The sequence below is a fragment of the Tachysurus fulvidraco genome, chromosome 3 (assembly GCF_022655615.1).
Source record: "Tachysurus fulvidraco isolate hzauxx_2018 chromosome 3, HZAU_PFXX_2.0, whole genome shotgun sequence".
NCBI classification, from domain to species: domain Eukaryota; kingdom Metazoa; phylum Chordata; class Actinopteri; order Siluriformes; family Bagridae; genus Tachysurus; species Tachysurus fulvidraco.
The window spans coordinates 14,184,953-14,257,041 of NC_062520.1; the positions used below are offsets into that span (position 1 = coordinate 14,184,953).

The 72,089-nt window shown below is 36.1% G+C and overlaps 2 protein-coding genes and 1 long non-coding RNA gene across 4 annotated transcripts in view; 2 read left to right on the top strand and 1 right to left on the bottom strand.

Annotated features, from left to right (window-relative positions):
• trmt11 (tRNA methyltransferase 11 homolog) overlaps positions 1–5,307 on the top strand; it is a 14,316-nt gene extending 9,009 nt beyond the window's left edge. The window contains exons 12-13 of the mRNA XM_027150058.2: positions 2,239–2,359; positions 5,028–5,307. Of these exons, the coding sequence (XP_027005859.1) occupies positions 2,239–2,359; positions 5,028–5,180 (274 nt within the window). The 3' untranslated portion in view covers positions 5,181–5,307. The remainder of the gene's footprint in view (positions 1–2,238; positions 2,360–5,027) is intronic.
• Positions 5,308–16,986: 11,679 nt separating this feature from the next.
• Positions 16,987–27,959, bottom strand: LOC113644166. 2 transcript variants are annotated; one of them, XR_007140225.1, is made up of 4 exons: positions 27,386–27,959; positions 25,442–25,526; positions 17,685–17,917; positions 16,987–17,123 (listed from the first exon to the last, which is right to left on the bottom strand). It is a non-coding gene; the product is annotated as an uncharacterized LOC113644166 (long non-coding RNA). The 2 variants fall into 2 exon arrangements; XR_003440953.2 differs by lacking the exon at positions 16,987–17,123 and having other exon boundaries at positions 17,132–17,917; positions 27,737–27,958.
• A 9-nt stretch (positions 27,960–27,968) lies between these two features.
• Positions 27,969–37,087, top strand: cenpw (centromere protein W). Its single transcript, XM_027148782.2, has 3 exons — positions 27,969–28,179; positions 34,383–34,496; positions 36,586–37,087. The coding sequence occupies exons 1-3, from the start codon at positions 28,093–28,095 to the stop codon at positions 36,610–36,612; spliced, it is 228 nt and encodes a 75-aa protein (XP_027004583.1). The 5' UTR covers positions 27,969–28,092; the 3' UTR covers positions 36,613–37,087.
• The last annotated feature ends 35,002 nt before the right edge of the window (positions 37,088–72,089 follow it).

Here is a 72,089-nt window from a genome sequence, read left to right on the forward strand (position 1 = left end):
TTTCCAGTAACTACAGCATTAATCTCTGACAGAACATATGTTTTATGTTCTTTGGCCAGAACATATGTGTCTATCTGACAAATCTTTCATTAAAAAAGACTAACATCAGCTTCTGCTTAGCATGTATGCAGGCTTGTAAAACTGTAATTTCTTCTGCCATGTCTTGTAAGTCACCAGAGCAGCACAAATATGAGTCAGTGTGAGTTAGAATATGCGACACGTCTTAATCTCAATCCCAAACAATATAGATAACATTTGGGATTGATGTTTGCAATTACTAGATCACATTTAACAAAACTGTGCGTGTCATTCGCTTTTGTGATAAAGTTATAATTTGTGTAACCAAATACGTACTATAATGAACTCGTGGCATAAATCTTGAAAAAAAATTAAATGGAATAATGTTGTTATACCTGTTTATTATTTTGACCTGATTTAGCTAATACAAGTGATGAACAACAATAGAACATGGCTATAAAATACAGCTCTCAAAAATGTATCTGCAAATGCGGATATTTTACAATAAATTTCAGTTCGACCTGAACACCAAATATGGGTTAAATGTTGTGAGTTTACTTTTATTTTGGGCTGAAAGGTCAATTTGTTTTCATCTTAGTTTTGAATTATAGAGAAAATCACATCAGTGTACTTGTTAATATCTAATCAAATTTTCTAATAACTGTTTCAAGATAAATGGTGTGCCTGTTCGGTAGCAGTTGTAGATCGGATGCACAAAGTCCTATAAGCTGTACACCATAGCACAAAGCAAAAAACATGCAAGCTAATAAATCGTGTGAAAGCTTTCCTCTCATCGCTGTTGTCTTGGCCTTCACTGCTTAATCCTAACAAACATTGGCTCAGGTGAAATATGTCTGGCTCTTAAAACAGCACAGGCACCACAGGTCTTAAAGCCAACTGAATGTAATCCACATGAGTTCTGACTTAATCAGTCTTATTAAAGCATTCAGCAGCAGCCGTGACATCAATCCACTCTGACTCACAGGTCTATATTCTGAAGAGGAGAGCTGTCAGGTGATTTCTATAACTGGCTCCAGAGCGCACTTTCCCGGAACGAAGGCATGGTTAATAGTTCTCCTTGGTGACAGCAGCAGCACCATGTACTGTAAACCTCTGAACGGAGGTTGTATGTATATCTGTCAGTGGCTAGTATTAATGATCTCTGGGGCAGGGGAAACATGAAAGGGATGGGAAGACGTCATGAACTGCACAAGTTCACGTAACACAAAAAAGGTTGTTTTTTTGTTCCGATAACAAAAGCAATTTCTCACGATTGCTTCTGTGTTTGCTTGAAGGCATGCTTTGTCCAGTGATTTAGTTTGGGCATAGTTTTGTTTTGATGAGAAACTATATATCTTATATATGTCAAGAATGTTTTATTGTCTTAGAACCCTAACAATTTAAACATTCATTAATAGAAAAGGAGAAAAAGGAATATGTGGGCAGTCAGATTTAAGAAAAAAATATTATGTTTCGTTTAAATGAAAGAATAATGTTTCTCATTGCTTTTACTAAATTTAAACAAGCTTAGAATTACAAGGTTGAATTATGTACAGTGGGATTGATCAGGTCACATATTTGCATGTGAAATCTCAGGAAGATGTTGCCACTGATAAGAACTATAACTGGAGTATAAAATGTATTCAATGAAAACGTGCATGGAGAACCTGTGTTGTGGGTTGATTCTCAGCTCAAGTGTGAGATCAGTGTTTGGTTTTATTCAGAGCTTTTAAAAATACATGATCAAATCATGTTGATGTATTCAAATTGTATTTGTCACATACACAATCATTTCCCCATTGTGGGACAAATAAAGGTTTCTTATCTTCTTATCTTATCTTATCTTACACTACAAGCTAGATGTACTAAGCGAAGCTAGCTTATATTGCAACTAGCTATAAAGTGTACTAGCTACATATAGTCATAATTTCTACTGCGTATAGTTCCAGTTCTGTATACTGTTAAGTAATTCAGATCCAGTCACTGGAGGAATAAAAGTTGAAGTTGTTTGTGGAAAATTGAAGGAAACTGAAAAACGTCAGACTACATCCACAACAGGAATCAAGTCAATTAGTCTGGATTTGTGGCTTCTAATTTATGTAGAATTGAGTTACTTGCTGCTGTCACTGAAATCCCGGCTCCATGTCAGACGCACATAGAAACTGAACAGTCATTTAAACATAGCGTGACGAATGATGATACGTTTCATTTGTGTCCTAGGTACTGTGAAGAGATGGTGCCGTCACACCCGTGCCTCACACTTATCAGCAACTGTGAGCAAACTCTGTCCAGCCACACGTCCCGAAGGCTTATCACTATGGGGAAGACCAAGGAACCAGAGGTTTGTTTCTGTGTTTCATTAGAATATATGTTTTCAGATGTGTTAGTTAATAATCCTGCAAATCTCACCATCTGGCTGCGGTTGACTCGTTTTTTTTTTATACCTCACTTTAATGTCTCAAACATACACTGTACAGAAAATAATTAATCTTTGTATTTGACAACCGTTTCACTTCAAACCCCCAAATTGTTCCCATAAATGCCTGTGTGAATCATTCACACATAAAGGGGCAGTATTTTATCTGTGAAGACTGGCATGTGTCTCAAGCAGCTCACACATCAGACCTGGAAACACATAACGTGTCACGTTTCATAGCTCATACCATTGCTGCTGTTTTCCCCCACCTTATTTTCAGGAGAGCCTGATCACTTTCATGTGATCACGACTGCAGTTCTCAGCCAAGAGTATATTTTTGCTTCGGGTTTCTTAGAAATAAATATTTAGTTTGCATGACATATGTTATTTTTCATGTAAGTTCAGACATCTGTAATTTATCCACTCAGAGTTTCTCGGTCTTTTTTATGAGGCTTGCTTCCTGCTGAAACAGTAGTACTAAATTCAACATTTGTGAAACTTTGTCTCTTTATAAATGTTTTATTTAGCAATTTGTGTGCTATTTTAATGCATAAATAATTGCTCAGATCATGTGATTGGTAGGACAGTAAAGACAGCGGTGTTCTTCCTTGTGAAAATGGGACAGCGTTATGTGAATTTCCATTTTCCATACTTTGAAACACAGTTCCATACACTTGACCTTTTTTTTGTATATAAAACAGAAAAAATATAAATTCCACATCAGTCATATCGTACTCATTCCTAGTAACATTAAATCAAAATGTTGTATAGTTATTTTTTCCTTTATGAGAATACTCACAATGTGATTTAATTTCAAATAGAAAAAGACAGACATTAGACATGACATGAAAATCATAACTAGGAAAGATTTTGGACTAATAAAGAAGTCACATTAGCAACAACATAAAATCTGGCAAAATATAATAAAAATAGAAAACGGGTAAAGTTAGAAAGGTGTCATAGCATCAAAGCCAAAAAGGACCAGCAAACACCTACTTTAATGCACTTTAAAACCAGACCCAGCTCTATACCGTGTGCCTCTAGTACAGCTTGATTGGACCCAACACCCCTTAGGGCACAAAGCAGACAAGCATCAATGCTTCTGTCTGTTCTGTCACCCAGATTGTGGCATGAAGGTCCCTTGGCTGTCCAAATATCTGAGTCACTCCATGTCATTAAAAGAAGACTAAAGCACTACCTCTTTATTGAAAAAACTAAACTAATACTTTGTCTAATATTCAAGAAAGAAAGTACAAGAAAGTAATTTCTTGTGTTATTGTTAAACAGGCATTTTTACACTGACTGCATTATTAGTCTTTGACCTAGTGAACTAGCATGAGGATATTATTTCGATAGAGAATACAAGGCACTCCTGTAAGTCGTACTGGAAAAGAGCGTCTGCTAAATGCAATAAATGGAACTGCAGGCCGTATCCATCAGCTTTTCAAAAAAAATTGCTAATAAATCATTGACATTTCTTTTATTCCTAGATTGTTGCCATAAAAAACAACAAACAAAGCTGATTTATCCCCTTCTCAATTTTAGTTAAAATTTTAGTAGTGCAAGATGGCGATTTATGTGAAAATGTTAAACATTGTCTAAGTGTTCATGGTTAATTAACAGGTACAAGTAATTGAGAAATGAAAACTGGATCTGTATTGTACTAGTATCAGATATTCAGAGTGTTGTGAAGTTGTTCGAAACTTCACTGTGTTAGTTTGTCAAACAACACTAAGGGCTTGATGAAGGCTTGGTTCCCATTGTTTCCACATACACACACACACACACAACTTTAACTCACTGTTATTTGGGGTTTTCGGTGTTGGGGTTAGACTGGCTTCAGCCTGACTGGCAGAAACAACGTGTAAAATGGATGGAAATAGTTGAAGGTGGCACTGATGATGCAAAGTGGTGGATTAGTCACTTCCAGTTCTTCATGTCTCTGGCACCTCGTTATGTGTTTTCTTCCTGGCCTTCATCACTAGGCCCTACTAACAACCTGGCCTCAACTTCATACAGGAAAAACTGAGGAGCTTCATACTTTTGTCATTACACATTTCACTGAGATTTAAGAACTACACAAACAAAATAGCAGAATAGAAATTGCTTTTGTTAATGAATTGTCCTTGGTGTAGTGGTTTATCATTTTTGGTGTTCTTGAATTATAATGAATTTACAAAATTAACAGACTTACAGCCCTCTTTTGGGACTATAATTACAACTAGAATGGTACATTTCCTAAAGAAAATGTGAATGTGTAACAGCCCTCTTTTGGGACTATAATTACAACAAAAAAAGAGAATATGATAGGGGCACTCTAGACTGCAGTAATTTCGAACAACAAAATCTTATGTTGAAAATGTCCATTAGTGTCCGTTTTTTAATAATGTCTGTGCAGTTATGCAAAATAAAAACAAGTCTTGTATGTGGAACATCTTGCTGCATTCTCCAAAAAAGTGTTCAATAAATACTGTTGCTTGGACAGCAAGTCAAACATTATGCCAAAAACATCATGGCCTACTAGTAGTATGAAATATCAAATAATAAAAAAAAATATGCTGTCATATTAACATACACTTGTGTTTTCTTGCAGAAGGCAGATATGCTAGCACAGTTAGCAGACCCACGCTTCAACCCGTACCAAGGCCATAACTCCTTCAGGGAGAAATACTTTAGTGGCATCACCAAAAAGAACGGAAAAGGCAGCGGAAAAGAACTGCATCAAACAAAGGAGAATGTTGGATGAAATTTCAGTTTTGAAATGAGCGCATTTATACTATGTATTCGTTTTAATTTCATTTTCTTTTAAAACTTCTTTTAAAACTTACATTACCTCAGAATGTGATTTCAATTAAAAAAGCATGCTTCTTGTCTGTTTTTTTAAATGTGCTTTCATTTATATCTTACCTCAGGCCAGCCCGAAGGGATCTGATGTTATTTATTACTGCATTATTGTTGAGTATTTAGATAAAGTGTGAAAGGGATTGCAGTAATCCCTTTCACGTAGCAAATGCAGCAATGATGTAGAGGCGGTTTCACCTACTGTACATTGTGGGAGGATGATGGACTGCTGCTTCCTGTTGTATGAACTTAGTTAAGATAGCTGATTAATGAATCACTTTTGAATTTAACTCCAAGAAAATCATTTGGAAGACTTATGTTCAACATAAATTTGATCCATGAACATTAAGGAAAGCGATTGTTCTTCTTTGGTTGGACATGAATCTAATATTATAAATCAAAAGGATGCATATCCAAGTGTTTCTGCAAGGATTGTATTCAAGTAGAAGTCATTTTGTACAGGCTTGCATTACTGAAAGTACATTCCAACTGTCAACGAATCTCATAATTCTTTTTTTTTTTTAATAATTTTTAGTTGCAACTTTTCCCTCATTTTGTTTGTCTGATGGTCAAATGTCTAAAGAGACAGCAGTCTATTATTAGAAGTGACACTAGTATATATTTTAGAGAGACTGAATCTTCGAGTATTTTGAACATGCACACAATACTGATGGCTTAGTATGAAAATGTTCTGTGAACTACATATAACTTCCACACTTGGGGTTTGAAGCACCTACAGTAGGTACAGTGATCTTCCAGTAATGTCTCTTTATGACAATGCAGTATTTGTAATAAATGCTTCTGATAGAAACGTTTATTAATAACATCTGTAGTAATAATTCTGCCATTGGGGAGATGAAGTAGCTGTGATCCTCAACTTATACATTCAAGGACACCTGACTGTCACTTCTGAAAGTACACAATTGTATAGGATGTTTATGCAGTTCCAGTTTCCCTTCACAATGGGGTCTAGCCCAAACATGTTCGCGCCTGGACAATGTGCACGAGAGGCGCTTCATGTAGACATGATTTTCCAAGGTTGGAGTGGAAGAACTTAAGTGGCCTGCACAAAGACCTGACCTCAACCCCTCTGAACACCTTTGGGATAAATTGGATCGTTGACATGCCCCAGACCTCCTCACCTGACATTAGTGCCCGACCTCATTAATGCTCTTTTGACTGAATGAGCAAATCCCCACAGTCACACTCCAAAATCAAGTGGAAACCTACTCAGAACAGTGGAATTTATTGTAGCAACAAAGGGGGACAAAATCTGGTTCATAAAAATCTTTTGTTCATATAGCATACAGATAGTTAATAACCCAAACCTACAGTATTTAGTTGTGCTTTTGGTGATTACTCATTGCAAAATAATAGTTAACTAGTTCAACTGTTTTGGGAACCATTCCACATCAACAAAACCTTACGAGCCATTCTGTATGCTGTATGCATCATTAATTATGGCCAATCACCCAACTTAAGTGACCATCATATTGTCATCTAAATATACATTTTCTGAAGGAATATTGATGGAGCTTTTACTTTTTGAAAGAAATCTGTATGTCTGTATACTCTAATCATTTAGCTGGCTATGTTGCACAAATAATGCATTCAGGGCATGAGTTTAACGTGTCAGTCACAATGTTTTAAAGCGTGTTGTAATCTAGGAAAAAAGCTGCATATGATAACTTACTCCCATTTAAGTGTTATATTTGGGGATTGGCTTTCACTCTTATGAGTCTTTGAAAATATCCTAATTGACATTAATCTGCATACCTTATTTTTGTTTGCAAATGAGCTGTAAAGTTTGAATTGGTTTCTCATGAACAGCCGATAAAACTAATAACCAGCAAAAACAACAAGCACATGCTCATTTAGCAAACTTAGGAAGACAGAGAAGACTGCTTTATTACATACAGATGGTTGCAAAAAACAAATGCTTTTCATTCACCCACACAGTCCACAATATGTTTAGGGAAAGAAGAGAACAAATAGCCGAGGCGAGACCAAATATCTACCCTCTAGTTCTATATTCTTCACAGTTTGTCAGCAGCTTTTGTTTTTTTTTTCCCCCAACCACAGTTTACAAGTGGCCATGCAATTATCCACCTCAGAATTCTCCACCACAATTTGTGGTGTTCTGTGCTTCCACATGTTTATCAATGAGCTATTGCTTTGAATATACTGTCCAAAAGAAAGACAGTCCCATGATGCTAGATGCACAGGGATTTTTTTCAGTGTGTATATGTTTTTCAAATACTCTTTCTGGCTTCTTGGGATAAGCCATGAGGACTCCCCCTTCTCTCCTTCACTTCAACCCAAGTAAACAAACAGTCCATACAGAAGAACAGATGTGTAGTCCAAGCTTGTTGTTTTTGTTCCCCTATCCTCAGCATGGAAATCTGCTACCATGTAACAACTGAGACCAGGTCTAGAAAAAGACCTCCTTTTTTTGAATATTTGTCATTTTAATTTTGCAAAGTGTAGTCACTTAGTTTAAGATGTCCAATATATGTTTATGATTGTTCTTTTTACCCGCTACTGTTATTCATGTGTGTTATTCCAACATTTGTGTTGTATATTGGTTACAGTGTAAATACAGCAAAAATATCTTATATTCCTATCTATTTTACTCAGTTTGAACAGTTGCATGGACTGACCGTGACAGAGTAAACTGGTTAAATAGGTATCTTTTGGCGGTATATTTTGTATATCAACTTGCTGTCACTGAATTCGGGTTCATTGTAAAAAAATGCTGAGTCAGATGTTTGGAATGGTTAAAGAGCAATATCTAAGGCCAGGCTGATATAGTCATCACTCTTTTAGAGACTCAAAGACACAGGGTGGGCAGCATGAAGCAAAGTCCAATTAAGTGCCCATAGCGCCGATCTGATAAAGTTCCTCATTTACTGGCTTTGAATGATTGGAGCTGTGGGAGGATTTCAGCTAAGTTCAATGAAAACATATGCCTCTGTGCGCAAAGACTAACACCAGATGTGTGAGAGCCCCTGGGCTGCCCGTTGTGCATTGTTGCTATCCAAAGAAAACCTTGTCTCTCCAACAGGCGTGCTTGCCTGATCTAGACCAACATGCTGTATAGATTTGATATTATTGCTCTTAGCATAAAATTAAAAGGTAGAGAATATAATGAGTGCAGCAGCCAGTTTGTTGATAAAATACAGAAACTGTCAAAAGTGGTAACTTTCTTGAGACTGTTCCTTCTTAGGTCACCAGTGATTACCTAGACTGCCCTGCAGACGGTAACATGAGAGCAAGTGTTCCATTCATTCTATACAGTACCTACAGTATACAAGTGTTTTATTAACTACACCTCTTCTCTTACAATTCTTAAACTACCAGAATGTTTGGAGTATTTGGACCACAAGAGCAGGGTCCATTTTCAGTGTTCTTGGAACAGGCGTGTTGGGGAGCTGGGACGAAGCAAAAATGTGAATCATGGTCAGTGCCACTCATTTCATTTTGGGTTAAAACTAAAAGGTACAATTTAAAGTTTAATTATGAACCAAATTAGTTTAGGATATCTATGTAACAACTCAATTGCCACAAATAGTGGTAAGAATTCATGGTGACTCTTTTAGGTTTTTACATTTTTTAACCAAAACCTGGTAGTTTTCTACAGGGTCATTGTCAATATTGTTTGTTTTTTAATTATCTGAGGTACAATAATTTGAAGAGCCAAGTGTGGTAATCACAAACTTCAGTGGTACATTCTGTCTGGTTTAGTGTACTGTAAGGGTCTACCAAATGATTGTGTCAATCCCATTATTTGCTTTAATATTGTCCGGACTGTTTCACACTTCCCTCACCAAACAAAAGAAACAATGTCTGGAATCCTGGAGATATGAAACATAGGACATTTGATATGTGTCCTTTTGGATGTGGACAGGTCAGTGATCTGGAAATGAACAATGTCAATGACCGGCCTGTCCTACAACTTGAAGTCTGCTTCCGCTATCCTGGCCTAATTACAATACCGTTATACAACAAGGTTTTTTTTTTTAGTACACAGAGGGTCTGTTTTCAACACATCACAGCACCTAAAACTCTTTTAACTAGCTTACTCAGTTCATCTTATATTCATTAGTCAATTTTTAATTAATTTAAACTAATATTACTTATTATGAAAAATGATTAAAGGATATAGAACTGGACCTGCACTTCCAATCCTTTGAGTATAAAGGGTTAATAAACGGTGAAGAGGGCCTTAGCATACAGCGGAATTGGGTGGGAGAGGAAAAAGTGATTAAAAGCAGCTCTATTAGCTAAAATTATATAAATGTAAATGTGATCCACTACTACATCTTTATTACCTTTTTCTTTCTGTTTACTTACAGATTCCTGTTGTTTCTAAAGCCATTCATTTTGAAACAAAAACTATGAGGTTAACATTTGAAATCTAAGTCAGTCTGTCCATTACCAGTAATTATGTTTATGATATTTGATATTTCAGTAGAATAATTGATTCAGTTCTGTCATTTGATATATGCAGACCTTATACTGCATTTTTTATGCAAACAGATGTGATTTCAGACTAAGAGTCAATGCTCTTAATCTTAATATTATCTGATGTTCTTTATTTTGGCCATAGTTCAGAATTTGCATGGACATATTTGATTTAAAAGTGCGAGATAAGCCACCCTTTTATGCAGTAATGTTTATAACTTCCTCACTAATTGGTGAAAGAGGCTTTACATTACATTCCATAGTAGTTCTACTAATCCATTCCAGGTTAAATCTTATGTGAACTTGAGAAATGGTATGTTTTTGAGGTAAACTGTTCTAGTTCTGAAGTGTTTGCTGTGAGGGTCGTTGAGTTTGTATTTCAGCGGCGTCTGAGTGCACATGGGGAGGGTGCACTGGTTGTGTGTGTGTATATGTGTGAGTGTGTGTGTGTGTGTGAGTGTGTGTGTGTGTGCGTGTGTGTGCGTGCGTGTGTGTGTGTGTGTGTGTGTGTGTGTGTGTGTGTGTGTGTGTGTGGAGGTATAGCTGCCAAACTTTGCACTCATGGCTGCCTTGCATAGTGGAATGCACTCACGATGAGGGCATGCTTTAGCCAAGGCCAGGAAATACATACGCTGCTGGGATGTTGTTTTCTCTTTCACAGCTCCACACCCTTATCGAGGTAGGTGCATCTGTATAGGTAAACATGCCCCTTTCTGGCTGAGACAGAGTACCACCTGTTTATAACCCACAGGAGAAAGAGATACAGAAGCTTGGAAACATTTCAGTCTAGCTACAGTCTTCATCAAATCCTAAATCAAAGTCTTTGACCAGGTGAAGCTTAATTCTGTGAATCCTTCACCAGTAAAAAGATGAACTTGTCTCTTGGGCCCATAAAGCTAGATGCTGTTCACATGGGAGGAATGTTTACAAATAAGGAATGTCTAATTAACCATTAGTAATGGAACATTTACATAGAGTCTTGGTTTTCACCTTGATGAGTATGCAGTACGTTCAGATGTCAGTGAGTTGGTATGTACACAAAGCTGTTTTCATTTGAAGTGGATAATTTATCCAGTTGTGTTCAGATTGTGTTGAGATTCAGATCAGACTCATGGATGTTACACATTAAAAACCTAAATATAAACTTAAATCTAAATCACATTCTTCATAATAAATACAGTACTACCCAGATAGATCTGTGAAGAAAAATACAAATATAAATAACATTTTTCAAATTAAATGGCTTTAAAGAGGCATATAAAATACAAAAGTTACTTTGCCAGATGCCAAAGTAAATTACAAGGTAGCATTTATTAAAGTACAACTTATTGTCTTTTGGTTTGTCTGTTGATTTACATTTTTTTACGATTAGGGAATTAGGTTAAGCTGATTTTCTTTAAGCATTTTCTTTTCTGTCAGTTAGACTGAGGTTTGGCACATAGCTCACCCTTGAACCCAATACTTTTTTATTTGCACGGACATTTCTTTCAAGTTGACAAACAGAGAAAGGAAAAATAAATGGCCCATTTCCACCAATCGTGGTTTTTTTTTTGTTTGGTCTGGCAGTTGGCTTGGGTTTCATGTGCAGCCTCATGTTTTTCTCCTTAAACCTTAGGAGAAAAATGTTGTAACACAAGCTAGTCTATGAACCACAGCTGCAAATGGCAATTCATCCTTTGTGCTTCATCCCTCAAACTACCTATTATCTTAACCACTATATGGAGATCCTTTAGCATTGATCCCATACTTACTGATTATATTAGTTCCTAAAATAATGGATAAGCTATACAAATAGTTCAGAAAGCTATTAATGTAGCAACACAAGAGAAACAATAATAAATTCAAGTTGCATTCTGATTTCATTGGTCTTGCATTGAGGGTTTTTTAATGTTGTCAATTTTTCATGATTGTCTGAATTGGGCATGTACTGAATGGGCTCCTCCATCATAGGCTCTAACATCAAGTTCCCAGCCCTTTTGTACAAGCATAGAGGCCTTGCAGATAATGGCAAATAAAAATCACACTCAACATGAACGGTAGTTGCTTAAATGCTTAATTAGTCAAGAGATAATGAAAAATGAAATACCTGCTCAGCACAGCACACTAAATGAATATGGGCTATACAGTGACATCTGATTGAATATTTATCAAGGCATTTAGTTTGAAGGACCATGAAGTAAATAATCCACCTTGTTCATTACAATTGAAACTAAATGTTTGTTTTCTCAGTCACTGCTGATGATGTGTCAGTGATGAATGTCAGTGAAATAGAAATCAAATCTATGACTGTCACTGTCTGGGCTGTAAAGAAGTGGGCCAAAGCCTCACTTCATACTCTTCTGTCCATTTTACTTTGGACAGAATCAAACTCACAGTTATATTCACATCACAGCTCTTTTGTTAACAGCTAATAATCTGATATGAATGCCCAAACTGAAACCATATATTTATAGCTGTCACAACCAGGGAAGGAAGGAGACGGACCCGTACACAAGATAGCTTCAAATGAATGGGGTTCAATAAATGATAAAGACAAAGACAGTAAATGACAAGAACTAAAGCAATACAGATGACGACACAACAATGTCTAAGGTACACGTAACTAACGATTCCACGCTGCCATCGGCAACACGGCTCACTTATATATGAAAGACAATGATGACACAATTAGAATCAGGTGTGGAGACAGAGAGGAGCAGAAGAAGGTGGGGCAGACACGTGACAACAACAACAACAATAACACATGGTCAGAAGTCCGGGCTGATCCCTGACAATAGCTTTAATCTGAAGTTTTAATCTTTAATAGTTTTACTTTACAGTGTATTTTCTCCTTTACAACACTACCAGTACACCATTTTAAGAAAACCTACAGGAAAATCATAGAAAATGTAACTATGCATGAATAATATGTGCTGCTGGAAAGTTGTGGATTACAGTTTGGATTCTGTGGCCAGGGTGACGGAAAGCAATGTCTCACAAATCTTTTTGCTCTCAGCAGGCTATTCACATTCATTCAGAATTATTTTGTCTGGGTGCCATATTAGGAGCCTTTCTATTATTACTACTTTTGAAAAATATTAAACTCTACAACTTTATTGGTGTTGACTTCCTGTAATGGCCCTGAATTTTTATATGTGGAGAGCTTACAGATCCAACTTTCCACAAGTTTCAGAAAAAAAAAAACAGCGGCTTTGCAAAATACTCATCAGTACATAAGCCATGATGGTGGCACAAAAGTTTTTTTTTTGTTTTTTTTTTGTATTAGATTGCTAGGAAAGATAGATTATTCCCATGTTGGTGTAATTTATATGTAACCCAGGGGTTCTCTGAAATCAAATGAAAAAATAAACAAGAAACCGAGAGAAAGGTTTTAGGAGTATCTGTCAATGGTAATCAGAAGATATATGTGTTTATGTGATTCCCTGAAGCGGGCAATCTTCAAGCTAATATCCCTCTCTCTCATCAGTCTTCATGTTCTTCAGTGAAAAATAAAAAATTCCCAAAATGAATGATGCCTCCTAAATGCAACATTGGATGGAGTGATTCTTTCAATATCAGTGGAAAGTAGATGTATTTTACTTGCAGTTAGCAGAGGGGTTTGATTTGAAAGATCTTTACCTGATTTAGTGAGTAGTTTATGAGACACTTAACACCTCATCACTTTCTCCCAGATGGAACCATAAAAAATGAAGCCTTGAGCCTCACCAAGTACATATGGTGCTTTGCAGCTGATGGCACATCAGACACACATTATCAAGTCCATGCCTGTGTACTATCTACACTGTAAAATTGAGTAGTTTGGTTTTACTCTTACAGCTTTTCAACTCCAGTTTTGGAATTTGAGTGTCTGGCCAATTTCCAGGTTTTGTTTCTCTAAAACACCTGACCCAGCACTTTAGCTAATTATCCAGGCATTTATGAGTTGAATCAGATGTGCTTAGAGCAGGAACATTTTGAAATTTCGCAGGGCAGTGTATTTTGTGGGCCTCTGTTCTAATAAATCAGAGCAGTGAAATCAAGGAGCACCACAATAAACAGTCTCAAGGTCTTCTTGCAGTTAGGTTTCACAGGTTCTCCTGGAAAAACCCAGCAAACCATAAAATAGCAAGTGCAACACCACATCATTTCCCTTTAGATTTTGATATATTTACCTGTTTGTTAATTTATTTGTTGCCATAGGAAAAGCAGACTTTAGAGACATTTGCCTTTGCTTTTATTCAAGATTGTAATTCAACTTTGCTTTTTCATTTTTATTGTAAATGACTTTGTGAAATGTATTTATAATTGGTTTTGCATGAAGTAAGGTTTTAATACTGTTGTGTCTGTAGAATAACAATGTACCTAAATATTTACTGTGTAGGCATCAGCATCTAAATAAGGCATCCAATTTTAGATTTTTTTAAAGTCTAACAGTGCATGGATATTTGGTTCTGTTTGTTAGTATCTCCCAATAGTCTGAATTTCAGAATGTTGGCTTTGATTTGGCCCATTGGCCCAGGAAAAAAGAACATCATGCATTATTTTGGACATAACATAATATATTAAATAGACATAGACATAATCTATTAAATATCAAAAGAACCATCCCTTAATGAATATTTATGAATATGTGCGTACTATATGCAATCTATCAAAGGCTTACTTGTATTGTTCCAGGATCTAGTTTCTCCAAAAAATACAATTAATCAGACAAATGTGCTTCAGGAATCTAGACACTGCAGAATATTACAGTCAGAGATAGGCTAGACTTATTTATTTATTTGTTTGTTTGTTTGTTTGTTATAAATTTGTGTGTACTGGTTGACATTTATATACTCTATCTATCTATCTATCTATCTATCTATCTATCTATCTATCTATCTGTCTGTCTGTCTGTCTGTCTGTCTGTCTGTCTGTCTGTCTGTCTGTCTGTCTGTCTGTCTGTCTGTGAATGATATAACTGTTATAATGATATAAGTGTTTTTCATAATGCAGTTTCAGAAAGTCATGAAAGGCACATTGATCTGTCATCCCATAACCAGTCCTTTTATCTAAATGAGACTTGACGTGATTTGAATAGAATTTGATTTTGATTTAACAGCACATAAATGATTTCTTTGCTTAACTTATTTTTCATGGTGCTTAGGCCTTGTTATTCTGCCTCAGTGAGCCCCATTTGTGCACATGTTCTCATCAGAAGCCCCCCGCCACTTTTTTGGATTTTGTGAACTTGGCTCAGGAATTTCAAGAGGAAGATGAATCATGAGCTCCTCAGATATTGTGTATCCCCTGTTTATAGATGTTGGTCTGACAGGCTTGAGCTTCTGTTCTTTTAAGGGAAACAAGATGTTGCCATCAAGAAAGGCCTTAATGCTTATATACTGCACCCCAAAATGTAGAAAAGATGTAGATCAAATGCAAGGATAAGCATAGCAGTTATGTAATATATAGTATATCACGGGATCTTTTTATTTTTTGTATGTTTAGCTTTTTATCAGTTAACTAATGCTTTATAGTGATGCAGATCTACTGTAAATTGCTGTCCAATTAGTAAAATTAATATAATATGATGTAGCATTAAATAGCTATTGTGCAATAGTTCCTTTTTAGTTTTCAGATACATGCTTTGTATGGCATTAGTAGGGTAATTCTTTACTTAGCACTCGGTCAGGTGATCTATAAATGGAACTTTATAGGCACTAGACTGTTACTCTTTATTCTAACAAGATTGGACAATTCTGTTTTATTCCCCTCCAAGTAGCAAAAAATCTCTTAAATTACAATTGAGTAGAGTTCACTGATCTGATATTTCTTTGGATTGTACATGCATGAATGCCATGCCACAATTTGGAGCACCTGGTCAAAAGCCATATTTTGAGAAAATGTAAAATCCTGTTTGATTTATATTAAGGAAATTTACTATGTTTATATTCACATTCAGTTCTTGCCAGCAGTGTCAGCTGCTTGCCAGTGAGCATTAAAAGTTCATCCCATGTCAACAACGCAAGAGTTTGTGCTAGTAAATGGAACATGAGAAATGTGGGGGAAATAAACATTCTTTAGATTTTCTGATAAATATCTCGTTGCTGTAATAATAATGCCTTATGACTGACAGGTTTTTAAAAAAAATGGCTAGGTAGTTTCAAACTGAGCATAAAAAGTGCAGCTGAACAGATTTCATTTGCTGTGAATGGAACTGGTATTGACCCTTAGGTCCATAGAGATTTCTAATACATCCATCACCAGACAAATTTAAGAGGTCTTTAGAAGTTTTCAATTGTTTGGTCTGAGAGAAAACAGTTAGACACCATTGCCTTATAGCTGTGGGCCTCACTAAAGGAGAGCAAAGCAGCAGTTTGCAGAGGTATGTGGAGGAAAGCAGTGACAGGCTTTTTAAGCTTCTTCTTTGATGTCCTTCCTCCTCTGAGAGTTGAAAGGGTAACGTGAGAAGCCAGAGAGCACAATGCTGCTCTCACCTGTGCCCTTTGAAGATCCAAAAAGGCCAACTATACCCAGGACATCTCCATCACTAGATCCATAGATGCTTATGATCCCTTTTTCCCCTTGTTTGGTCCTGCGTGCACAAGTCAGGCTCTAAAAAGTCTTTGAGGTAATGTGTTCCTTGGTGCTCTGGTTACAGTGACTCTTGTTCAGTATAGGGTGAAGGACATTCTGCTTCATGCCTCAATTACTCAGAGCCCGTATGCCATTGAACCATAAGATTCACCTTCTAGCCTTGCCACTCATCTGTCCAATCTTTCTCTTTTCATAGCAGTTTCTTTTAGACACCCCAACAACTTTTTTTTAAAGGTTTGTTTCAAGTGTCTTGCAACTGACCATTCAGTTATCATGACACAAGCTAAATTTAGCAAATATGTAGTGGCACTGGGGAATATTTGTTTACTAATGTGATGGTACTACAATTCTAATGAGAAATTAGCTCAGGCTATTAATAAGCAGCATATGGTAACAGGACAAACAATCAAACAAAAATGACACACAATCATACAAAGTGGATTTGGTGGAGATTGTATTGAACTAAGAAGCTACAAAAAAACAAGAGGCTGAATTTTTTATCAGCATATAATCTGTAGCCTCAGTTATGTGCTACAGGGAAACATATGTATAATACTCATAATATAGCAACAGTGGGTCAAGAACACTGAATACTGGTCAGCCTGAAAACTATAAACACAAATGATATCCATACAAGAATAAACAAAAGCTATTCAAATGTGGTGAATTAACAAAAGCTTTATTTATGAGACATTGAAAGATATGGTTTGAATAAAGATGAAGGTAGAATTCCAGTGTAGACAGGTGAAAAGGATACTCTTCCAGGTCAGGGCAAGGTCATCATGCAGAAGAAACAAGAGCAACTCTGCATGAGGTAATTCCTTACAAACTACACACACACACACACACACACACACACACACACACACACACACACACACACACACACACACACACACACACATACACACACACACACACACACACACACACCATTTTGGATGGCAAGGGCTCATTGTCAGGGCAAATACTGCTGAAGGGTTCTGTCCCTCTTTGGTAGGGTCACAGAGGACCTGTTCTGAAACTGAATAGCCCATGCACCTGCCAGCCATCCAGTGACATGAAATATTCATTTGTATCCATATCTAGCAATCTAAACAGACACGATAGCATTGGAAGTAGTATAAAATACTGGTGGCATCTTTAGGCTTTGAATTTCATATCGTCTGCAAAGCTTGTGACTACTGTTTATCCTTAAACCTGAAATGCCACATAAGTAACCGTCTATGATCTACACCCTTCCCCTAAGCCTTGGTGAGTCACCTAGTGTATCTCCGTCAGGACCCTGAATCCCCCTATCATGTTTCCATCATCAATAATAACCACATTAATCTGGCCTCTGTGCTATTCATCACTCATAAGTTTCTGCGGCAACCTTTATGACCCTCACCTCGACTGGTGTCTTTTCCATGCAAAGGTCGAGTCCCACTTTCCTGCCTGTCCTCTCAGCCAGCAGCTTTCACCTCTCAGTGACTCCAGCTTCTGGCAGCATGACAATCTTTGTCTGTCTTCGCAGGACCCGCCTGAACCAACACTGGCCTAATCCCCAAGGTTGCCTTCCTCTCATGGGGATACAAGCACTGACCAGCCAGGCAGAGCTCCAGGAATCTCCTCTTTTAATCTCTGTGCAAAAAAGCATGTGACCCAGTTCATAGACACACTGTTATTAGCACAGATGGTGTATTAGCAACCTTGTTTATTACTTTCAGATGGTGTGAGCTGCTAGTGCCTTGTGCTCCTGGGTGTTTATGTTTGCCTATTTATTAACTTTTAGTGGGTATCTTAATGTCAGATGTGATTGACATGATATAGAAGATGTAAGAATAGCCTAAAGACCTGATCCACATCTTGTGGGCCTAGTGTGCACTGTTGAAATTTTGTCAGTAACATTTTTTTTTTGAGGGAATGATGGAAACTGCCAACTGTTTTTGAAGATGATACTACAATGCCCATGCCCTTTATTTAGTCTCAACATGCCAACTGGCATTAGCAGACAGAATTAGCAGGTGCTGCTAATCAGACAATGTAACAATAACCTACCAGGATACCTTCAGGATCTATAATGTCTCCTTCAGTAGCAATTTGACAATGATAAATTGTTGGATCTGCTTAATTTCACCACCCAGTCATGGGTCAGACAACAAATTACTGATAGGGAGGATTTAGTAGCCATGTTGATCTAAACATATCACCAACAGTTCTGTTTTCTCTCGTCTTGTCTTACATGATGTTGTGAGGAACTCCCACACCAGAGTAGGACCTTTGTAGAAAGAAATCACGGGAACAAGCAATTAACACATTGAACTGTAGTGCTAGGTAAGATAAGGTTTGATAGAAATGTGATGTTATATAAGGAGATGCCCTCAAAATAAGGAGACTAAATGAGTGGTACTGCAAGCACGAGGTATCTTGGTCCTGTAGTTCCATATGTTCACACTCTAAGGTCAGCGAACCCAAGCACGTAAAACAAACTGTTAAGATAAGAGAGGGCACCATGCCTCACTGCACACACATTCTTGTCAGGAGGAGCTATCATGGCTCTCACAGTCAGATGGCAAGATTTACTTGATTTTATCCTAGAAGAAAACTTTGACCATGGGTTCGAATCCCCCAGGTAGATTCTTTGAGACAGTAGGAGGCTGGATTTGTCTGTCTGTCAGTGTGGGTGTGTGTGTGTGTGTGTGTGTGTGTGTGTGTGTGTGTGTGTGTGTGTGTGTGTGTGTGCGTGTGCGTTGTGTGTGTGCGTGCGCACGTGTGTGTGTGTCTTATGGTTAATTGAATTTGCAACAGGGATTGTTAATGTGAAAGAATAATCAGTCTGGCATATCAGAGAAGCATTGCCCTGATAACCTGAACAATCCACTCCCCCAAAAATGCCACATCAACCATCAGCTGTGCTCCTTCTCACTTTAGAATGTTTCAGACAGACACACACCAAAATAATGAACATAGTGCTAGTCCAAACTGCTTGGAATTTTTTTAATCAGTAACTACAATGTAATTTACTGGAAAAAGTATAAAACTGGTGAAAAATGTACACATGCATTTGCAAACAAAGGGCTGGTAAAACACAAACACTGATAATTAAGCAATTAATAGTCGACCATACTGTTTGGAAATGCTGAACAATGCTGTTGGAAAGATATCAATAAATACAGTTGGATACTGCATGTGCATTAGTGCCACATGTAAGGAAAACTGAAGAGCACTGTTTATTGAGTGATTGAGGAGGTTAGCAGATATTGTGATCAGACAAGCAGAACAGTCTGTCCACAACTATGCAGGCTGGTGTAGTATAGTTAGGTTGCAAAGATCTCACACTTGTTATTTTACTGGACTAAAAATCACAGACACTGTTCTATGGATGTGATATGATGATGAGGCATCTTTCACTATGTGACAACAAATTAATCTTTAGTGAAAATAGTTTGACTGCACACAAGGGGCTGAATACCGCCTGGTAAGGTAAAATGGAGCTGAATATTTTATATCATATGTAGGGCCAAAGAAAATGAGTCACTGGGATTTGCCTTAATTGGAATAGATCCTTGGATCACAAGGACTGTATGATAAACTACATGACTACAAGACATGACTGTGGGCAAATAAATAAAAATGAATCTGAAACATTGAATTGTTGCTTAAATTATTTACATTGCTGGCATCTTAAATCCAAATGACAAATGACTTTGGCGAGGAGCAATAAACATTGGCAGTCACGTCTCTGGACTACTATTAATGCTTTTTGTTGTGTTAGAGAAGGAACTTCAGCCAGAGACATTAATTATAATGATTTTGGAAAAGAACTATTACAGAGAAGGGTCAGTGCAAATCAATAGAAAGTTCTTCTGAATGATTGCTTTTGAGAGGAGTGGTCTTTTTCTGTCATGTTTCTTTTCAAAGATTTAAATCTATGCTTTTGTTCTTTTAATACCCTTTTAGAGTTTGATATACAAATGGTCAAATCACTTCAACCGATTGAGAAATCTAATAAATCCTTGTTCTAGTGCTTGTGCATAGTTTCATGATGAAAAGCTTTTAGGCAAAAGGAAAAAAAAGGCACACTCCACACTTGTTTTCTGGCTGTTGAGAGGGAAACACTGGTGAAGGGATGCAGTCAGTGCATCTTGTGAAAGCTCATGATGTTCTGATAAGACAGCAAGCTGTTGGAATCTCCAGTGTGTCTCTGACACCCAGGAATGTCATCAGATAACATACTGCATGAAGTGAGACAGGAGTATTATTCTCTCCATGGGGGGCAGTGGAGGTTCAGGAGAGGGAGTTGGATAAATGGTCAGGAAGTGGAAAAATTGTTAAACTGAGAACCACTGTGGTCTTACAGACAATAAACAGATATTACTGCAAGCTTGATGAAATAAGATACGTATATAAAGCATGTGATATGTGCAGATATTAGAGAATGATGGAATGAGCACAACACTTTTCACAACAAAAACACACGTTCTATACCTTGACAGCTTTTTCATTGTCGTAATCAATTTGCAATCCTTTGATAGCTGCTAGTTATTCTTCAATCATAAACCTTTTGTCACAAGTAGCGAACAACCCCCTCTTAATCCATAACCTTGTCAATATTTATCATTCTTATTATGTGGAGCTCCGTAGTGTCTCGCTTGTGCGACCACAGTTGGGTCTGTGGTCAGGCACTGTACCACAGGGAACATAAACACCATGCGGGAATGCAAACAAATGTTCCATCTCTCTTCACTGTTTCCACTTTCTCTCAGAGCCATACTCCTCAGCTCGCTTCCACAAGAGATTGGATTTCAAAGGCCACACGGACAAAGCTCTCAGTGAACTCCTCGGCTCTGGAGTTGAAACGTTTAGTTAAATAAGCACAAGACTGATGGATTGGGTTTGCAGTTAGGTAAAGTAGTTATTCTAGTAGCATAAATAGAAATGCTGAAGACAGATGTATAGCAGGATGTACACCCCATACCACCAGACTGAATAATTCATATTTCAGGGTAGGACTGGTCAATCTGTTGATCAGCACATGTCAATTTCTTATAGGACTTATTTTTCACATTGCTGCATGTTCAGTGAATTCAATACACACCAAAAAATACTACACTGTACCATTCTTTGTTGCTGTGGTATCCTCAAACATGCCCCTTTTTTTTACCTTAGTATGTATCTTTTACCTAGAAAGTGTAGCATGTAGTTCAGATCTAAATAAAACAATGAAACATCCAAAACTACATATAAAATGAAATCAAACCATATAGAAGATACATTTATATATACTGTATGAGAAAAAAATATTTTCCTGTTTCTATTCACCCGCTTTTTTTATGAAACCCTCAGATTTGACAACAAATTCATTTGGACCACATGGTACTAGTAGAACTTTCTACTTTGAAACATTATTCCACACTGTCCCACCACATTGTTTTGGTCTCTCCTCAAGATATCCAGCATTCTCACCAGCATGGAAAGTGAAACTGTGAGGCATTGTTCCTTATGCTATGGAAATAGCAAGAACATGATACTGAAGAGAATAGCCACAAATTAAATAATAGTTTTGAATATTTATTGTTTCACAACTAAAGCAATCTCTGCATCTGCATCTTAAAACTGTATTGTGGGTATATTGCAGCTGCATGCAGGGTAACTATATATATATATGTGTGTGTGTGTGTGTGTGTGTGTGTGTGTGTGTGTGTGTGTGTGTGTGTGTGTGTGTGTGTGTGTGTGTGTGTGTGTGTGTGTGTGTGTGTGTAAATGTACATTATATTTCATTATATTTCATTTATATATTATATAGACTTTATAGGTTTGACCTGCTGGGGGCAAGTGGTTGCACCACCAGGTTACTGGTCCAATTCCTCTCCCTATACATGCAGAGATTGCATGTTCTTCCTGTGCTTCAGGAAATTTGTTTTATAGAAACCATGTCAAAGACCTGCACAGTAAGCTGATTGGTGTCATCAAATTGTCCCTAATGTGTGAACACCCGTAATAGGTTGGCACTCACTCTGGGATGTCCTGTGACTTGTACCCCAGAGTTCCCTGCTCTGTATTAGCACTGTATTAATCCATCTTTATCTGTCTGGATAGCCTCCTCAGGAACCAGCACCCCAGCCAATCATCACTCCCATTCCCACAATTTGAAGGAAAGACCTACCCATTCCAAGCCTTCCAGAACCTATGCAGCTTGACAGAATACAAGTGTCTCCTGAGAGAATCTAGGCATACATAGAACATTAATTTTCACTCAAAACATCTTCTGGTGGCCCTCACCTGCGAGCTATATCTGGGAATATTTGGAAGCCTGCAGCACCCGTATCCATTCACAAATGCCCCATCATGCCATCAGGTCTACAGGAACCACTGCACATCCCGCTTTCTTCCCTAGTTACACATTGTTGTGGACTTCATAATCAACCTCCCGAATTCACAGGGCTATACCATCATGCTTGTGGCAGGGGACAGCTTTTCCGAGGCCTGCAAGATGGTGCCACTCAAGGGACTCCCCACAGCGATGGAAACTGCCAGGGCACTGATGATCATGTGTTTCATAATTACGCATAGTAGTCGAGTTTATATCTAGGGTCTGGAAGGCTTTCTGCAAAAGTTTGCTAAGTAATGTCAGTCTGATGTCAAGTTACCTTCCACTATATAACGACCAAGCTGAGCACCTTAATCAGAAACTTGGGTATTACTTACAGGCACATTGTAGTCTGGAATAGTACAGTTGGTGCGAGTTACACCCATCGGTGAAGTACGCCCAAAATTGCTTGAAACAGTCGTCAACTCGGTCTCACCCCATTCCACTGCATCCTTGGCTACCAACCATCTCTATTTCCATGGTCGGATGAACCGCCCAATGTCTCAGCCTTAGATGATTTTTACCAAAGGAGCAGAGAAGTCTTGGAGGGTGCTCATGTGCAACTCCAGAGGGCAATTCAGCACCAGGAGGCCCAGGCCAATTGCAGAAGCCCCCACTACAGTACCAGCCAGGATTCTGTGCCACCCACAGAGGTCGATGGTCCCTAGGCATACATAGATCATGCTATCCTAGACTCCTGTTCTAGGATGGATTTACAACATGTCAGAAGGTTCGTTACACTAGTATAAATAAATAGTAGTTCAAATAAATATCAACCTAAAGTATTCAATATACAACTCAAATAGATATGCTTATCACATTAGTGTAAGAACACATGTTAATAGTAAAATATATTTTTGCTGATTTTAAAATCCCTTGGAAAAAAATCACATGCAGGTCAAGAGAGCCAAATTAGGTGTGCTCTCTGAGTGGGCGGGTTTGCATTATCTCTCCACTGTCAATCACAGCTACACTAGCCAATCAATGGTACCTGTGAGCTCATATATGTGGAAGAGGGCAGATAGCTCAGGCAATGCTCTTCTTTGAGGATATTACACTGTAAAGATGCAGAGCCTGGATTTGTATATATCTTATCGGAAACATGAGTGGAAGCTGTTGTGCGATGGGGAGCTGGCTGGTGGGTATAAATTGGCCATGAACAAAGGAAGAAAAACTTTTTTGTGAAAAACTGTAGAAAATGCTTATTTTCAGTAATGTGTAAGGCTAATGCAACTCAGGAGTTGTAAGTTTTATTCTTTGACATCTATTATTTTTCTCTACATTTAAGTGTATTAGATAGCATGTGTTTGCCAAACAGACTGTAGTGATTTTGGATGGTATACCGACTCTGATGTATCTGCATGTGTATCTTAACTGCATGTGTATCTACTAACATCTGAACACATGTAGGCTATTTGATATTTTCATTTTCCATAGCAACATTTGCTCATCAAAAATACAGAGGTTGACCACTTCAGTGCCTTTTTGTAAGTATTCAGTTCAGTTCAGTATCTACAGTTACATTCTCTGTATAGTCCACTCTTCAAATGATATAAATAGTTTAAATCTTTGTATTCATAACCAGGGGCGGTTCTAGACCTTTTTTAGTGTGGCTTCAGCCCCCCTGTCTGTGATCTCTTACTTTCATAAATAAACAATAAAAATTACGTTAAAAAGCAGGACATGTCGATGGGAAAGAAAATTATTTATCAGTTTGTAGTCTTAGTCTTTTGTAGTTCAAAAGTGCGTCATCAGCTGTCTGCTTTATTTGAACAGAGAAGCACAGGCACGCGCAGCGTGCACGTCAGTCAGAGCTGGAGGCGTTTATCTATAACGTTAATTGGCCGCAAAGACGGCAAGCGAAAGCAGTGAAATCTCACTATTCTTATTACCAGAGTTGTAGCACAAACAAAATATTAACGCAAACAATCCATTCAATACTAAATAAAAATAACATTTATTGATTTGGTCTTTGTCTTGTGAATTTTTGTATTAATGACTGCATTCATTGGACACACTGATCGTAGAGAATGCACACATACATGAACTGATTTGATTCAAGACTGGCATCATTACATCATGCATAAAATTTTGGTGTCCACTTTTGCCATTTTAAATAATACCATAACTTTTGGCTTACTATGTAGTCATATAATATATAATATAAAACTCTTCTTGTTTTAAATTCTCACTGAGGACTAAGCCCCCCTAAAGATGAAATGCTAGGTCTGCCCCTGCTCATAACTATGAGGTTCACAGAAATGCAAATCAATGGACCTTCAAAGAAATACTAACATCTTTATTTAATCATCACTCACTCATGTTTGGAACGTATTACCCCAGATGTGATATTTAGAAGAGACAGGAAAATCTGTAACATATATTCCGTTTTATTTTGTGTGCTATACTATGGCGTTTATGCACCTGCTTTAAATTGCAACTCTGTATTGCGAGCCTGGACTCTACAACTGCTGTATGAACTTGGAGAAAACTTAAACATGAGAGTCGCTTTGCAGATAATTGTTATTTCCCAAAGGTGACTTAGCCATCTGAACCTTCTGTATCACATACAGTATAACAAGGCACTAAATGTTTCAAGACCTTTTCACTAAACCATCAATCTGTGTTAGCTGCAATAGTAGCAGTTTTAGTACTATTTATAGTATATAGAAGGTACTATATTGTTACACAAACAAAAAAGATACTGAAGGCTTGACATGAACAATAATGTCATTCTTAATATTTCTTTCTTATCTCAGATTTGAACAAAATAAGAAGCAGATACTCAAACATACCTGTAAACTGTAAATATGAGGCTGAACAGAGCACAAGCCTGGATAGCAGATGCTTGGACCAAGTCCTTCCTCCTTCACTATAGACCTGATAAATTAGATGCACATTGGGACAATGTTTGGACAAGGTAATTTACCAAGCTAAATATATGTTGTCTTCTGGGCTGATGTGATCCATCTGCCCTCGTTAGTTGATTTATCAAAACAGGGATATCCAGAGGAATATTGTAAATCTGTGTCACTTGGGCACTTTTGAGTGATTTTGGCACACATCTAAATCCCCAGTATTTCACTGACAACAGTATTTTTGGGTAGTTACCCCAAAACACACTGCAGGATATTATAGTGAGATTATAGCAGTTTAATTGCAAAGCTTACTGTGTGCAGAATAAATGGAATTAACAGCAGAGCATGAAGATTAGAGTGATAAAGCTTTATAACGGGAGTTGTTTTAGCAGTTAATGATGTATGAAAGAGCTTTGATCACGCAAGTACAGAGAAAGCTAGAATGATGCTGAACCAAAAAGTGGGAAAATAAGGTGCTTTCCACTTACAATCTACAAAAAGAAAGGCATTTGGCGTTAAGAAACTTTTAATCTCATATTTTCCAAATAGATCGGATATGTATTGTATACTAAATGTCATGTTTTTGCTTGGTTAATTGAGTTTAAATTCAACCCCCATTCACAACTTTAAACTCATAATAGTCAAAGATTGTTACAAAAATCCTTCACTGCAGTATATTAAAGTTAACTTTAAAGTGTACGAGTTTATATTTAAATTAATTCAGAACTGATTTATGTGGGCATCATGATGATAATTCATGTAATTCAGAAGGAAATTAAAAGGAAATTGAAACAAAAGCAACTAAGTCATTTTTAATAAACAATCACAAATGGCTATTTTATTCCATGTTGCAGCTCTTTGCCAGCATTCAGCCAACAATAATGTTTATTGTTTAATCAGTAAACAGTGACTTCATCTTCTGTAATTTATCTGTAGCTTTATAAATCATCCCACATCCAAACAGAATAATATGGAAAGAGACTTCAGGACACTCTTTTTTAAAACCTTTTACCGAATGCAAGACATGATTTTGTACTATTTAATCTGTACTGCTGTATGAGAATATAACTTTAATCAGCATTAATGTTTGTTACAACTCCATCTATTATGCTGACATATTAACACAAGACCCTTTTTTTTTAATTTAGTGCTTTTATGTTTGTTATTTAAACACTCAGTGAGAGAATATGTGAGAAGGTATAGCTGATACATATTATTAGTAAGTATCATATATAAAACCTGGGGTTAGACAGAAAGCTAGCAAAAGAGTAGAGACATTAATTTAAAAACAAAACAAAACCTGTGCCTTTAAAATGGACTCAAAGTTCTGGCAGAGTTTCAGATACATTTTATATATTATATAGATTTTTGAATTCGGCAAATGATCTGCAGATGTTTCACGTGCTTTGTACTTTAGAAGAAATACCTAAAGCATTGCTGTAGTAAATGATATAACACTAAACATCTTGCCTTTAACCTAGCAGCCACATGATATAATTAGTAGGGAATTATGTAGGCCTGCAGTAACCTTACATTTAATGCTAATTTACAGAAGCCTGTAGTCATTTGCTATATTAGTGGATGTCAAATGACACTGAGATGAAGGAAGATGTAAAAAAAAAAGCAACTTGAGAATTTTAAAGCATTTCCTTTGTGGGAAGTACAAAATAGACAAGAATCAGCCTGTCAGTGTCACACAACCAGAAAGCAAAAATTAAATAAATAAATCAACAAATAAAGAAATAAAAATCAATAAAGAATAAAAATATATAATAATAATAATAATAATAATAATAATAATAATAATAATAATAAATAAATAAATAAATAAATAAATACACTGGCCCACCATACTAAGTTTAACTATACAAAAGGTTTCACCTGTATGATTTGCCTGTTCTGACAAATTCTCTCATCCCGGAAATAATTCACTGAAAACTAAATTAAAACAAAAATAACTAGATGTTGATAATCGTTTCTGCGCATGCGCATGTCACTTTCCACTACATAAATACGCTTCTTCCTAAATTTTTTTTCCTAAATAAAAAATCATTTTTCATAAAATAGTATATCGAACATGCCACCTTCAGTTTTAGACTGGAGTCGGACAGACTTTTTTGAGACAGTTTAAATGTTTTGTTGTTTTATCTTTTTTTAATACCACTGTAACAATTAAAAAGTCAGAAATAACGGTGTTATAGTGTCGCATTAATCTCAAAAGTCTAAATTTACCTAAAACTGCAAGAAGTACAAACACTTTCTGTTTGTTTGTCATCTATCAAAGAAAACAAAAGTCGAAATCATCCGGATTTACCGCCAAGCACCATTATTTGGACTCTAAAACTGCTTGTATCTAAATTAACATCTTACTCCCTTTATCTGTTTACTACGGCTACTACAAATTACTTGTTTTTACACGCCATACCTAGGGGACTACATAGCTTAAGAGGAGGCGTTTGGTATTCGCCCGTTGTCGACTCTTCAATGCGTCATCATTATGCGACGAGAGTAACGCGCGGGCAGTTTCAAAACAACTATAAGTGTTGTTTGTATTTACGTGTCTGTTAGCGTAACTTATAAAGTCAGTCATGTTGAAGAAAGCGCCGAGAGCAGTTTTAAAATCTCAAATGAAAAAGAAATCGGAAATACGTATTGGGAAAAACGCAGACTTGATGGTAAGTGTTGAGTAAAAATGTCAGTTACCGTTGAACTTGTTTATGTAGTGCGTGTTATTTGGTTTAGTAAGTTTCGCTCTTGCTTAGTACTATTTAATAATCTGTAAAACTTAACTAAACGACTAAACATTGGCTCAGAATAAACATATCGCTAATAACGAAACGAAACCGAACTCATACAGACTCAACCTGATTTTTCCATAAATTGTGTTTTTCTATATACACATGAATAGAAGTGGTATATTCTCTTTCTTAAATAAGAACCAAGCACAGAACCATTTATATCACTCAAATGTCATACACACTTCAAACTTTAAGAGACCAAGCCGTGAAACACAAACACATATACAGTAAGTTCAAAACGTGATGACCACAGGCCACAGTGATTAGTCTAATGTATCTGTTTATTTTCTGTCATTTGTTTAAATACAGTGTCCACCAATACCATACAAATCTGCCTTGGGAAGAAGTACTAATAGAACAGCTTGCACCAGCTGTGAAACCTAAATGCATACAGTCTAATGAAAGTATTAAAGCTCAAGGCCAGTTCTGTTGTTTTTTTTTCCTACACACTTTTGTGCTTTAGATCAAAAGATGAATATGAGATGAAAGAGCAGAATTTCATCTTTCATTTCCTGATATTTACATCTTATGTATATGTGATGAGGCGACTAAGAACATGGCGATTGTTTGAAACCGCTCATTTCAAGTAATTGGCCAGGTGTGTTCTGTTAGATTGATTGTTTTAAAAATTAATACTCTGAATGTCTCCTTTTGGTTTGAGCCCTTTGTTTCACCTTATTTATTTATTTATTTATTTATTTATTTATTTATTTATTTATTTATTTATTTAGGTAAAAAGGATAAATGAACAAAAATCAAAAAAGCTGAGAGATGTAAACTATTCTGAAGCTGAGAAAAGAAAGAATCAATCAGAGCCATTGCACAAGCATCAGTAATGGACAGTATAACAATGTGGAATCTCCTGAAAAAGTCTTTATCCACTTTTAAAGAAGGCTTTTAGAACAGAAATATAGAGTCGCTACTAAAAGATGCAAACCATTCACCACCAGTGTGAATCAGAAAGCCAGATTGGATTTTGCAAAAAAAAAAAAAATCTGCTGACGTTCTGATCACCAAAGTGAGGAGGAAAAATGCTCTGCTCATGATTAAAAACATACAAACTCATTGGATACGGTGGACGACCTTGAAACTTCATCATGTAGCAAGACAATGACACAACACACCACCAACAGAACTAAGGACTTCATCGGGATAAAAAGTGGAAGGTTTTAGATTGGCCAAATCAATCACCAAACCTTAATCCAACTGAGAATGTGTTTCACCTTCTGAAGAGAGAGAAAACCCTTAAAGAAGGCAACATTTAAAAGATGGTGTAAAAGCCTGGAAAACAATCAGACAAAAAAGAAAAAAAAAATGTAACAGCTTGGTGATGTCAGTGGGTCACCAACTTAATGCCATTATTGAAGCAAGTGTTATATGTTCATTCAGATATCTGGCCCAATACTTTTATAAACCTGCTTTGTTTGCCACCAAGGATCAAAAGTTTAAATTCAAAAGAATTGAACTATTTTGGGTTTAATATCAGGGTTTAATTATTTGTTGCAAATCCAGTAAGACTTGTGTGTTTATATCTAGTGTCAAAACAAACCAAAGAAAAAGTTCACACCAACCAAAGCAGATGTGAAGGTGTCTTAATTCGGTTAGCATATAACAGTCCTCAAAGTCAAACAAAATTTTTGTGCCTATGATTCAACATTCTGATGTTAAGTAAGCCAAATTACTGTGTGCTTTTGTAATATATAACAAACTAATATGTATCAGTGACCCCTTGGAATGAACACATTCAGTTTCCCATGTCTGGCTATAATGGCATCAAGCTTAAAAAGCAGGAGAGCTTTAAAAAAGGTGAAGCATTGATCAACACTTTGACCTTTGATATCAAACTAAAAATATAAATAATTGTCACATTTCTCAAAGTCCTCCTGGCAATCACATGCTTTCAGGTGCTGGAATGTTGTGTTAAGTATAGATATATTAATGGCTTGTATATCTAATGGTTTAGGTTTTGTGCTATTTACATGCGTAAGTGTTTTTTATTTATTTATTTATTTTACTATTCTTTTTTTTTTTTATTTAAACATTTCCTAGTTGGTGTTGCTTATGAAGTGGTCAGTTTAAAAGGTATGTTAATTATTACAAATTTGTTCTAAGCTCAGATCTGTACCTGGTATACTACATATCAAAGAATCAACATGTGCAGGCCATTTTATGATAATTTAGTACACACAGAACAGATTAGAGATTAAAGCAAATCAGTCATAATGATTAAAAGCAACCTGTTTTCAAAAAGATTTATGTGGCTAAATATAGCTGTGGTATTTACTAGTAAAGTGCTCGACAACACCATATTGTTTTCACCAGTTTCCTTAAATGAAAAAGGTGTGTGTGTGTGTGTGTGTGTGTGTTGGCTGCACACTGTCCATGCACTAATGGCTCCTAATTAAAAAGCTATTGCAGCTGGTCACGCTTTATTGAGCCTGGAGGTGGAGACCCTCCTGAGATGTAAGAACCTGCCTGAAAGGAACGCTGCTTTACAGGGGTCTAATCCAGCCTTTAAACTCAGAAAGAATGAGGGGAAAATGAATAAGACTCCTTTTCCATCATACTATGAATGAATATCTGGTTTGATCTGGTTTTCTGTTCTTTTAATGGCATTCCTAATAAGACCATTAATGCCTTCTACACTGATATGACTAGACCTAGCTGATGTTACGATTGCGTGCTAAGGCCACAAGTGTGAGTTGGTTTTCTGTGTCAGGCTGTATGGCAATTAAGTGTCCATATCACAATTAATTAAAATCAAAGGAACGACTTGTGATGTATTAGAGTCTTACTGCCTGGGAAATAGGTTTGTGTATATAGTCGTTAGCATAGATGATGAAGACAAATGATACAGAAGGACATTTTGAGGTGTTTTGGCACTGTGGCGCTTAGTTAATGATAGTTATAATATTTAGGAACAATGCCTTGCATACAACTATTAAGTACTTATGTACTAAGATTAATCCCTGAACCATTTTGTGAAATGATTTAGAAGGATGTTCCAGCAAGTGCAGTTTCTAGCTTTTGGTGCCATGCTCTGAACCGACCATTTCCATTGCTCAAGGTTGTAAGTGTAAGTTAAGGTTGAGGCAGTGGCTTAACATCATCCTTTCAACTGAGATGGACTCAGGAGTATTTGATGGTTGGTTGAACTTGAAAATAATCAGTTTCATCTTTCTGGTAAGCTGTGATTTTCTTTTCTACATTTTTTCTACAAACTAGGGACCCCTTCCCGGTGAAACTGAGAAAGTTCATTAATAAAGCTTACAAGGAACACTACAATATAATAAAACTGGTAGATCCTCCCTTTGCTTTCATAAAAGCCTCAGTTCTTCCTGGCATTGATTCCACAAAATGTTGGAAACACTTCTTTGAAAATCCGTAATGACATGATTTCAATTCCTGCAGACTTTTCATACTGTTTGTGCTAAATTCTGACCCTACCATCTGTTTGACCTCAGCAGAAATCAGAATTCATCAGATCAGTCCACATTTTTACTTTTCTACATCCAGATTGGGCCTGTTCCCACGTAGCCCCGGCTGTCTGTTCTTGGCTCATATATATAAACCCAACATTGTCTTTCTCAAGGTTTAACATTGTGCAATTTAAAAAGCTTTTCTGCTAAACACAATTGTACACAGTGATTGTTTGAGTTACTGAAGCATTTTTATCATATCTAATCAGTCTGGTTGTTCACCATTGTCCATTCTTATCTCACTGGATGTTTTTAATTGCACCATTCTGAGTAAACTGTAGAGACTGTCATGTGTGTGAAAATCCCAGGAGATCAGCAGTTCAAGAAATCCTTAAACCAGCCTGTCTGGCACCAACATTCATACCACAGTCAAAATCATTGAGATCACATTTTTACCCTCTATTCTGATGAATGTTACCAGAAGCTGTTGGCCCGTATCTTCGTGATTTTGCAAATACTGCTGGCACACAATCGGCTGATTTTCATTTACTGCATGAGCATCGGCAACGGTTTGTTTTGTCAAAGTGCTGTCTGGTTCTTTCCATGAAAACAGCAGTAATTTATTTTGAAAAAAAATAATTTATAAACGATTTATAAACGTTTTCTGATTCATTTAGCATTACTAACGAATGAGTATAATTTATCTAATCTTGTTCTATTCCTTTATTCATTCTCATTTTATTTATATTTAAATGAATTTTATATTTAACATCAGGAACACTTTTTAAGGACCGTTCCTTTTCTAATTTATCGCTCTGTGGATCACACATTTTTCGGCACCCTTTCCTTTCTGAAGTTTACACATTTGTGTGTGTTAGCATGAGGCGGTAAAGAGAGTGGCCTTGGCTTTAATCAGTTAGGTTGAGTCGTTATATTTTGGCAAAGCCTTTGGCATAGTGTGAGTCTGAGCTTCTCGGCTTTCATTCTCCCAACATTTCTTAAGAGCAGCTGTTGGAAAAATGTTCAGACGCCCCAAAGATGACCTACAATTATGAAAATGAGGTATTAATAGATTTAAATTGCATCCAAATGGGCATCACGTACATGCACAATGAAATCATTAGCTGTGTTTGGAAACTTACTACTTCTATACATTTACGTGTGCACACATGACAGAGAAAGAACAGAAGAGATGTGGGCAGATGAAAGAAGATGGTATATACAGTCTGCCTTACTGCGTTGCCTTATGTCACAAGAGGCTAAAGGATGAGTGGCTTGAATTATTAAATTACTGCGTATGGGCATACAGTGTGCCAAGTGAGACTATCTATAGTCAGTTTTAATTACAATTTTTAAAAACTTTTTTTTTCTTTCCCTAGACTTTTTCTGCACTCACTATTTAAACTTACATTCCTTTTTTTATTTTACAAAATCTTCACAGAGAAACTTTAAACAGCTTAAATGCAGTTCTTCTATTTCATTGAGAGCATATGATGCATTTATGCACACACACATCCCATCCATGCTTCTGCATCCCTGGAACCATTTAGCAAATACATAGACACCAGAATTGGTTAGAACAAATCTGCTCTTACTGACTGAGAAACAATTCTTCTATTTACAGAGTTAAATTACAACCTTCTTTATGCTATGTGCAAAAGTGCAGTTTGGAAAACTTTATAATTCCAATTAAATGTGCTTTTTTTTTATTTATTTATTTTTTTTATAAATATACGTATAATGTAAAACGTATCTGAATTAGTGACTAATGAGGCCTACTTTATTGTCAGTAACTACAGAAAAATGCTTTCTGTAGCTGCTGATCAGGGATTAGGAGTTACCGTGTATTTGTGTCTTTAAAAATTAATGTTTATTTTTAGTATTGCTTGCTCATTAGACCTGCTTCAGATCATGAAAGTGGAAGTAAAGCCATGTCTCAGCCAATACACAATATACGCTATATGGTATAAAGAGTGTGGACACCTGAACATAACACATCTATTCCAGATTTAGCTCCCTCCTTTTCTGTTGTAACTACCTCCATTCTTTTGTTTAAGTCTTTCCAATAAATACTGAACCAGGGTTGGACCTCTTTAGTTGACATGAAGGTAATTTGTAATGCTATAGCATGCCAATGCATTGTACACAATTGTGTGCCTCCCACTTTGCAGAAGCAGTTTGGAGGTGAAAACCATTCGAGTGTGACCGTCAAGTGTCCACAAACTTTTGGCCATATAGTGTGTCTTTGCTAAGTCGAGATGGGATGAAAGTATAGCCACCCAGTGCTACATTCAACTGACTCATATATTGCATTTCTCTTGTTTGTGTTTGCAACTGCAGAAGTTTTCTTTAAAATACTTGCATGACCTAAAAATGACGATAGATGGGACTTATAAGAAGTGATGCAAATCAATGCAACGGCCCACGCTGTGTTTTTTGGCCACTACAGGTTTAGAGTAATCATATAGAGTTTCTGTGTGATTTACAGCAATTTGAAGATGAATTTCTAATGTCTAACTCCTTTGGTGTGATAAAATAAAAATATCCATTGAAGTTATTGCCATTTATCATGCATAAGCTGTTTTTGGATGACTCCTGCATAAAATGTTATCTTATTGTCAGAGATGAATAATTGTTGGGTTGTTTGTGTTGTGTAATCAGGTCCAGCTGAATCTGCTGCTTGTCTTACATCGACTGGCAGAAGAGTCCAGAATCAAGGCCTTTGAGGAGAAAATGGCTACTATCAAAGTCCACCATGTTAAAGCTGTTGCAAAGGTATCCAGTCTAGTCTTGGTAATGTTGATAGTTCTATTTCAGGTTGAGAAATGTGCTACTAAATGCAGAAAAGGCCTCATTATTTCTGATCTGGTAATATATCACATCATACATTCAGTAGGCTCTACTCCAGTTATATTGATTCCGTGTTTATTGCTTTTGCTCCTTTGCTAATGATCTCTAATTGATTGTTTTCATTCTTTTTTTGGATGGGATGTAAGCATTTACAAAACTGTTAAACTTCTGCTGCTTGGCAGCTCAACATAGCAGGAAACACGCTTTCCCTTAGTCTAGTGCTTATTTAAGAATCTAAGAATGTGTTGGGTTGAGTAGGTGTTGGGCCTTAAAAGCACTGAGGGTGCCGCTGATCAGCTGGATTAAGTTTCACATACATAATAATTCAATCAGGCTGCATTGCTAACAGATGTCACCCAGGGCTGCTTCACTGCTCTGTACAGCAGCATGTGTCAGAGGTGTGTATGGGAATGTTTCCTAATAATCCCATCCTGCTCCCATCCACTCACAAAGAGTTCTGACCAATCCTACCCACTACTGCAGTTTTCTTTTCTTTTCTGATATTCACTCGTACAAGTCATTATGGTCAGGATGGGCCTAGTTTGAAGAAAGCCTAATCTTGACTCCAAATATAAGTCTGTGCAATTAGACTCATATGAGGGGACTTTTACACATTTCTATTAATGTTTTACCTTTAGGATATTTTTCTCAGTATGTCTTTCTCTTGTGTAAGTAGAACCTGATAACCCTGTGTAGATTTAGACCTATGGGACATTCAGGATGACTTAAATGACTGAAAACCTTTACAGATGTCACCAGAATATCAATTTGTATATTTATGATTCAGTGACTAATCTAGAGCTTTACAATATCTGCCTGGTCATGGGGTGTTGATGCTCATAGACATTACATTGTAGGATGCGGGTATTAGCAAAGAGTTGCATAATTGTAAATGAGAATTCTTATTAATAATAAAAAAAATGTAAACCCACATCTCTGACTTATGTTTTAGGGAAGCATGGCCAATTCCTGAGCCCTATAGAAGCAGTACCCTCTACATATTCATTATATAACCAAATACATTATTTGGATTAAAAAGATATGTTCTAAATGGATACAAATAAAGATATGAATAGGATATACACTATTCAGGCTTTTATGGCACCTCATAAAGCCTGATCATGCAAGGTTTTACTTTTATGCCGGCACAAATGAGTTGTCAGATATAAAGCATAAGTAAAGACCACCAAATACATTAAACTGACCGTGCAGCGATTCTCAGTCTTTTGGTGATGGTTCAGTTGAGGCTAGTTTTTTATTATATAGATTATATAGATATATAGATTCAAAACAGTTCCACACACACAAAAATTAACGTTATAGGATAAGTTACCAAGATAGAATTCATAATGCTGAAAGTGCTTATATTTAGTTCTCCAGGGTTTCTGGAGTCGAGAATGGAAGGATTAATATTTAATATAAGAACAAACAAAATAATTGTTTTTGGTTTAGGCTATGCCCACTTTGGATTTAAATATTACATATTTTAAGCACTGAAGTGTTGTACTATATCCCTATATATATATATATATGTGTGTGTGTGTGTGTAATAAAATGTAATTAGTTCACAGTCCTATTTGTCATTTATTCTTTTTTTTTTTTTTTGAGTAAATTCAATGACTTTCTCTTTTAGATGTTACACCAGCTCTGTTCGTCTAAATCTTGTTGTTTTTTTTTTTCACCAAAAGAGTCAACATAGTTATAAACACCCATCCAGCTGATTGGATTTAGATGTAATCCAAAGCAGAGCTGAGATTTATCCATGCATGAGGTGGATTGGTGTGAAATAATAGTCTGCTTGCTGTGCTAAAGGACAAACTCTTTATAAGCTGTCACTACCAAATTACATGTCTTGGATAGTTTTTGTGTCTTATAGATTAATTAAGTTGTAACAACAGTACAAATATGAGAAAATGAGAAGGAAGAATAACTAGAAGTGTTTTGTTTTGTTTTGTTTTTTTTACATAGATGAGTTATGCTTTATGCCTCTCCTGTTTTTCTTTTTTCCTTCCAGAAATTGTTGAAGAGCACACGAGGATGAGGTGGAACACATTGCATCCTCTGTGATCATGACAGCCCACAGTCTGAGAGAGCCCAGGTATCCAGTGTACTCCAGACTCACCCTTTCACTGGGGCCAGGACACATGAGTCATGCCATGAGTCAACATATGCTTACCATTTGCTCATCTTTACCATAGCACCTTCTTTGTCTTTTATGAATTTGACTTTTTTCTTTTTTTTTTTTTTCAGTGTGTAGTCCTAAAATGTGCAACCTGCAAGATAGTGTGTAAACCCTCCCTCTCAGTTTAATTCCCTGTAGAGATCTGTTCACTTTTTCTCTCCATTACTGTTGACCTTTTGCTTTAGAGTGGTGTTGGGAAATAGCTGTGTATAAACTTTTAGTCCGTGATTGATGGTATCAGGCCTGAATATCCGTAGCCACAAATGTTTTCCTCCTGCATTTTGGATTTTTATTAGTACTTAATATGTGTTAATAAACAATTTGTGCCACTTAACTTGGGCGTAATATGCTTCCCTGATACTCCCTCTGCCTCTTCCTCCCTTTAATTTTATGTGCATCCGAATAAAAAAAGAAAACAAAAATCTTTGGCCAATTTCCACATGCATCAGTAGAACTATTATCTTAGAGCCAATCCTCAAAGCAGGATTATAGCAAGATTTTTTTATAGCATGAAAGGAAATACAGATGTTATCTTTGTTGACACAATATCAAACTTCTAAGACTGTTGCTTTCATTTAAACTAATTAGATACAGTACAGATCGTTGCTTGCTTTTCTCTTAACACAATCTCTTATTTTAAAATATCTCCATTGAGGCCAAGCATTTGGCCCATTGGTACATCTAGTGCTAATGAACTCTTCCTGCATCAGGACATTGTCTGTTTGCTAGTTTGGATAGTTAACAGAACAAAGGACTTGACCTTGTACCAGAGGAAAGCAAATGTTTGGGTCTCCCTTTGTGTGTGTATGGATGCCAGGGTATCACACTGATGACCACATGGTCTGGGAGGCACCCAGCCCTAATCCCACTGTCAGAATTAATTGGAATGTCTCTGCTGTGCTTCCAGTGCTTTGCTTACAGAGGGTTGAGCTTTAAAAATGTAGACTTTGATAGCTTGATGTTTTTTCAAAGGAAATAGTAGAATGTTTAACAGACCTCCAGCTCCACCTTTCTTATCTTAATCCAGAAACTTGTGTCACTTGCCCACTGGAAACAGATGCTTTTTCCCATCAGTTTATTCATCATGTTTCTGCATGCTGTCTGATTAGAGACTGAGGTCATCCTGCGAGGGTTTTCAGACTGTGGTCATGACCTGTCCTTCACCTTTCATGACCAGTAGAGGGCGACCATGCTGAAAATACGGTCATCTTAGAATTCATTACTGTGAAGCACAGGGTGCTGTCAAAGCCATGCATAAATTTTATATGTTGCACCAAACACTTATTGCAAATAAAATATTTAAAAACATAAAAGGGTCTTTCTTAAAGGATCATTCCAGCATAAAACTAGCATTTATTTTTATGTTGTATGTCATCATATTTACTGTTCTCTTTGTTAGCAAACAAATTGTTCAATCTTTGTGGAATTCTACTTTCAAGCAGCTAATCAATATTCGTGTGGCCGTGTTTGTATCTGAACAAATTAACGACCAATTGTGTTGCAGGTAATCTGATTTGTCTGTATACAAGTTTTTGAATGATTCACATTCAATAAAGTTTAAAATTTTTAAATTCAATAAAGTTTAATTTTTTTAAATCAAAGACAGTTATCCAGTAAATTCCTGCAGGGTACGATGTGCCCAGTGTGGTAAAAAGTGGTTCACTATTCTCTTTGAAGCATCTTTAGAATTTTGAGACATATTAAAAGGATGTATATTAATGACATCAGCACTACATGTTGTAAAACTAGGAAAGCAGAAAGCAGAGTTGTTGTAAAAAGTGGTGGAAATCTTTTAAAGTGGTGGAAAGCATACAAAAACCCTGACCTGGATAAAAAAGATTGAGTATAATTATAAATATGTGTTTGTTTGTGTCTACTACTGACAATAAACTCAGAAACAGTTCCTTTTGTTAGCAAACCAAACTGATCTTAGTTCCTGCATATTTCCAGCTACCTAGTGAAGATGCTCCTTACTTATTATCTGGAGCATTACCTATTGATTGTATCAATACTATGGACAGATTTACTGCTATAGGGAGTAATTACCAAAAATCAAGATCACAAATCAAATTTAATTACTGAGTTTTAAATCTGTACCACAGACTAGCTAGTATAGTTTGCTCAGCTAGCTAATGGCTTTACTGCATATATTTCTGCAGGTTGGATGCTGAGCCGTGTAATGCCTACATCAACACAGGCTTTAGGATGCATAATTTACAAGGGGAAATATTCCCCTTGACCCTGTGTAGGATAAGTGGTTCAGAAAATGAACAAATGTAAAATTAATTGACTGTCTTACAAACATGTGGGCACCTGACAAACACCCATATGTTGGCTTGGGGGTCTTGTTTAGGCATAACATTTTCCCTGTGCACCAAGTACAGTCCAAATAGACATCTTTTGTCTAAGCTGGTGTGGAGGAACTTGTATGGCTTGCACAGAACCCTGACTCAACATCAGTATTGAATCTCACTAATGTCCTTGTGGTGGAATGAACACAAATCTCTACAGCCCAATATCAAAATCTAGTGGAAAGACTTCAGAAAAAAGCAAAGAAGAGTATCTTAATGCTCATCGTTTTGGAACAGGCTGTTCAACATTCATATCGTGTGTGTTGGTCAGGTCCGCATACTTTCAAGGTAGAGGGACTAGACCAAGCCACCTTACCCTGAGCCAGATTACTAGTGGCAGTAGATATAAATATAAGTCTCTGTTTATTCACTGTGTAAAAAGAATTGGAATGATCTGTTGGGGGGTGTTAATCAGCCCACCCATCCACCACCACCACCACACACACCTCACCTTGATTGTGTGATGAGGATCATTTCAGCTGTCAGTGAGTATAAGTTAGAGAATTGAAGAGTGTGCACAGAATTGCTAGCCCATTTTTTCCCAATTTTCCTAAATGTTGCTGCTTGACCTGACCTCAGGTTTACATGACTTATGCCGACAAATGACCTAACGGAACTGTTTCTGTCACTTCCATGGGCTCATATCCACTTCGGGGCGGTGACAAATGGCTGCTTGCCTGCTCTGCACTGTGGATCAAAGCTTATACTAACCTGTCCAAACTCTCCCGTCTGATGATATCACCTTAGAAACAGAAACTTTGTGCAGCCTCTAGTGAGAGTGAGGATTCCACTCCCACACCTGTGCACAGTGTCACTAAGTTTATGTCATGCCCTGCAGCATGAGAGCCCCGATTTACATGAGGGAACAAATTATAGGTCTCATGACTACCTTATGTCATACTGGCAGGAAAGGAACAGAATGTTAGCATGCCAGGTGGAAACCTAGAACAGTCTCTTGTAGCATAAAGTTCTGCTGTTTGCAAAAATATACTTATTGAAAGCTTTGCTACATCTTTACATACACAAACCTTCTTGTCTCTCTTTGTTTCTTGTCCTTTTGCGCGTTAACTGCTTTTTCTGATGGATCTTTTTATTTATTGTTCTTGCTTTTCTGTTCCTGTTTGATCCATTTTTAAGGCCTTCTCAGAGCCATAACTCTCATCAGCCCTGTAGGTTTGAAGAAAAGGGTTTCTCTGCCATCACATGATTTGTGTAATGGGTCAGTTTTTGATGACATAAAAGACTCTAAAATGCACTAAGCTGGGAATGCATCAACATCCATTCATATCAGTTTTCTCCTGAACCTGCACACAATTTGGTTATATAATGTTCTCCTGACTGCATGATGGCACGATACACCAATAGAAACATGGTTCTTTTTAAGAAAAATAAAAAGATAAACTGAATAGAGGTCTGTTTTCAAAGGTAATGGGATGAAAATGAATAAACAAACTGAAGATTTGCCATGCTTGATTTCATTACATCGTTGACTTTTCAAAAGACTCTCCATTTGTTTGTTTGTATGGCAGGTACCATCATGCAGGGCACTCGGCCTGGGGAACACTTAACACGTGCATATTTACACAGCTGGGTATTTACAGATGTTGTTCCAGGTGAAGAACTTTAACATACTGCCTCACCTCACTAGTTAACCCTGAGCACTGGCTGGCTCTTACTGTCTCCCTCCTCCCCTTTCCTCAGTCTTGCATGGCTTGTCTGCTTCTAATCTAGCTTTGGAGGTCTTGATTTGTTTTGCTTGTCCAGAAACCCACACTGCTCCAACGCTGCCCAAGACCAACTCTGAGCAGATTTAATTAGATAACCAAGTGAAAACACTGAATAACTGAAATTGGACATGGTGTTAGGGCGACTTGCCTCTGGCTGGACTGTAGTGTATGTCTGTGGGTTTTTTTAGGATATTGTTTTAGTGATACAGTTACAAGATTGGACCTGCAATGTTGGTGTATTGTCATCGGCTGAGTGAAACTGTTTCCAACATGAAGAGCTTGTGTCAACTTTGTTTAAATAGCTGCAGGTTTTGAGGTCTTTACATGGTGCTGATGCAGAATTAGTCATAGCTAACTTTCATGATTGAATTGTTGGGTTAACAGTGAGATCTGACGGGAAAATATTTTTTGTTCATACTTTTGGATATAAAATCAAAAAGCCCATGAAGATACAATGGTCACACCCCAGAAGATCCTTGTAACATGATTACTATTTAGCCCAGCAATAGTGATTTACAAATTCTGATACTAAGACCGAAAGTACTGTAGTATAACAGCTGTTTACTCTGCTGTTGCCTACAGCTGGGCAGACATGATGTAACCAGAGCTGGTAATTTCCTTGGGCAACATCCTCTAATAATGCAGTTTGTAATATTACCATGATCTTCTAAGGGAATTAAAACAAGCACGATTCAGATGCATTTGATTAACAGTTACCATTTGTCCCATTTTTGCTCTTTTCATGTTGTTCGTAGCCTGTTTTTAAGGTTGATTGAAGAGATAGTAAAGCAGTCTGGTATATTAAAGGAGGAATTAATAGGAATTTCTAAATATACAGCTGAAATTATAGCTAAGTTTTATTATTTAAGTCCTTTTATCTTTTTTAAATGAAAATTTCTCCCATGCTTTGGTTCTACTTGTCCCTTTAAAAGAGACTTACTGTAAATCAGTACAGATTTCTTCTGATTGATCACCTTTATCTCATGATGAAACATTTTTGGTCTCTTCGAGCAACTTTATATAAATCAAACTGTATGCTCTAAGCATTACCAGCACCAGATCTCAACCCAAATGAACACGTATTGGAAATTTTGGGCCAATGTGTTAGACAGCGTTTTCCACCACCATCATCAAAACCCTAACTGAGGGAATATCGTTTGGAAGAACAGTGTTCCAGTGAGTTCCAGAGACTAATAAACTAGTCCATGCCAGGTCACACTAAAGCTTGTGGCTCATGTTGATCCAACATCCTACTAAGGCACATCTTTCCTTTATCACCTGCTTACAATGTTAACTTATTTTAGTTATTTATTTATGTATAGGATATTTGCACCTTCAGCTTTTAATTAATAACTAACTGTCCAAGCACTTCATAATCAAATAACGGTAGATTTTCCCCTGACACTGGCAAGAACATCCATGTCATTCACTTTTTGACTTCTGTCTGAAATAAAGCCACACAAAATCTTGGTACAAATAAACAAGGATGTATTTGAGATGAGATTAGAAAGTAACAGATTTTCAGTGCATTTTCTGTAGGAAAAGGACAAACTGAAAACATGCACTATATTCCCTGTAGCATGGACATAATCAGACAAATTCCAGAAGGTGATTTTTTTTCTACTAGCCTGATTTTTGTTCAGCGTAGAAGCCAGCAGGTTTGTGTTTGAGCAGATGGGAGAGAATTGGCCACATTTCCCAGGGGATGAAATTTACTCTGCCATGGAGCCTGGTCCTTGTTTATCTTTGAGCTTTATTGGATGTTGATGTTGGCCCAGTGAGAGAACCTCTTGTTTAAAGGCTATTTTTAAGGATAGAACAGAGGGGGTAAGTTCTTGGACTTAAGCAAACCATTCTGACTTTCTGGGCTATGTTCAAACAATAAACAGCACGACTGAGGTTTGAAGTTGTAGAAGCACTTAATACCCTGACAACCAAAAATCACCATTTTCTGTTTCACTTTGGATTTGTAATTGACTTGTATTGTTAGTTGTACAGCTAGCTAACAAACCATTGATGTGGTGATTTGTATTAGTTTCCTGTGGGGTTTTACCCAAAGACTGATACAAAAATTGAGAATCAGATATGCAAGCAATGTATTATTGTTATTATTATTATTATTATTATTATTATTATTATTATTATTATTATTATTATTATTATTATTATTATTATCAACTACATTTTTGTTCTCTCCAAAGTTTGTACCATAGCATTATGGAATTTTTAAGTAACCATAGAAACAAATGAAAAAAAAAAAAAAAAACACTTTAAATCCAAACATTATTTTTGCTATGCTGGGTGTTCAGGGACCAAATGACATCACACAGCTCATGTAAAACCCTACACAAGGACGGTGAGCACCTGAGCGGTGTTTATAGATGACTCATAGGAAAACAAACCACATGCCCAATCGCCCCTGACCGAGGCTGGCACATTATGCTCTGTTCGCTATTTAGCGTAAAGCAACATGGACATGGTGGCCCGCTGTTGGCCTGTCCATCGGCCAATCCAAGCCTTGATCCTCTGTCCTCATTTTACCAAGAGCAAAACTCAGACAGCTGACACAGTTGCTACAGCACTGAGGTGTGACCATAACACAACCACCTGGCCTCACCAGTTTGGGGTAAAAGCTGTGTCAGGATAACATGTTTAGACATTGAAGATTCATTCTGCTTTATAGCAATTTACTGTCATTTTTCACTTACCCTTATGTCTGTTAAACACCTGGCATGTCTTGTTTCCTCCAATTTCATTGCAGAGAAGTTTAAATGAATGATGCTTCAGTACATAGTGCAGCCATATTGAGCTGCTTTTCTCTATTTTTTGTACATATTACGGATTTGTCTTCACACAACAGGCAGACTTTTTTGCGCTAGATTTTAAATGTTGACACTTACAATATGATGGACTAAACCAACATTTATAAAAGTTACACTAATTTTTTTTATTCACTAAAAAGGTTTATGTTTCCTTTTGTGGGTTACAGCATGCTTTTAACACTGGACAAACGTTTAGAGGTAACTGTAAAATGTGGGGTTAAAATGTCAGAATATGTAAAAATATTACAATATGTTAACTAATATATTTTTGGCAGTTTGTTTAAAGGACCATTTTAAATAAGTATTCCAGTATTGTTTTACATTGTTACATTTTTTAAACTTATATTTCATTGTAATGCTTTATGTTTTGTTTTGTTTTTTGTCTAAAACTACAAGTAGATTCAGTGATTAAATTCAATATTTATAAATTCAATCAATCTAAATTTGCTCATTTGTGCAAACCTATTTCCCTCATGATTTTCTCACTTAAATAATTTAATAATAGATTTGCCAAGGAATTAGTGACTAGAAACATTTACAAACTTGTTAAGCTACAGGGCCAAGTGATGTTCCAAACAGCTATAATTAATGATATGATAAATTTATTTAACCACACAAATGAAGGCAGTCCCTCTCCCAAACTCAAACTATTCATATAACCATTCATAACGTCTCTCAGTTTAAAGTGGAAAAATCACACATAACTGAAAGAGAATAGTTGGACACATATATCCAAAGACAAAACACAAATATTTCTGTCTAGAATGCTTTCTTTATTAACCTCCAGGAACATTAGACATAAGCACACAATACTCCTAGACACAATACTCCTATACTCATTAACTGCTGCATACAGTTAATGAGTATATATTAGCAGTATTGTTTCTTAGTCTGTTTACTTAGATAGTGGTAGATTCAATTAGGATATTTTTCAATATTCATAGAAATGTACAATTACAATTCATTTTCCGGTTCATCATTGTGATTAGTACTTTAACAATAGACACAGATGTGGTAAAGATACAGAAGAAAGAAAACTTATAACTAAAAGTCAATATGAGGAAGAATCGTTGAGGAACTAGTCTCAGAAAGGACCCAACCACTTCTAGGTCACATTAGTTTGTAGGATTTGTAGGTTTGTAGACAATGTTTATTGTAAAAAGCGCTATACAAATAAACTTGAATTGAATTGAATTGAATTGATTATAATGAAGCAATTTCTCACAAGCAAGAGTGCAGTTATACTGAATATCAGCATGGCTGTGTTTTGAGTCAGCTTGCAGGTAGGGCAGACTTACATTGTTACATTTTTAAATGATGAGATTTCATATTTTAAGGCAAAAATGATATTTCTGAAAATTATTGTTTGCGTTCTCTACTTATGATGTTGCAAAACCTACTTTAGTAACCATTTCGAACTAGGAAGTGGAATTTTACGTGTCTTCTACACTCGTTACACGGATCGACCAATCAGATAAGCAGACCAGAACTAACTGTTGTAAAAATCATTACAGTATAGAGTAACGGAAAACGTGTTGAAAGGTTTCCAAATGAGAATATTCTGAATAAGGATCTTGGGATGAGCACAGGATAGTCTTTATGAATACAGCAACAAATTTTTTGGAAGGACAATATGCAGTTGAGATCATCAACTGAAGCAAAGGTGATTTGGGGCATAAACTGTTTTTGGGAAGTGCAAATGTTTTAGGGTATTTTTTGTCTTTGAAACCATCCACAACTTCAAATTGTGAGTCATAAGTGTGGAAAGAGCCAAGCAGAAGAGCATCAGGATGAATCAATCAGGCAGGTTTTGGGATTTGAAAGTCCTGCAGAAATGTGAGGAAAACATGCACATGTTGTTGTGCCATTGACTCCCACCTACAGGCTATTTTATTATTTTATAAACCCTTTTTTTTTTTTCTCAGAAAAGACATAGGGGGCTCCCTTGCCTAAGCAGAGGCTTCCCAATGGGATGGGCTGAACATGCAACCCCTACCATGATATGCCACTGTAAATGGTTTATCACCTTTTTATGGGCATTAGAAATATGCCAATCCACACAAGTCTGCGTTGCTACTACCTTGGTGACACTATGCACATTTCTGGTTTTGCATGGTAAACATGGCCCCCATTTAGTGGTGTTACGGTGATGTGTTAATGCCTTAAGTTGTGTTCAAGACATTGTGGTATACATTATGTAGATACCTCCTGCTGGCTCTGGTGATATAGAACATTTCTTATATATGTAACTCTATTTATATAAAACTTGTATAACAATCATGAAGCAGCATTGGGTTGGCAAGAACACAATGAGAAAGATTGCAAATGATTTCAAATACATCGCTTAATTAATTTGTTGAAAGGTCTAGCATGTGGGCTTGTGCCTAATCAATTGTGCCTGATTTTCACCATCCCAAAAAGGTTATTCTGGGTTAATAGAATAGTTACATTAGTTACATTTATAATTACTTTTCTTCATATTTACTCAAAACATAAAAACAACTACCATTTTGTCAAAACCGAGTAAAAGGGAGACCAGAAAGTAACAACCACAAATATAAGCATCCTAGTTCATAACACTCACTCACTCACTCACTTATGCACATTTTCATTTTGTTACATCAGCATTTTCAAAAGCATGCATTTTTTCCATCAGCTCAAAAATAGAGATGTAAAATTTCAGAAAACTTTGTCTTCCGTGACCATAAATGCTGTTTTCATGTGGACTGTAAGTCAAAACTGAGAGAAGAAAATGATGGTTTCATAAATATCCATCTGTTTGTATGGATGGAGCCTTTTTCAGCTTCTTTTTCAACTTTGAACCCTTTTCCCATAATTCTGGTTGGTTTCATGCATTTTTCTAGTGGTATATATTGTAGAAATGTATATTAATTTTATACTAAGTTTTTTTTTTATAATATTCACAAATTTTCTTACTGATTTTCCTTTCAAATTATAGATCAACTTATGATATTATAAACAATTGTTTTGTAGAATAGTGTCAAAGATTGTAAATATAAAAATTTGAATTTGATTTTTTTTTGGTACTTTGGTGGTTATTCCAGCTTTAGCCTGAGGTTATGTGACTTGGAACCACTGTGGAGAGCGTAATTAACTTTAGTTGGTGCCCTGCATTGGCGAACTATGACCTTATGTGGCCACCCCCAATGAGTGGCATGTTAGTGCAACATTAGTATTAATGGGCTGTGGGTTGTGTCTAATAGGTCTTTTTTAAAGGTAGACAATTGCAGTGGATCTACTTAAGAAGCAAGAGGACTACTATTAAAATTGGGTGCACATAACACATGTAAATATTTTTTATGTCTTTTAGGGTAAGCACTAGGTGTAAAATTCAACTTCATATAAGCAAGAGGAAATTGGAGGGTCATTGGATGGTGCACCAAATAAAGAACAGAAAAGAAAGGAAATGCCAAATGGTATTGTTGAGGTGGAGAGTAGATGCATTACTCTGCAGACTGAAGTGAGATTAGCCTGGTTGTCTGAGGAATAAGGCAAGTGAGTGCAGGAATTCCAACCTGAAAGATGCCTCTTGCTACCTGCCGAGTCTAGAAAAAGAGCCTCTCCACAGAGGCAGCCTGGAATCCCACTCCTGCTGCCCTCCTCTCATTACTCTTTGGCACTCCTGCTGTGGAGTAGGGGGGCATAGGATCGCCTTGATCTATGCCTATGGGGGGGAGGCCCAGTATTTACCCTGTAGTCCCATGGATGGAGACCTTCTCTCCTCAGTTGTCCTGCATCTGCTCATTGTTTAGTTCTGGTCCAGCTTCATGCTACAGCAACACACAAAGTGGGAAATGAAAATTGGTTCCCACGTGCCTGCACTCTATATAGATGGCTTAAGCTACCTCCTCCGAGTGGTCTGCCCACTAAGGAGTATGGCATGCTGATGGGAAACTACTCTCCCTGATTTTTACCCCTCATCACCTTTTTTTTCCCATTAACTCCCACATTCTCAGTTTAGTATTATTTCTGCTTGTTTTAACAACTCTACCTTTAACAATGACTCTGTTGCCTCATTTGCTATCTATCTATAAAATACAAATTTAAAGCTTGAAACTCTCAGTAATATATTTGAGGCTTTCATTTCTTGGGACTTTCAAAACACAGATCTTTTTGTATGTTCTTGGTTCACAAACATCATTTACAAAATCTTATTGTCTTATTACCTTTACAAACATGGATGCATCGATGTACCATAAAACACTTTGAGGGCAGGTAAAGAGACATGGGACACCATGGTGACATTACCAAGAACAGGACATCCCTCCATGACAAAATGACAAGAAGACCTTCAGCAATATTAAAAAATATTCCTAATATTACACAAGGATTTCCATGAAGACAGGGAAACCTGGTGGTGGCAGCATCATGCTAAGGTGTTCATTTCTTCTGGGAATGGTGAAGAGAGAGCAAATCACAAATAGCTACAAAAAGTTCATTCTGGTGCAAAATCTGTAGGCCCATTTTAGACACCAGACAATGCAGAAAAATTTCACCTTCCAGTACAATAAAGAGCCAAAAGAATGGCTTGAGATGATCAGTATTTTTAAATTGAGGATGAGAGCCAGTTCTAAATCTTATCAAAAATGTACAACGATGATTGAATTTGATATGATTTTAAAATGGATTTGATACATTGATATGAATTTTATAGACCTGGAGCATTTTTGCTTAGCGTAATATTGCCAAATTAATATGTGATTATATGGATAATGTTACATTAAAAGACTGAGTGCTGTATTACAAGCAAAAGTTGTTTTAGGAAACTTTTTTCCCCCCTAGAATGTTTCTAGTATTTATTTGTTTGTTTGTTTGTTTGTTTGTTTGTTTTTGCTTGAATTTTGTTTAAGTTGGTTTGTCACATTAAAGTGCACTGCAATTTTCTATCCAATGTACTTTCCAGTGTACATGGCAGTGGTCAATTATACACAGAATGTCTACACATCAAACAGATAAACATGCAATTTTTCCAAATTACTGCACCCTAACTGTAACTACAGGTATTTACAAGGAAATGCCAACAGAGAAGTTAATAGCCTGGTGGCTTCGGTATGATAGCGATGGTGGTGGAGCAGTACAGGGATGCAGCGGGTAGTGTTGTTGACTCACAGCTCCAAGGTTTCCAGATTGCGGTCTGTGTCGAGTTTCTGTGCATGTTATTTCCGCCTCCTACAAACATGCAATTATGTGGACTGGCCAAGAAAAAATGCCTCTAGGTGTTAATAGGCTCCAGATCCATCATGACCCTGAAAGATACTCATAGTGAGAAAAAAATAGGTCGTGCATGGAAGCACATATATAATATCACAGAATAGAGAAGTAAAAAAAAGCATTTTATACAACTTTTGCATTGTTCAAATTTAACAGAGATTAAAAATAATGCTACAAAATATTAGGCTAAAGTGGAAGAGTGTATGTGTGGCAAAATTACAGTAGGTTACTTTTGCTTTTTTATCCATTTTTGAATTGCCTTGCCAAGCCCTTGCTACAGACATTTTCAGTTCTTGTTTGTTTTATGGTCTTCATGACGTCAATATCCTTTTCAGTAAGTGAAATGCCTGCTTTGCAGTTTAATTCAGGACACTGGTCATTCTAAAACTTTCCACCAAGGAGGAATTCTTTCCCTTGGTTACCGTAGCAATGTGTTTTAGCTCTTTATGTCTCTGTATAGTGAAATCAGTTGGTCTAGTGTATGTTGTCTTATAAGCAGGCAAGTTGCATTTGTACACAAATGGTTTCATTGCTATGACATTATTGACACTTTGTTAGGAGTCAATATCATTTCACAACGATGCAACATCCACAATTTTTAAAATAATTATTATAATAAAATTAATTCTGCAGATAAGCTACTCTGAACCTAGAACACCACCTATGTGTATTCTGAACCTGACTAAAAAGGTAGTAATTATCACCAGCAGGGTTGAGCATATTTGTGCTTACAACATTTGGAATTGAGACATATCTTGACAGTGAAATCATCAACAGTGTCTAAATTGTCTTAGATCAGTTCCCTGTGTGCAAAAGCAAAATACATATAGAATTAGATTATGAGGTAAATGTATGAATGTTTATATAATTGTACAACAAAATACAGTATATTTCTGTATGTAATAAAGGTGTGCTTATAAATGTTTTATTTCTTTTTCCTAACAGTATAGGATTTTTTTTTGTTGTTGCCTTTGTTCTTTTCCTCTCTTCTTCCTCCAAACATGAGCACTTTGTGGGTACAAAATTACTGACTAGCCCATCTTGTCAGCTTTTTTTATCAGTCAGTGAAATCGGATGACATTAGGACCACCACTGATCAGATATTATTTGGTTGCTTGGCCCATTCTCAGTATAGTAGTTACACTGACATAGCTGAGGTATCTTAATGGCTGTTGCAGTGCTTTAAGTATATCAGGTTCAGCCATACAGGCTACAGTATTATAAACAGCTCACTTTTTTGACTCTAAATCTTAAAACAGATGTACTGTAATCATACATTAAGCATACGTGGATGGATAATTTTGGTGGGATATTTATGGTGCCCAACCATATCTTTGTAATGCTGCTGTACATGGCATCTACTCTTACTGGCATAGCATATACTACAGTGCCTCTACAATATCAGTGTCACTGGAAGGCTGAAATTGGTCTACCTACCACTCAGACAGTATATGTATATAATACTTAGCTTATAGTTTTAGAGCATATTTGTCTACAATGTTATCCAGCTCTGTATGAATCCAGCATCTGTTTTCATTTCTATCAGTAATATATTCTCTACACAAGATTCCTCTTCTGTTCATAGTGTCCTTACTAATTTGAATCAAAATAACAATCCAGTGTTCAGTAACTACTTAAAAGTACTACTAGAGGGCAAGGGGCAAGGTATTTGAAATATTCAGTTGAAGCATTTATTTAACTTTGTTTCTGAAAAGCACAACAGATGCCTCTCTTCTGTTCATAGCGACCTTACTATCATCCCATCAAAATAACAATCCAGTGTTCTATGACTATTTAAAAGTGCCATTAGAGGGTGAGGTATGTTAAATATTCTATTGAAGCATGTCTTAAACTTGGTTTGAAGTCCAGCTGTATATTTTTTGCTGTGAAACACAATTAATCCCTGTCACATATCCATAGAAACTACTTTTTTCTTTGACACGAAAGCTGCTTTTTAGACCAAGAGCTTAGATATTTATAAAACTTGCTTTAATATGTACACTTATGAAAATCTCTTTGCCCACCCATGTCCTACTGAAATAACAGTGGACATCTGGGTCAAATTTGCTGTCTATTCGATGTGTTATAAATGCTACTCATTGGACAATGTTTATATAAATATGACGTCCAGAGGTCTCGACCACTGAAATCTGAAGAGCCCATTACTGCATCCTGAGTGGCCCATTAGCTTAATGGTTGTCTAAAATTTCACTCGGGATGTATCTGTATTATGGCTGAAAGCTTTGTGTTTCCCTTTTTATGGCTCCTTTTGGATTCACAACACCCAGGAATAGGAATAAGAAAAGCAAAACAAATGTAAAGGTAATGGATATAAGTGGTACATGGCTGAGCTCCGAACCGAGATAGTAGGCCACCCAAACACTTACAGATGAAAGGCTCTCACTCCACACATCTAAATATTAAGTAAGTCTCTTGGCCATCGTTCATTGTGCTAAAGGCTGTCCTGACCTTTGGCCTTCCTCTCCAAATGATAAATCCAGAATGAAAAGTTTTCCCCACCCACAATCAGACTGCATTATCCATGTGATATCCACTATAACATTTTCCCTCTTTGTTTCTTTGGTAATATGTGTGATTTTGCCTCATCACTAATGACTTATCATCATTGCTTTCAAGCAAATTGAGAAAGAGCATCAGATATAAAAAGGAATCGATTGTGTACGTAACAATATTTTCCAAAATTTAATTTCTTCTGAACAGGCCTCAAGCATTATTATAATTATAGCTTCAAATGATGTCATACATAAATGAAACTAACACAGTTTTTTTTGCAAAATACATGGTTTTAATTGAGTGTGAGTGTATCATTATCCACTTGCTGAAGCAATAAGCATTTTTCTCCATTAGCACTATGTCTGCTCAAACCAGATTATGCAGTGACTGCATCGTGATGACGGTATAAACAGGTACTGATTATTAAATCTGACCTACGTAGTTAGACAGATTTGATTTGCAGGTCTGTACATTTGTCATTTATCTCCTCTCTTTTCAATTACATATGTGACTTTTAAATAAATATCCAAAAGCTACAGAGAAAATTTAGAGCTGAGTCACTGAATCTGCAAATACCAGTAAAAGAACTTTAGCTCTTCTCATAGGAGACAAGAAATTCTCAAAATTTATATGTCAGAAAAATAGTTTACCACTTGTTTAGTTGTAAATGGCAAGAAGCAAAGAACCACCTTTTAGTTTCTGGGTGAGGGGAGCACATTTCCTTGAATAAGAAAATGAAGGCTCAATTTATGTTAGCTTCTTCAAAATGTTTAGGTATTTTCTGGTGGCTATGACCATTACCATGCCTTATAATCAAACGTCAAGGGTTCATTTTATGCTTATATGTGGTTTTAGATATGTCAAATCTTGTATGCAAACCTCCCCTTATCAAGTCAAGCTAATATGCCAAATCACTACAAAATAATTGTGCTGTTTACAATATATTCTGAATAAATACATGCAAAGTATATTTATATCCTTATTTCAATAAATTACATAGTGATTCAAATATGCAGATGGTTATCTGAGGGGGAAATGTTTCTCATAAATATTTCTCATAAATATTCAAAGATTAAATTTGGGATTCCAAATTGAATTGGTTCCATTATATTGACAGATTTTCAATGAATGAAACATTTTTTTAATAACTGTTTAACAGATCCACAGTTCTCATAAATCTGTTTATTGGACATGCAAATAAGCAACCACCAAAAAAAAACAAGATGTTCGCTAAACTACACACTATTTCTATACAGAAAGTAATATTATCAAAGCAGCCTTACAATACCAAATCCACTGCGTTTTAGTTGCTACTTATATGCACCAACTCTTTGTGCTTTAGGAAATGAAACTATGCACTAGCGAGGTTTGCCCTAATTGATGCAGAATCAAAACGTGTTGTTAGGAATCAGCTGACAAATAAGGTGCTATTCATTTGCATGGCACTGTCCTGTGTCAGAACCCCAAGTGGGATCATTCAGAACGTGTTGTAATTTCGGGTAAAAAATATGTAACCTTTTAAGGGAGATCTAGTTCAATATTTCACAGTCGATTCTAACTTCATACACATTTTATATAGTGTAGCATCTACTCAGGGCATGTAAATAAATGCGACGTTTGTTAGGGATAGATGACTGTATCTGGTCTTTAATAATCCAGGAAAATGTCCAGGGAATATCTTTGTAGAAACCTCTGACCCTCAGCACCATTTATTTCAAAAAGTGTCATTAACAAATTCTCCTGGATTCTACATTTGTGCTTGTTTTCAGATAATTGTGAGCATTCTAAGATGATGAATGGAACTGTTCTTTATTTTTATTTTATTAATGTTGTTTAATACATACAGTATAGAATGTATATATGCAGCTTTCTATCAAATGGGTTTGAAAACATCACTGCATCTCATGATTTCATATATTTCCATTCTTTTCACACAATTGTACAGTTGTTACACATACACTGGTACAATTGCTCTTATTAATAATTAGTATTTTGCTCTGTCCCATAATATACTACCAAAATTAGCTAAACCAATTCTTGATGCACTTATATGAGTGTACTTTGGCAGTAAAAATGATAGTGAGTCTGGCTTTGATGTGATTATAGAAAATAGAAAATAAGAATTAAAAGCATTTGCATCTAAACAAAAGCTTTATGTAAAACTTGGCAGCAAAAAAAGTTTTCAAGTCAGCACATTAGTTTCGGTTAACAAAGTAAACAGATCACTTAACTGGATCGGAAAAGATGCTTCATTCAACTTTTAAGAATTCTATACTTGGAATTAAAACCACAATGTGATTCAGAAAATAGAGCACATGCCATGGAACTGAATGTTCAGAAAAGACCAAAATCATGGATCTGGGTTATGTTATTCTTTTAACATTCACAGGCTCTGTGGAATCAATGGTTTATTTCTTTATTGTTTGCCTCTGGTGTGGGTCCATCAGTACTGAGAGTTGAAGGCAAACAAAATCAATTTTATACAATTAGCCTTTTCATACAAATGATAATTTCAAGATACAATATATAGCTAAAGTTATATGGACACTTGAGCATAACGCCCATATTTGAGCCTTATCCAACTGTTACTACAAACAATTGTCTGCAATGTCTTTGTGTGTTATTGCAATATGATTTCCTTTAACTGAAACTGGGATCATATTCCAGCATGACAATTCGGCTGTGCACAATGCCCATGCTTTATTATGGTTGCTGTGGAAAAATTGAGGTAGCCTGCACCATAAATTGATCTCAACCCCACTCAACACCTTTGGCATGAACTGTAACACCTAATTCACACCAGGCCAGACATCATTTGCAGACCAACCTGCAGACCAACGTGTTGCTAAATGCTAAACACAAAGGCCCAGAACCACAGTCTAAACTATAGTGGAAAGCCTTTTTAGAAGAGTGGAGGTGACCATAACAACATAAAAGAGATATTAATCTTCGTAGTTTCAGAATGGGATGTACCATTGTCAGGTGTCTACATACCTTTGGCCAGATGCAGTGCAGCGTAATAAGTTCTGACAATCCATCAACTCTTACTGTTCGTAGTGACATCTGTTTATAGACCTGTGTTACCAAGTAATCCTATTACTTTTCTAATAAATATTGACACTTAGTACTCAGAAGATGGGAACATTACAGAGCACATATTTTATCACTGCTTGATCCAGTTTCCTAACTTTTTCTTATCCCTTGAACCCAATCCACGTCTGTAAGCAAACTAGGTCCTTGAGCCATTTCCATTTGGCAGATAAAATTGGCCAAATTCAAAGTCTGCTGCCTGAAAGAAGTAACAGAATGTCTTGAGTGGGTCTCAAATAAAAGATGGATTCTCTATCTCTAGTGTGATAAGACAGCTGCTTTAATCTCCTGTACTCGCAAAGCCTTAGAAGTGTTCCAATGAATTTTGTGTGCATTTGGAATTGTTGGTATTTTGGGCTCACAGCTTTTGATTTTTATAGTAGACACACATCACACAACGGTTCCTTTTAATGATAACCAGTTTGCTTGTATAACACTGCTGTGTTTTTTTGGCGTCTGTTGTAGTTTTTATGGACAGAAATGAATGGATGTGTTCTAGAGGGTGTTTGTTTCAGTCATTTTATATTTGGCACTGAGGCATTTTTATGCCTTTGGTTTATTGTATTAGCCTGATATTGGTATTTTGAGTCCTTCTCAGATTTGGATAAGTGGTGTAGGTTTTGTTCTTTTATAATGCAAAACCCAAGCATTATTTGGTACCATTAAATAGTCAGTATACAGAATTTTAAATAAACTACATTTGAATCTTAACATTTTAATACAGAAAATGCCCTGCATGCACTGGGTTTTTGAAGGGAGCAAGAATAACTGTTTTGATTGTTTATCACAGTAGCATACACCTCTTGATAATCTGTTCACTATAACTTCGCTCTATTTTTTATTTGAGCATTTATTTTTTCCAGGATCCTACCTGCACCAAATATTCATCATTCGTTTTACATCTATAACTTTTTAGAAAACTATTTTAATATAACTAACCATTAAAAAAATATCTAATCAAGCTAAAATGTATAATCATGGACATTGTTTTGTCTCATTAGTCCTTGTAATCTATCAAAAGCACATGCCGCAGAAGCACATGTCAGGCTACGTTGTTATTTTTATAGCAGAGTAACTAAGGCATGTATATATATATACTGTAAATACCAAAATTATTCATAATGCCAAATTTTCAGCCTAATGTTTTTTATTCTTAAATGCTCTGATACAGCAAAAACGCTTCTAACCCAGAGTACTGCATAAATAGCGCTTTCCCATCTGCAACATCTGCAGCACAGCTCTGCAAGGAGAAAGAAAAATTGTTGAGGCCAGAGTGAGAGAGTTCTCATGCTCCGTGTGTGTTTTCTGTGCAAAAGTGTTTTTACAGTAAGTGAACTGTGTGAAGCATGTGGCTGCCATTATCGCCAGTCTCCCCTGTGGTCACTGCTGAGGTGTGGGACAGCATCTGGACAGTGGAGAGAAATCACTCAGACACTCCTGCTATGTGTGCAGAACTGAAGAGCCAGTGCACCCATAGCGCTTAGCGTCAGATTTCAGAAATATTCTACTGGCGTAAGAGGCAGCTGTCTTAATAAATTGTGAGTGTTTCCAACATTTTAATCAAGCCAATGATTTTTTCTATCATGACATTTCATTTCATTTTTTTCAGACGGATTTTATTCATCTAACACAAAGCCTTATTTATTTTACCTGCATTTCTCATATGATATGATTTTCCAAACTAAACACATCATAAAATATATCATAAACAGTATGTAATAGAATTAAAATGAATCAAAGCTACAAATAGTACAGGTTTTTTCATATTTTAAGTGTAAAAAAGTTTAAAAGTTCATCCTCATCACTCTAAAGAAAACTATTTTGTTTAAAATAATAGATTATTCTGTAAATTACATGGTTTTAAGGATGTCACATCTTCAGTGTAGCTGAAGAAAGTAAATATATTACCCAGCCATATTTCGATTGATTTTTTTTTCTGGCAATTTGTTAGAATAAAACATTTTGAGATTACATATTAAATATATAAATTCATCAGATTTATTTTCCTTTATAAATAAATTCAAATCCGTACTTTGCATGCAATATGTTTTCATGTCACTTTGGCAGATATATGAGCTGTAATAACCAAAGAAAGGTTAATTAATGCGGAGTTACAGGGTTAACTTGTACCTTTAAAATAGTGTGTAGTTTACTAAATTATTAGTAATTACATTCCAATCAAAATCTATGGCTAACATTTTAGATGTTGACCAAGTGGACAGTTCATTAGGTACACCATCCGATCTGTACTGTTCTGTTTATACTGGATGGCTCTTTGGCTGCTTTTTGATTCTTCCATTAGCACAGTACAAAAATCCTTGGACCTTCCTGACTATGCATTTTTTATTCCACTCGTTTACGGTAGAGATCTGATGCTCCTGTGCCCACAGGAGAAGGAAATCTGGTAAGTGGTGCTTGCTGATGTGATGTTCTGTTCGTGTATCCAGATTCATTGAAATCCTGACCAGCATAAAGTGGTTACTTAGGATAGTTGGATGTTTAGATTTTACGTACCTAAAACGGTCCAATATGTTTTTTTGTGGGACGTATTTGAATAAATGTTTTAGAAAAAGTCACAACAGGATAATAATGATTAAAAAAAACACTTATCACACAGGATAATGACTCTTGGGAAATGTAGTCTATATTTTAAAATGCAACAATACATTATAACACTAGACCAGATTCTCTTGAGTGTGCTGAGTGTAGTAAAGTAATCTACATTCACCTGTTAATCATAGTTCCTTCAGGAACATTCAGGAGTTTTTTAAACACTAAGCACTGAGTCTTCACCACTGTATGGTTCGCTTTTTTTACACCGTATATTTGTGCAGGAAATAAAGTACAAAATTTATTGTTCATTCTGGCTCTCTAATCTTAAAAGAATTTGCAAGGCAGTATTTCTTTTGCTATTCTAGTTGCTCCCCTATGTCCAGTTCAAATAATAAAAAAAAAATAATAAATTTGCTTCATCATACAGTGATATATAACATGTCCCATAACAGACATAGTTAGGAGGAAAGGACTGAAAATTTGTGGAGACATCAACATACCATAGCACTTCCTTGTAGAAAGGTTTAGTGCAATGTTAACCTTTTAATTCTTCAAAAATTAAGACATTATCCCACCAGCATTCATGAAAAAGAGCAGCAGTTGATGGTAATAATTTCTCCTTGTGTCCTCCTAGTTGAACACTATAGTCAGGACAGTGATTTATATCAGACAAGACTATGAGTAGCTCTGTTCTCATGAACCACTATTCAAACTTCAGTTTAAATAATTTCCATATTCATCATTTGCACATCTTTTTTCAAGCCTTCCATATGTTAAAGCCCTCTTGTCTGTTATATGCCTTGTCTCATCAATGTCTTCTCTGTTATATAACCTGTCTCATCACCTTCCTTGCTTTTTGCTGTTATTTAATATAATATGACAGAATTATGGCTGCAGAATGAGGCTAAGCAAGATGTGTGAACACCTGGTTATGGCTTCTTGCTATCTGGAACCTATTTTATTCTTGAATTTAATTGATTCTGGAAACATTTCTGAACATCAGCCAGTATTATACTATTACATTTATAATAAAATCAATGTCTGTCAAGAAATGTTTTAGAATCATTAATAATTTTTTTTTTGCATCAATTAAATTATTAAAGGATTCCACATGGAATTTATTATGGACAACAAAAAGCTTGATTTATCTATTACAAATGTATGTAGTGGTATTTCAATGCATTTTACTTATTCATTGTACTTCTGCATAACGACTTATGTACAGGGATTGATTCTGCTGTCCTTCCTCTTGAACTATAATCATTTCCTGTTCAGGTATTCTTGTCTACCCACAAAAGTTAAAAAAGGAATCAGTTTCAGTTTTCTTTAGCTCATATAAGAGGTGGTTGGACAGCATGTCTGACATACATGTTATTGCTCTGCCTGGTCCTTAATTTAATAAGGCATAAACCAAATGGATGAGCTGCAATAAAGTGGGTATTTACTTTTCCCACTGTGAGGCTGTAATCCAATACAGCAGAGCAGTGGAATTTTAAGAGTTGGTCTGGGTCACTGGCAGGATATCCTGCCTGTGGCTCTACCTAATGACTTACAATGCACCAAGACAGCAGTCTGATCTTTAACTGCTCTCTAGACGTATGAAAGTATGAATGTATGAAAAAATTGGTCGACAATATTTAACAGGGTTGTAAAATCTAAAATGATGAAAAAAAGATAAAACTCTCACATCTGACTGAACATATAGAACCTTTTTCGCTTATGTGTCCTCACGCACATGTAACTTTAAGTTTTCAATCACACCTTGTAATTTAAGACAGTGCACATTTAAATGTCAGGCTGACATCCTACCCTAATGAAAATTGAGTTGATATAAATAGCACCAATACTCTTCATATAATCATGAGACATAAATGTACATAAGTATATAAACATTATATGTTACTATATTTATAACACTTTATTTCTCCTTTTCTCTTTTGTAGTATCTTTAACAAAGTATTTGACCTCCATTTTATAATTCAAAGATTAGAATAATTTTATTAGGGAACATGAATAACTACTGTACCACCTTTTTAGTCCAATTATTCAAAATGATTTGTTTTGATTTTATATAATTATTTTATTTTTATTCATCATAACAACCATTTTTTAATGTTTTAGACTTTCATATCATTAAATTTTTTGAAAGAGAAATATTCTCTATTTAGAATGTATTCATGTAATTAAAAACTCCCTGTACATAATGTACCTTTGGAATACCCTGTAAAAGCTAAAGTATTTCACAGGATCATGCTCTGATGGGAAGTGATAAGGCCACATTTGTTCACCAGTTACTCATCATTCTTCTTTTCTCTGTCATCTGTAGGAGAGAGAGAGCTCATTTGTTTGTGTACATTGTCACACTACAGAGGATGGAGGGGTATTGTCTGAAGTCAAGCTTTTTAACTTTGTAAGCCCTATCTTGCATGGTCATTTCACACCTAAAGATAGCCGTGCCACTCAAAACACTGGCAGCTAGACATGTCAAAATATGCAGATATTGTCATTAGGACACTTTAGATGTTCTATGAATATTGTTAGAAATGTGAAATATTAAATAGTTTTTCATTTGAAATTAATCATTTAAAAGTATTAGTTGTATAATACCTTTCTTTGCCACTACAAATACAGACTATTTTACGGTGTCAAAGTAGTATGGAAACAACATTGTTTATGAGAAAGTGTTCAGACATCTAAAATTCTTCTTCTCAAAAAACACAGCAAAAATCCTTACTAATTTTTAAACTGTTTCTACATAAAGCATGAGTCTATAACATCACGTCAGTGAAATTTACACATCATACAAACCCTTTTCTATATCACTTAATCATGTACCTATTAATTGCTGTATAGATATTTAAGCTTTTGGGTGTTGACAACATGGATACTGTATACAGTAGGAGCATTTCCCTTGCCTTATAATTGTAGCTTGGTTACTTTGTGATTTGTGTTATCATAAAAGTCATCAGCAAGAATAATATCAACTTATTATCGAGTTTATATATAAATTATTATATAAACATAGGAAATTGCAGAGTGGTGCATCTTGTGCAACAAGAACTTGTGTGTCATGGGACTATTTAAAGAGTTTAAAGTGTCTGTAATTACCTAAGAAACAGTACAGGAATAATCAGGCCAGTGGCTGTAATGCTCTACAATCTACCAGCTTTATCTGCGGACATGTTTATTCAAAGATTTGTGACCTTGGAGTATTCAGATGAAGCAATGATATCCAGCGAGTTCATATACAATTTATCCAGACAGAGGTAGTGTTTCAATCTGAATTCTCTCCAGGTTTTGTGGTCTACAGTCCAGTCCGCCGATGTAGAATAAAACAGCAGGGTCTCACTGGTAGCTTAAGGGTTTGATCCATATGTTCTTTGACAAATAGAAAAATGTTAGCTATGTCATACACAGAGATGTTACATACAAATTGATTATGTATCAGTATCCAGAGCCACCTCAGTAAAGTCACAGGCCCTCCCTAATCATCCTGATGTTATTCAGAAGACATTTTGTTGCTGTCTATTTTCATGAGTTAATGGGTTATGGGGATTCATCTCTCAGAGCTTGTGCCTATTGTCTGGGCTCTAGGCTTGTTCAACAAGTTATCTAGTCTGACTGAAAGGGTAGTAAACTATATTAGGGAATGGGAGTCAATTCTATTGATCTTCTTTAGGTTACAAAGGCACAGAATTTACTGTAAAGTTTTTCTTTCCCTTGCCGAGTTCCTTAAATGCTTCTCCAGACTCCATTTCATCCAGATGGTAGTTGCCAGTCAATTAAAGAAATCTGATTGTTTTCCTAGTTAAAAGAAAGATGATTTAAAAAAAACATTATGTGTAATGAACAGAAATTTTCTAATCTTCTTAACATTTTGGAACCATGTTGAAGAACAGGGAGTCGATGCACTTTGACAGAACTGACCAAAAGGGTAACAATTCATCTTCACAATCATAAAGGGAACTTGTTCATTCTGTTGATATAACTGTGGGATTTGATGTTGTTGGTTACTGAGAACAGCTACCATGCTGACTGTTTTCAGTTTGTAAACTAGTCTATCTAACTTCTGCAGAAGTTACAACATTTGTAAGAAAGAGCTCAGGACAAAGATATGTTATAGTGATTTATTCATTCATATTCAGTAGGATCCATGATGGCATGGATGTCCATGTGGACACACTCTAAATGGGATACAAGCCCATTGCAAGACACCATAACCAAACAATCACTCATTGATAGGTATTTTAGCATAGACAATAAATGTACTGGCATGTTTTGGGTGGAATTAAACTAAAGAACCCGGACAAAAACCTTGCAATTAAAACTTTTCTGTGAAGGTAAGTAGGAATATAACAGAACTATAACAGCCAATGTTTAAAATAGAAAGTTGCAGACAAGGAGGCTAAAAATGTGAAAGTTTCAACAAAGGAAAACTTTTAAGATGGCACAAATACAGATATTCGTATAGTGAGTAACCAGGAATAATATTACCCCATAGTATGTATGTATATGAATGAAGTAAGAGAAAATACGAGCACCTCCCATGCCTCATACATTAATGTTGACATTTCTAATGAATTGAGTCATGCAGTTTTTACGGTAAGTTCAGGTTGATAATTAAAAATGGTATTTGCCCTACCCTGTGTGCATATATACTTTGGAAAAGGGTACTATGGCATTTTTACTGATTGCTGGATCATCTTCTATTGTTCCAACAATAGACAGATGGTAGAATGCTACAAACTGTCCTCTTGTAAATTCCATGTGTCAGAATCATTTATACTGATATTTTAAGCCTGTTACTGATTTCTTAGAGATATGACGTTTTTTTCTTTGTTCTTGTTTACAGCAAAGCATGGAGCAGTGTCACAGCCCAGTAAGGTAATTATTTCTGACTGCTCACATTCATCCCAGGCAGTCTCATCCTCAAAAAAAGCATATCAGACTGTTCATCTTTATGCCAAACAAGGCAAATGTAGAGAGAAATATATAAGTATATGCTTTCATCTTATCTGCTGATACAGTAAATCCCCTATATTCCCTACTCTGTTGCAAAATAGAGTAATAGAGTATCATGAATGGCACTTCCTTTGTAAAGAAAGCTAAAATATTTTATTTATATTTAATATTCCATATTTTTAATTGAATGATTATATGTACATGTAAATCATTCATTCACTCATTACCCTGGCCATGCAGGGTTGTGGATAATCCAGAGCCAATCCTAGAAACAGTAGTCATGATATGTATTTAATATTGATAAGGAATGCTGTCATATAATGGTGGATTTTTTTTAGACATTCTATACATATTGTTTCTAAACGCAGTATGTCTGTATCTTTGTCAGTCTGAACTAGGAAAGCAAAGCACATTCAAACCTTCAAGGTGGTCAGCCGATTGTCAACCATTGTGATTGATTAAAATGAAAATTACTGAAACTCACCAAGGTCAAATGAATGTTTATATGAACAAAGTAAGCATTCCGTAAGATTTGAAAAATGACTTATGGTAGGTGAAAAAGTCCAGCTTTATTTGCCCAATGGTCCAGCCCAAGTTCCAGGTTAAACAAGTGTGGGAAGGCACACTGCTTAGTTCATCACACATTCCTCCCCCCACCCACCTGGATTTTATGACCTAAACGGCTCCAATTACCCAGTCACTGACAGACAGACAGATGAGATGCTGCTCTGGGGGTCTGTAGGTAGGACAGCCTGAGAGATGGACATAGGAGGGACGAGTGAAGGATGGGAAGGAAGCAAAGGATGATGGAAATAATGGAGCTGATGGTGGAAAAGGAGCATATAGAGAAAGAGACCCTTGAATGAGCTAAGATAAATCTCTCAGCAGCCATGATGGAGCAAAACCTTTGTCAGCCCATTAGCTAAGACATCATCATTGGCTGTTTTCTCCACCTTGTCACTGGGCATGCCTTTTTTGGCCTCAAGGTTCCCATCAACCCTTCAACCCTTGCTGCCAGTGAGCTCACCTCCATAGCTCTTAGTAGAAATATGTGTGACTAATAATGTTGATGGTATTGATTTAGCATATCAAATACGAGTCATTGATCTGGTTTTATTCAGAAACTGCCTGGAATTATTAGAACATTTGTAGGATTTAAGTTAAGAGCAACCATTAAATTGATATTGAAATGAAACATAAGAACAAGAAATGTATGTTTATCTAGTGATTTACTGTTCTCTAATATTATAAACCCATATTTTGCATGGTTTTCCAGAAAATAGAAAATGGGAGCAAGAAACATCTGGAATTTGTTTAAATTAATAAACGGTTTCAATGGACTGTGGATTAGGTGATGACAGAAAAGACCATGTGTTGGGTACATGCAGAAAAGTCTCATAACTATTTAGATAGATTCAAACAGTAACTACATTGTCCCCACATCAATTGCCACACCCTGCTCCTGCTCCTGCCTACTCTCATATAATTCACATAACATATCAAAGCATTTTAGCACTATTATTCTCAATTTTTTTCAGTCAGGTAAGACCCATGCAGTGCCATGATACAGGTAAGAAATTAACTCCTAAAGCCAAATAAATATAATGCCAAAGTGATCACTGTGCTTAGAGTGATCACAATCAACAGCATCACTCAAGTATGTTCAACCAAATCAGACCCGACACTTAGAGGGCAAAAAACTTTAACTATGTATAAAAAAAAATAATATTTATACACACTCAGGCAAGCATTATTACTGTATATTTGTTACTATCATATGAACATCTTGTTTAAGTGTGAACAAACATAATAAAGCTCATCAAATGTATATCACCTCCAAACACTTAATGCCCATCTCCAATAACAAGAAATGCATTAATTAGGATAATTATTAATGCCATATCGAGGCACAACTGCACTCTGAAGTAAGTGTTTATAAGTGAACTCAATTCCATGCCACTACTACCAATCCATTCAAGCATCTGTTACACGGCTGTCTTTCCTGTTTGCTTAGTTAAAGAATAAGAGAGCAAAGGAGATCTTGGCTGGTCAGTCCTTCAACAAGTTCAACAATCAGAGAAAAGTTTTTCATTGGAAACAGATGACAGTTCCTCTACACATTACCAGGAGTTTGATGAAAACAAAATGTGGTGAGCTAAGCTGCTGGAAACCAGAGCAGCTTCATTTAAACCAACCTTCCATTCAATATGTCTTTTCATCTAATTTAGACTTGTGGTCTTTTATCTAATCCAGACTTGGATTATAAAAATGTATGACAAACTTCCTTGTGCCAAATGTTGATAAACAGTTTTGGTCTGCCTACTGGTACAAAAGTTTATTAAACACTCAGTCACACACAAACTATTGTGAACCATTTGCTAACTGAGATATGTTACAGTAGGCATCATTCAGTCAACTGTCAGAATCTAAGAAATATTATGCTTCTGTTGGGGCACAAGCATTCTGATGTTAGTTCTATCTATGCATTAATATTGAAAACATTCTTTCTCCAAATATTTAAGTTCAATTTGGAAAAAAATTATAGTCCTTGCCAAAACTACTGGAATGCCAAGGCCAGTTCAGTTGTTTTGCTGTAGATTAAATGACATAAAAATAACATATTTTGTATCAGACCACCCAATTTTTGGGTGAGCTAAAATATTGGAACATGAAGATCAGAGAGCTAGCTAGGTCAGATTTGAAAATATATAAAAAAAAAATCTGAGCCATAAGTTTAGGAACCAAGATTAGCCTCTTTGCGGAGAGCAAAATGGTCTGCTCATGATCTAATACATACAAGCTCACACAATACATACAGCTTTGGGTGAAATATCATCTGGATGTAGTGTCATGACTTGGAATAGCATTTATTGATGATAAACTCTTGATGGAAAAAGAATTCAGAAATTTACAGTGACATTGCGTAAGAAATGAAATGGAAGATATTTAGACTGGCCAAATCAGTCATGAGACCTTGATCCTCACGCATTTCCCTCCTAAAGGGAGACTAAAGGGAGACTAAAGGGAGAAATCAAACAACAATTTAAAAAACCTGGAAAATCATGAAACTAAAGTGAAAAAACTGTGATTGTACCTATCCCCTAGATCCTTGTTGTAGCTTGATGTGTTTATGTAGCATCAAGGTCCGTGAGGAATGTTGTTTCATATCACTATGTAATTCCATATATATATATATATATATATATGTGTGTGTATGTGTGTGTGTGTGTGTGTGTGTGTGTGTGTGTGTGTGTGTGTGTGTGTGTGTGTGTGTGTGTGTGTGTGTGTGTGTGTGTGTGTGTGTGTGTGTGTATGAAAACATACAATTTCTTTTTATTTATAAATATTTGAGTGTTTGGACCAGAAATTTCATTTTGATCTATCAAATAACTGAAGGACACAGTAATATTTCACTAGTGAAATAAGGTTTATTGGATTAACAAAAAATGCGCACTATGCATCAAAACAAAATTAGACAGGTGCATAAATTTGGGCATCCCAACAAAAAAAATCACATCAATATTTAGTAGAAATAACAGCCTCTAGATGCTTCAATAGCCTGTAATGAGTGTCTGGATTCTGGATGAATGTGTTTTGACCATTCCTCCTTACAAAACATCAGTTCAGTTAGGTTTGATGGTTGGACAGCATGCTTCAAATCACCCCACAGATGTTCAATGATATTCAGGTCTGGGGACTGGGATGGACTTCCAGAACATTGTACTTGTTCCTCTGCATAAAAGCCTGAGTAGATTTTGAGCAGTGTTTTGGGTCGTTGTCTTGTTGAAATATCCAGCCCCGGCGTAACTTCAACTTTGTGACTGATTCCTCAACATTATTCTCTAGAATCTGCTGATATTGAGTGGAATCCATGCGACCCTCAACTTTAACCACATTCCCAGAACCGGCACTGGCCACACAGCACCACAGCATGATGGATCCTCCACCAAATTTTACTGTGGGTAGCAAGTGTTTTTCTTGGAATGCTGTGTTCTTTTGCCGCCATGCATAATGCCCCTTGTTTATGACCAAATAACTTAATCTTTGTTTCATCACTCCACAGCACCTTATTCCAAAATGAAGCTGGCTTGTCCAAATGTGCGTTTGCATACCTTAAGCGACTCCGTTTGTTTCATGTGTGCAGAAAAGGCTTCTTTCACATCACTCTCTCGTACAGCTTCACCTTGTACATTCAGCTTCACAGTGCACTCAAAAGTTCATCATTTTGTTTTAACACTGGTCTAAAGACTATGTCAGTGTACATACATCAGATTTTTTTATTTAAATTTTTTCTTTACAGCTGTTGTATACAATTGCTAGTCACAAATTTGTATGATAAGTCATTCTCTTTGTCTTTTTTAAAGGCAAATTTGCTTAAATTTAATATATCTAGCAATGATTATGTAATTATGTAACTAAAGATCAGCTGAAAAATAAGTCCCCATCCAACACTTTGAGTGTAAAATCCTGAATTAATGCTTATTTTACACCTTTAGTTTATTTATTTACACTTTATTTTTAATGGTTTATACAATTTTGGGAATTTAGTATAGCATAGCCTCCATGTCTGTGTTTTACCTAACTTATTCTCATATTTGAAGCAACCTATGTACTTTTATATATATATATATATTTTATTTATATGCTTACAAGAGGTAAGTATAATAGGTAAGACATAGTGAGCTGCTTTATAATATAAACCATGTTTTCTCAAAAACGGCTCTAGCAGAATTGATTAAGAGAGCAGAACAATGGAGAGTGACATCGGCATTAGTTTTCTCTGTGAGTGGAAACATCCCTCTACTCTCTGCCTGATGCTCCATGACTGGAATGTATTGAAGTTGAAGGCTGCAGACCTAGAGAAAGTGGCAACTATTTTTTCTTTATTTATTTCTTTTTCTATTGACAAATTCCTGTTTGAGAATGATATTCCCGCTACAGCTTTGACCTTTCCCTCTAACCACATCGTTGACTAATATCCCCTCTGTTCACTAGCATGACAGGAAACAATGAAGGAGCTGTTTTTCCCTCACTTTTTTTTACCTCCCTGCCCACTAATTACTCATCCACAGAAAACAAACACAGGTTCATGACGTTGTTAACAGTGTTTTACGGCTTAATTCTCCTGTGGGGCTTGATTGTTATACTTGCCAAAGGGAATCAGATGGTTTATGGCTATGAGTATTCAGCTAGCCAGATCATGAGACTTCTTAGCCCAGCTGTTACTGTTTTGCTGCTTGTGTAGATGTTAATTATCAGATCTGACATTTAGGCCATCACATTTTGCTGAAGGTTGTACAGTGATTGAAACCAGGGCAGTGGTGTGAGGCATTGCCGATGGGAGGCTTGCTCTAGTCTCTAGACACAAGTGTGGATTAGCAACGTTTTGAATCCGATCATCACAAATATCTCCCTCTGTCCCTCCTGTTTTTGCTCTCTCACTCACTTATTTGGAATGTCTGGCATCTCTTCTTTTCTACAGCTTTGTGTGTGCCTGTGTGTGAATTTTTCCTTAACTGCATGTTTGGACTGACTACTATCCCAGCATCTATGCATTTAAAAGCCACTTACAGCGGATTGAATAGCAAAAGGTGAAAGGGAAGGTGTCTAAACAAGATGTACATTGTTGAGCAACTCGACATGCCTGGCACAGCTGCAATAAAGCACAGTGCTCTGCACAGAAGCTCAGATATTGCTTTGTGGATGGGTGATTCTGATGAAGATAAGCAAGGATTTGGACCTGGTCTGCTGAATTTTGAATGAACTATGCTGGCAGGTAAGGAGGATAGCTGTCAACAGGCTGCAGCTTCATCTTTTCTGTCCTTAGTGTGTCCCTGTGCCTCATCCATGAATTTTATGTCTAGAAGAAAATGTCTGCATATGGGAACCATTGCGCATTGGTGTGATTTTAGGGTAGGCAGTAAATAGTTAAGAGCTGTATGATATAAGATTATTGCTTCTTTATTCTCTATAAAGGCTATACTGTAGAGTCTAAAACTAGGACTAGACTAGTTCTAGAGTCTAGAACTAGGACTATTATATATTTATATATGTATTTATAGTTCAACCACAAATCCAGCAAACTCACTACCAGTGTTTAAAGCTTAATGTTTTTATTTAGGTAAATCATTAATTAATGATCACAGCTACAGTAGTTGTACTACAGAATTCCACTAGTATCTGTAATCACTTTTTATTACTGAATATTAAGCAGAGAATCAAAAGGCAATCCTCCATGGTGTACTTATACAAGTCTCTAAAAAATGTACTTATAGGTTTCTACCTATAATTAAATTTGGAAGAAACACACTTTTATGCACGCAACTTCTTTCTTGGTCAGAGGTGCATAGCTTGAGGACCTGATCATACAGCACGACAAAGAGTTTCATGTTTCCCACAATCAACAACATGCGCAAAAAGGCCAAAAAGGAAATAGCAAAGTAGAAACCAAATCTCTATGACCCCCTAAATGGCAAACCCACTTTTTACCAATTGTATATGTAATTATCCCCTTTGCAGCATGTCATGAGAAAAGTCAACTGTGGGAAATTGATTGGTGCTTCACAAAATGATAGTTAATTAGTTAGATAGTTAAAAAGTAAATGAAAATTACAACATAGTGTTTGGATAAAAAAGGTTAGATTATTTTACTAGTGTGAACAGTTGGAAGCCTACCATAATATTTAACAACCTAAATTTTATAGCAATTTTATAATTAACCACTATAAACATGAGTACATGAGGTCCAAAATCATTCCAAATCATTGTCAAATCATTGTGCTAGTTAGACTGCCTTGTTGGTTATCTTGCTAATCCTATCTGCAGGGAAATAAAGACAGACCTCATCAAGCCAGTAATGTCTGAGTTAACTAAAGACTGTTAGATAATTTTAAAAAATCATATTGTGATTTATCAGTGCTGTTTTTAATCCTTCCACAGGCCCATTCATCCTCTCTTGTGTAGTCAACAACACATCTGTGCTCTCTATTAGTTCGGGTAATCTAGATTTTTACCTTCTGTTATTATGTATACTGTCTCCCGCTAAGCTAGCTATCATGTTGCAGTTCAGTTTCTCATATTCATTCATTCACTCAGTATTCTTTATGCAGCTATGAAATGATTTAGGATATTTTCGGGGATTAGTAGTATAGCACTAACTGGAAATTATGAAGTTATAAATATTCATTTGAATATTATGATTATTGAATATTCATTTGAATTATATATTCAACACAATGTGAACGGTATATTGTATATATATATGTGTGTGTATATATGTATGCATATTATATATCCAATATGATGAACTTTGCATTCACCAATCAAAAATTAATTTGTCCTAATATGGATATTTATATGGTATCAGTGACATCAGTGCTCTGCTACATCATGGATGTGATTCCATGTGGTTCTGTTTTTTTTTGTTTGTTTGTTTGTTTGTTTGTTTGTTTTGTATTCTCCACCGATTGAGTTAAAGTATCCAGGCAAATTATACTCAAAAGAAAGTAATAAGAAATTTGTAAATTTGCTTAAGTGTTTTTGAGAGAAGAAAATACTGTTGATTTGGAATGAGTCTCCTTACTTTATTTAGTCATGTAATGTCCAAATAATGCTAGTGTGTGTAATGTGTGTTTTTGTTTCACGAAAATGTAATTTAAAGGTAATGTACAAGTATTCGATTATGATAACAACCATGCAAAGTGTAAATGTGCCCAATTAACACTTATTAATTAAGTAACGATGTACTATTACTCGCATATTGTGCATGCCTGCTGTCTAGTACATGATTTTATATGTATTTCTGATTTTTCTTGGATTTAGTGTCATTGTGATTTTGTTGGGCTCTTTGATTTGCACCTTAGTTTGATCATGTGTTTGTCTTGCTACTTGTATTAATTGTTTCCTGTGTTTCTTAAACATTGAAATATTCACTGCTGCTGTTTTAATTAGGATGTATTATGGACTCATGCTATTGCCCTCAAAGAAATAATGCTTATTTAAGTCAAGAAGCTTTTTTTTATTGTTTTTTTATGAGTAATTAATGGGTATTTCTTGGTAAACCACAATAAAAGATATTCTTTTCTCAAATCTTCTTACTGGTTTTCTTTCTTACAAAGACAGTACAAATGTAAAAACTTCCCACTGTGTTTATAATTTTATTCTGAGACACTGTTATCTGACCAAAGGATATTTACGAATGATCATCTTCACCAGAAAAATGAAGACCTCTTCACCATTTCTTTTTATTGTCTGTCTAAGGACAGACAAGAGGTCTAGTCAAGATAGAGAGAAAAAATGCATTTTTTCAATGGTGTAAATATTGCCTTTCAAAACCAATTATGTGTTCAAAAACATTGTTTTTTATTGTTAATTGTCATATTGATGTAATCAAGATGAATGAGGTATAGGGGAAATGAGTATAACTTCAAATCGTTTTGCTCAGTGGTGCTCAGTGGTGTTCGGGGCTTAAACTGAAATATATATTATGGGTTTAATCCTTCCAGGCATCTATATTTGCCTAGTCCTGCACCATGCAGAGAGCCATTGGGAAGTGGGTGTTTTTTTATGTTTTTGGAAGTTAAAATCTGAAAGCCTCACACATGTCAGTGATTGTGGTTTGACTGAAGAACAATCTTGGTGCATTAGGTACCCTGCTTTTTATTTTTAATACACCAACACTTGTATGTTGTGAGTAAACCAGAACACATTTGAGTCACTGTGTTATCTTTTATAGACAGGTTAATCACAGCTATACATTTGTTCTCAAGAAAGAGGCGCTGTTAAAACAAGCTGCACCTTTAAAAATATAATTTGGAAAATTTAGCAGATTTGGCAGATAAAAATAGTATGTTCTTGCCATCCTCTGAAAGTGATGGTCCCTAAAGAATATACAAGATCATTGTCAAATGGGGATATGTACATAAAACTTAACAAAGCAGGGGGGCTGAAAAGAGACCTATGACAACATTAGGAGATACAGGAATCTCTGGCAATTAATAGTGCATATCTGAGATATGTGACAGGGTGGCTAGATGGAAGACCTTTCTACAAAAAAAAAAAAAAAAAAATTACAAGCCTACATAAATTGGCAATATTTGTTCCGGTCCAGTAAACTGAAGTCTATTGGGTCCACTGGGAACATTCTCTAAAAAACATCTACAAACTAAAAGAAGCATACAGACTCTCATGCTTGTATTTGAAGTCTTTGAAGAATAGAAAAACATGTCCTTTGGTGAAAAGATATTGGAGCCAATTCATTGTCAAGTACAGTTCAACTCTGTTTTACAAAATATGACAGGAAGAACTTCTTGCTGGCAGCAACTGCAAGCTCACATCCTACTGAATTTCCTGACTTGTATAAAGGCTGTAGAGAACATTATGAAATGTGTTAGTGAGAGCTTCAATTTAGAATGATACTGCTGGCTACAGATGTGGGTTAGAGACATATATGGAACTGATATCACTCATGACTTTGTATTCAAATAGGTCACAAAGGCTGCCAAAGTATAGTTAACCCATATTGCCAAGGGCAGACATCTTGAAAAACTTAATAGAATTCAGAAATCAAGTGTTGTGGATTATATAGGGAGGAGTAATGCCACCAGTGGAGAGTAAATGAAAACCAGTACAATAATACATAGAGGTATATCCAAATTACCCAATACTGAAAGGTTGTGCAAGGGTTACAGTTCATACACTCATTAATAGACATCTTTAGACGGATCTTTAAGTGGTATAGTGATTACTGTTGTTTAGTTATTACTGCAATCATATTTATTTGTTTTAGGATGGATTTGTCTAATTGACATAAAAGTGTGAAAAATATTAAATATGCATATTTAGCACATCAATACTTTATTCCTCGTCAGAGAAAACACCAAAATTCTTGTGGTTAACCGTCATGTCAACGCTGTCAAATTCAGTGTCAAATTCTATTTCCCAGATCCAAGTATGCCTGCCAAGGGCTACAAAACCCAGCCATCTCACTCATTGTCACATTCACAGTCACCCATTACTGATTACACACACTTGCATTCATTCACCACTTACCTCTCTATAAGCACTCATAAACCTATCATTCACTA

Coding starts and splice junctions, on each gene's coding strand:
- cenpw (XM_027148782.2), top strand. CDS start 28,093: ATGTTGAAGAAAGCGCCGAGAGCAGTTTTAAAATCTCAAATGAAAAAG. Junction 28,180..34,382: donor GGAAAAACGCAGACTTGATG/GTAAGTGTTGAG, acceptor TTGTGTAATCAG/GTCCAGCTGAATCTGCTGCT. Junction 34,497..36,585: donor ATGTTAAAGCTGTTGCAAAG/GTATCCAGTCTA, acceptor TTTTCCTTCCAG/AAATTGTTGAAGAGCACACG.